This window comes from Tachyglossus aculeatus, chromosome 1, assembly GCF_015852505.1.
Source record: "Tachyglossus aculeatus isolate mTacAcu1 chromosome 1, mTacAcu1.pri, whole genome shotgun sequence".
Taxonomy (NCBI): Eukaryota; Metazoa; Chordata; class Mammalia; order Monotremata; family Tachyglossidae; genus Tachyglossus; species Tachyglossus aculeatus.
In genome coordinates, this window is record NC_052066.1 from 81,068,038 (window position 1) to 81,140,126 (window position 72,089).

At 43.5% G+C, this 72,089-nt stretch overlaps 2 protein-coding genes across 3 annotated transcripts; both read left to right on the forward strand.

Moving 5' to 3' along the window:
- The first annotated feature begins 33,809 nt into the window (after positions 1-33,809).
- On the forward strand, positions 33,810-43,044 carry OTOS (otospiralin). 2 transcript variants are annotated; one of them, XM_038752393.1, is made up of 4 exons: positions 33,810-33,836; positions 34,131-34,228; positions 34,571-34,597; positions 42,696-43,044. In XM_038752393.1, the coding sequence occupies exons 2-4, from the start codon at positions 34,171-34,173 to the stop codon at positions 42,878-42,880; spliced, it is 270 nt and encodes an 89-aa protein (XP_038608321.1). In that variant the 5' UTR covers positions 33,810-33,836; positions 34,131-34,170; the 3' UTR covers positions 42,881-43,044. The 2 variants fall into 2 exon arrangements, with proteins under 2 accessions (XP_038608321.1, XP_038608311.1); XM_038752383.1 differs by having other exon boundaries at positions 33,830-33,848.
- Positions 43,045-51,623: 8,579 nt separating this feature from the next.
- On the forward strand, positions 51,624-56,820 carry COPS9 (COP9 signalosome subunit 9). The gene is made up of 3 exons (XM_038748037.1): positions 51,624-51,734; positions 55,136-55,208; positions 56,575-56,820. The coding sequence occupies exons 1-3, from the start codon at positions 51,672-51,674 to the stop codon at positions 56,610-56,612; spliced, it is 174 nt and encodes a 57-aa protein (XP_038603965.1). The 5' UTR covers positions 51,624-51,671; the 3' UTR covers positions 56,613-56,820.
- The last annotated feature ends 15,269 nt before the right edge of the window (positions 56,821-72,089 follow it).

Genomic DNA, 72,089 nt, shown 5'->3' on the forward strand with positions numbered 1-72,089 from the left:
TGTAGTTTTTACATGAGATTCATTCATTCATTCATGCAGTTGTATTTATTGAGCCCTTACTGTGTGCAGAGCACTGTACTAAGCGATTAGGAGAGTACAATACAACAACAGACATATTCCCTGCCCACGGCAGGCTTACAGTCAAGACGGAGGCAAACAGACATTAATATGAATAAATTATGGATATGGACATGTGTGAGTGCTGTGTCGTTGGGAAGGAGGATGAACAAAGGGAGCAAGTCAGGGTGATGCAGAAAGGAATGGGAGAAGAGAAGAGGGAGGTGCCTAGTCAAGAAGGCCTCTTGGAGGAGATGTGCCTTCAATAAAGCTTTGAAGGTGGGGAGGATAATTGTGGGTCGGATTTGAGGAGGGAGGACATCCCAAGCCAGAAGCAGGACGTTGGGGAGGGATCAGCAGTGAGATAGACAAGATCAAGGTACAGTGAGAAGGTAAGCATTAGAGGAGAGAAGTGTGCGGGCTGGGTTGTAGCAGTAGAGTAAGTAGGGAGGTGAGGTAGGAGGGGACAAGGTGATTGAATGCTTTAAAGCCAATGGAGAGGAGTTTTTGACTGATGTGGAGGTGGGTGGGCAACCAGTGGAGGTTCTTGAGGAGTGGGGAAACATGCCCTGAGCATTTCTGTAGAGAAATGATCCAGGCAGCAGAGTGAAATATGGACTGGAGAGACAGGAGGCTGGGAGATCAGCAAGGAGACTGATACGGTAATCCAGGAGAAATAGGATGAGTGAGTCAGAGGTCATGAGTTTGAATCCCACCTCCACCACATGTCTGCTGTGTGACCTAGGGCAAGTCACTTAACTTCTCTGTGCCTCAGTTACCTCATCTATAAAATGGGGATTAAGACTGTGAGCCCCACATGGGACAACCTGATCACCTTGTAACCTCCCCAGTGCTTAGAACAGTGCTTTGCACATAGTAAACACCTAACAAATGCCATTACTATTATTATTATTATTAATTAGCATGGAAGCAGTTGGGATGGAGAGGAAAGGGTGGATTTTAGCAATATTATGAAGATGGGACTGACAGGATTTAGTGGTGGATTGAATATGTGGGTTCTAGTATTGCAGAGGAACTACCTGAACTAACTGAATTGCAATTCCTGAATCCAGTGTAAGTCTCTCATAAATACATAAACATTGTTTTAATCCACAAATATTTCCTCCAATTTAATTTGATTAATTGCTGATTAGTCCATAATAGTCTTAATCCATATTTTCAATCCATTAGCACTTCTCCCACTTAGTATCTTTCATCGGAATGATTGACTACTGAGTTTGATGGGCTTGCTTTTCTCACCTATTACTGTACTTTACCAATAAAGCGATGACTTCTCAAAGAATGCTTTGCATTTTGATAGAAGCAGTGTGGCTTAATGGATAGAGCATGGGCCTGAAAGTTGGACCGACCTGGGCTCTAACCCTGGCTCTGCCACATATCTGCTGTGTGACTTTGGGCCAGTTACTTAACTTCTCTGCACCAATTACCTCATCTGGAAAATGGGGATTAAGACTGGGAGGTTTAGGCGGGATAGGGACTGTGTCCAACCCAATAAATGTATCTACCCCAGCACTTGATGATGACGGTGGTATTTGTTAAGCCCGTACCATGTGCCAAGCACTGTTTTAAGTGCTGTCAGTGGCTAGTACATGGTACGCGCTTAACAGATACCATAACAAAAGTATGAAATGCTTCAGCTGTCACCCTATGGTAATGCAACAAAGGGATATATAAGGTAACTGGATGGCACAGTTGTTTTCTTCCTCTATGACCCTCATGCAATTCTGTCAGAGATAGTTCAGTAGAATAAAAAGGGATTTCTGCTGCATCCGAATAACAACAACAATAAAATTACAGTTATAGTCAGCCCTGCTGTCAAACTCAGAACCTTCCAGGAAAACGCACATCCATTTCCAAATTTGAAGACTAGATTAGTCTTCAAATCAGTCAGTCAGTCTAGACTGTAGACTGTAAGCTCTTTATGGGCAGGGACTGTGTCTACTAATTCTATTGTATCATAATAATAATTACTATGGAATTTTTAAGTGCTTACTATGTGCCAGGCACTGTACTAAGCACTCAGGTGGATACAAGCAAATGAGGTTGGACCCAGTCCCTGTCCCACATGGGGCTCAGTCTTGATCTCCATTTTCCAGATGAGGTAACTGAGGCACAGAGAAGTGAAATGACTTGCCCAAGGTCACACAGCAGACAAGTGGCGGAGGTGGGATTAGAAGCCATGACCTTCTGACACCCAGGCCCATGCTCCATTCTTTACACCATGCTGCTTCTCTACTTTTCCAAGCACTTAGTACAGTGCTCTGCACACAGTAAGCATTCAATAAATACCACTGATTGACTGATGGATTAATTGAAGGTCCCGAAACTCTCACTGTGTTCAAACCAATACTTCCAATTCGTAGCAAGGGATGGACGTAGCAACCTTAAGATGACGGCATTAATTATGATAGCACTTGATCTACTTCAATGACTAGTTCTAGTAATTAAAAGCATATGCCTTTTTATTCTGAAGATCTTCCCAAATATTTTTTCAGTAATTTGATATCAGAATCAATACTCCGCTCTGCTGCTTTTTGTAAGAACAGGTTAGTGAGGATTTCTTCTTACTCAACTTTAAATGTCCAAATTTCCTGCTCTTAGGATTTTCTCTGAACATTCCTAGTTGGAATTTTTATGGACGTTTTGATCATATCACTTAGAAGATAATTCCTTGGGGCTGTCATGTTGACTGAGAAACTCTCAATGCTTATTATCATCGACAAGCTGTTGAACTGGGGACAAATGTTCTTTGTTAGGAACAGCTTCAGTTTTCCACTTATGAAAACAAACTTCCCTCACACTCTGGTGTGTATGAAATTCTTACTTTTTTTTACATGAACCAATTTACATTAAATAACACCATGATGCTCAGGCATAGATTATGCCTTAATTTATTCAATTTCCTGTGCCATGTTCGTATTTCCCTATAAAATTACAGGGAAGTCTTCTCAGCTGGTTCATTAATTATGTGTCTCAAAAATGAAAGGAAGTAAAGGGACAAGAATTAAACTGTGCCAGCTGAAGTTTATATTTACCATTTAGAGACAACAAGAAAATTATTTTGGAAACAGCTAAGCTCTTTGAAGATCATGGAAATCTTCCACAGACCATCATTTTCCCTTAGGCTATCCTCAGCATTTGTATGCCAAAGAATGCTGCATTTGTTACTGTTTTCACTGTTGTTGGTTCTTAGCTATTAATATGAATGATAGTAATGAGGATTATTATAATGTTCTAAGGACGAAAGGTCATAAGAAAAGCTATCAAATTGATGTAAAACACAGAAATCAATTTAAATCTTCATTTGTATGCCAAAAAAAAAATCACTCTAAGAAATGTTTTTAAAAGGAATTCCTGCAGCTGGGTCCTGCTGGTCGAAGGACAGCCAGGAAGATTTTTGTTTGGGGAGGTCCATATGGGGAGCGAGATCCATGAGACCCCCCCATCCCACTGCCCCAACCCCTCACTGAGGGGAAAAAGGAAAGACTTGGTGTTGCTCTGACCCCACAGAGGGTGGCTGGTATTTCCTGGTCTCCCTTTCCTGTTCTAGTCCCAATAAATTTTTATTCTCCCCTGGTCATGCCCCCCAGCAATTACCACCTCAGTTTCATCTGCTTAGGCACCTCTGAAAATACAGACTTCCTCGATTATTTAAGTATTTTGTCATCTACACATTCAGCTCACCATCCTCTTCCTCCTAGCTCTAATTTGTTTTGCATTTGTCTTCCCTGTTAGATTCTAAACTCCTTGAGGGAGGGATTAGTATGTTCTATATTTTCTATATGAAGCGGGCACTCAATTCATTCATTCATTCAATCGGATTTATTGAGCACTTACTGTGTGCAGAGCACTGTACTAAGCGCTTGGGAAGTACAAGTTTGTGACATATAGAGACGGTCCCTACCCAACAGCAGGCTCACAGTCTAGAAGGTGGAGACAGACAACAAAACAAAACATATAATCCCGGCTCTACCACTCGTGTGCTTTGACCTTGGGCAAGCCACTTAACTTCTCTGTGCCTCAGTTACCTCATCTGTAAAATGGGGATTAAGACTATGAGCCCCAGGTGGGACAACCTGATTACCTTGTATCTACCCCAGTGCTTAGAACAGTGCTTGGCACGTAGTAAGTGCTTAACAAGTATCATTTTCTAAGGAAGGGACATTGGAGAAGTCTGTCAGTTGTCAACCCATTCCACTGGAGAATTGGGTTTTATTCCCCTCCTGGATACAGGCCCAGGAGCAGCCTCCAAAAACTTCCCTTGACCCTTGGCGGAAGGGATTTTTCAAATAAATATGACTGATTGTAAACCATCACACATTATGACCTACCACTAGACTTTAAGCTCCTTGTGGGCAGGGGTCATGTCTCCATCTCTATTATATTGTACTGTCCCAAGTGCTTAGTACAGTGCTCTGTACACAGTAAGCACTTAATAAATATGATTGATTGATTGATACCATGAAGCTTATTTACAGAAAAACTGGAAAGGAAGGGACTGATATGTTTGGAAATAATGTTGAGGTGGAAGGAGAGAAGGTTTTGGTGATGCTCCTGTTTCAAATTCAGAAATGTAGATCACAAAGAAGCATTGGGGAGCTCTTACATTGGCTCTAGGGAGAATTGTATGTTGCGAGCTATAGATATAAGGAGGGTATATGGATCTAGTTGACCTGAGCTTCTAAAAAGAATGGGATTAGGTCAGGAACCCTATTGTGTTGGGAAAACATCTGCGTGAGGTCTTAAACAAAGAGATCTTCAAATAGGCAGTTGGTACTTAGGCACTGCAGTGGGTTATGCCCTTTGCAACCTTGATTCAATAAAAAACTTAATGACAATGATGATGATGATCATTTGTTCTTTCAAGTATCGCTCATGGTATAACCAGGGATTCTGTCATTTTAACCAGGTGATCGGTTGTTAATTAGTTGTTCCTCATAACCTTTTGTAGGGATTTAGTCACTATCATTTTTCCCCATGTTAGAAAGCAGAAGATGAAAATGCATATAAAAGTTTATTGTTCACATGATGCTAGTGGAAAAACTAAGACTTCAGGTTCAGCTGCTGGTCTCCAAGTCACTATTAATTCAACACATCTGCTCTGCCCTTGTCTATCCTTTAATGTGTTTTAAATCATCTCATTCACTGGGCCCAATTTCATAGTATATTGGATTATATCTTTGGGCATGGGTGTTTTTGAAGCTATTAAAGCTACAGTGGGAATTTTGAATTCTCTACCATCAAAATCTCATTTGCTTCTTTGTGCTTCACTGGGTGTGTCGAGAAGCCCATTCCAAAAGCTCATAATTTAAGGGCTGTTAACATTTTAACAGAATGACTTAAGTGTTGAAAGTAACCTACCAGTACAATGGTTTTTTTTAAAAAAATTTCCTACATTATTTTGTTTCATTTAGGTACTCTAGCACATACGACGGTTTTTCTGAGAGTCTAGTGATTGGGACTTTAGACATTTAATAAATGAACCAATATCTGGGTTTGAATGACAAGATAGTATTTCTAGAAAGTGGGTATTTGGTAGTGTATATAAACTGTTCTTCAGCGATCAGAGACAATGTAATTGATGGTGAGATTTTATCACTGTGTGTGAGTGTGGCTGATATGCCTGATGATTGGCAATCAATTCCTTCCAAATTTTAGAATTATTGTTATTATTATTGTATTTGTTAAGTGCTTACTATGTGCCAAGTACTGTACTAAGCACTGGGGTGGATACAAGCAACTTGGGTTGGACACAGCCCCTGTCCCACAGGGGGCTCACAGTCACAATCCCCATTTTCCAGATGAGAGAACTGAGGCACAGAGAACAAAGTGACTTGTCCAAGGTCACATAGCAGACAAGTGGAGGAGCCAGGATTAGAACCCATGACCATCTGACTCCCAGAGCTGAGCTTTATTCACTATGCCATGCTGCTTCCCCATACGTACATACGATTGTAGGCACAAAGATTGTCCCTTGTTTTTGTCACATTTGCAACAGGCATTGAACGACATTATTCTTGAATTTTCATCTTAGGTTACGATCTTCCTGAACCATCTGCTCCAAGACAGTCTTCCTATTTCTAATTGTTCTGCTAAGCTATTTTTTTCTTCAGCTTATGTCTCCCTGCTGTCCAGAGGTTTGCTCCGTTGCGTGAAGATTTTCTTCACTGTGTATTTCAAAGTTTCTTCTGTCTTTTTTACATTTCCTCCCACATGTTACCAATTGTGTGTGCATGTTATTGCCATCTATTTTCCTCTCATGTGCTGCCCAGCAAGGTGTGCTGAGGCAAGCATTGTTCTGACACTGGTAATCATAATTCTGGTATTTGTTAAGCACTTACTGTATGCCAGGCACTGTGTAAGTGCTGGGGTGGATACAAGCAAATTGGGTTGGACACAGTCCCTGTCCCACGTGGGGCTCACAGTCTCAATCCCCATTCTACAGATGAGGAAACTGAAGCACTGATGATGATGGTGGTGGTGGTGGTGGTGGCATTTGTTAAACACTTACTATGTGCCAAGCACTGTTCTAAGCACTGGGGTAGGTACAAGATTATCAGGTTGTCCCAGGCTTAATCCCCACTTTACAGATGAGGTAACTGAGGCCCAGAGAAGTGAAGTAACTTGCCCAAGGTCACACAGCTAAGTGGCAGAGCCAGCATTAGAACCCATGACCTTCTGACTCTCAGTCCTGTGCTCTATCCACAACACCATGCTGCTTCCCTAAACTGACTAGATTTCAGGACCTCCCTATTGGCTGTCTGCCATTTGATGTTAAATTCAATTAATCAGTTGATCAATCAGCTAGTTACACAAAGATTATCATCATTTTGAACCATGACACTTTGTTGAAGTCCTACAAGATGATTGGGTAAGCTGCCACAGTATCTCATCTTTTCATCCTGTGTCTAAGTGCCTAACTATGTTAGTCACTGGTCTCTCTCAGGATCGTACCTGGGGAGTTTTCAGCACTCTACCAGTCTCGGCTATTCATTCAATCGTATTTATTGAGCGCTTACTGTGTGGGAGAGTCAAGCAGAGGCCGACCCATTCCATTCCTAGCTTGCCTAGTGGCTAGCAAGTGGCAGGAAATCCATTACAAATCAAAACTCACATGTGCTGGACAGCAGCTGCATGGGAGAGAGTCATTCATTCATTCATTCATTCATTCAATCGTATTTATTGAGCGCTTACTGTGTGCCGAGCACTGTAGTAAGCGCTTGGGAAGTACAAGTTGGCACCATATAGAGACGGTCCCTACCCAACGGCGGGCTCACAGTAGAGAAGGGGGACACAGACGACAAAACAAAATATATTAACAAAATAAAATAAATAGAATAGTAAATGTGTACAAGTAAAATAAATAAGAGTAATAAATCTGTACAAACATATATACAGGGGCTGTGGGGAGGGGGAAGAGGTAAGGCGGGGGGGAATTAATTAATTTATTCATTTTTATTGAGTGCTGAGTGCAGAACAATGTACTAAGCACTTGGGAAGTCCAAGTCAGCAACATTATAGAGACAGTCCCTACCCAACAGCGGGCTCACAGTCTAGAAGGGGGAGACAGACAACAAAACAAAACATATTAACAAAATAAAATAAATAGAATAGTAAATATGTACAAGTTAAATAAATAAGAGTAATAAAAAATCTGTACAAATGTATATACAGGGGCTGTGGGGAGGGGAAGGAGGTAAGGTGGGGGGATTCATTCATTCATTCATATTTATTGAGCGCTGACTGTGTACAGAGCACGGTACTAAGTGCTTGGGAAGTCCAAATTGGCAACATATAGAGACAGTCCCCACCCAACAGCGGGCTCCCAGTCTAGAAAGGGGAGACAGAAGACAAAACAAAACATATTAACAAAACAAAATAAATAGAATAGTAAATATGTACAAGTGAAATAAATAAAAGTAGTAAATCTGTACAAACATATATACAGGGGCTGTGGGGAGGGGAAGGAGGTAAGGCGGGGGGGATTCACTCATTCATTCAATCGTATTTATTGAGCGCTGACTGTGTGCAGAGTCAAGGGCGGAGACTCGGCTTTACGGCGCAGAAGGAGGCAATGATGAACCACTTCCATATTTTGACCAAGAAAACTCTGTGGATCCACTACCAGAACAATTGCAGATGGAGGTGGGGCGTTCTGGGAGAGATGTGTCCATGGAGTTGCTATGGGTCGGAGATGACTGGATAGCATAAGACAGTGAACAGGGGAAGAGTTGGAGAACAGAGAAGAGGGACATACTGGTGAACCAGGCTTCCAGCCCTCACCCAGCAGTATCTGTGTTCTCGTCCACTGGCAGCACCCCTCTGGAGCCCCCCTCCCCCTCTTCTCCGAGAAGCAGCGTGGCTCAGTGGAAAGAGCCCGGGTTTCGGAGCCAGAGGTCATGGGTTCAAATCCCGGCTCCCCCGCTTGTCAGCTGTGTGACTTTGGGCAAGTCACTTCACTTCTCTGGGCCTCAGTTCCCTCATCTGGAAAATGGGGATTAAGATGGTGAGCCCCACGTTGGACAACCTGATCACCTTGCATCCTCCCCAGCACTTAGAATGGTGCTTTGCACATAGTAAGCGCTTAACAAATACCAAAATTATTATTATTATTCTCTGTTCTCTTCTGGAGTGATGGCGGTAGCACTGACCCAGCACCCCCAGAATCCCCCTGCTCCACGTCTCTGTTCCCCAGAAGAGCAGCAGAAGGGTATGGCGGTGACACGGAAACAACCCCTTCTGGAGTCAGCAGCAGTGGGGTAGTGGGATGAAGATGGACGCTGATTTTGATTTTTCAGAAACATCCTCTCTCTCAGTCTCTGTGCCCCACTATAATTAGAAGCAGCGTGGCCTAGTGGAAAGAGCATGGGCATGGGAATCAGAGGACAGGCGTACTAATCCCAGCTCTGCCATATATCTGCTGTGTGACCCTGGACAAGTCACTTAATTTATCCGTGCCTCAGTTACCTCATCTGTAAAATGGAGATCATGACTGTGGGCCCCATGTGGGGCAGGGACTGTGTCCAACCTGATTACATTATATCAACCCCGTCACTTAGTACCGTTCCTGGCTTATAGTGAGAGCTTAACAAATCCCATTATTATTATTACTATTTCACTGCATCAGAAGATCGGCGGCTTTTCTAACCAGTCAGATCTACCGAGGATGTGGCTCATAAGAGGATGTGGCTCATAAACATACCGTAAATTATCCCCTTCGCCATACCCTTCTGCTGCTCTCCTGGGGAACAGAGACGTGGAGCAGGGGGATTCGGGTGGTGCCGGGTCAGTGCTACCGCCATCACTCCAGAAGAGAACAGAGAATAATAATAATAATAATAATTTTGGTATTTGTTAAGCGCTTACTATGTGCAAATAAGCAAATAAGCCTGGAGGTTGTCCCTAGTCCTTCTTGTTTAGTACAGTGCTAAGCGCTTAGTACAGTGCTAAGCACTTAGTACAGTGCTCTGCACACAGTAAGCGCTCAATAAATACAATTGATGATCTGCTGTGTGACTTCGTTGGCAATCGATTTCTCCCAAATTTTAGAAATATTATTATTATTATTATGGCATTTGTTAAATGCTTACTATGTGCCAAGCACTGTTCTAAGCACTGGGATACATAAAAGTTAATCAGGTCAGATGCAGTGTGCCCTACGTGGGGCTCACACTCATCCCCATTTTACAGATGAGGTAACTGAGGCACAGAGAAGTTAAGTGCTTGCCCAAATGTCACACAGCAGACAAGTGGCAGATCCTGGACTAGTAGAACTCAGGTCCTTCTGATTCCCAGGCCCGTGCCCTGTCCACTAAGCCATGCTGCTTCTCAAAGGATGCAAAAGATTGCGCGGCTCTGTTTTGGTCCTCGGAGAAGGTCCGGACCCCTCTGACACAGCCAGCCCTTTCACATGGAGTAATCAAGGGATTAAACCCGCTGATTGGGTCAAATCATTAAAGTCCAGCCATTTCACATGGACTAATCATGGGATTTTGTGAAACCTCTCAGCAGCCTCAGCAGCCAAGAGACCAAACCCGCTGATTGGATCAAATCATTAAAGTTGACGCCGTCTTGGAGAAGCCTGGAGGTTGTCCCTAGTCCTTCTTGTTTTGTGATGCACAAAGCAGCGTGGAGAAGCAGCGTGGCTCAGTGGAAAGTGTGCGGGAGTCAGAGGTCATGGGTTCGAATTCCGCCTCCCCCACATACCTGCTGTGTGACCTTGGGCAAGCCACTTCACTTCTCTGTGCCTCGGTTCCCTCATCTGTAAAATGGGGATTAAGACTGGGAGCCCCACATGGGGCAACCTCATATCCTTGTGTTCCCCCCAGCGCTTAGAACAGTGCTTTGCACATAGTAAGCGCTTAACAAATACCAACATTATTATTATTATTCAAGGCCCTTTATTCAACATTATTATTATTATTCAAGGCCCTGCTGAGAGCTCACCTCCTCCAGGAGGCCTTCCCAGACTGAGCCCCTTCCTTCCTCTCCCCCTCGTCCCCCTCTCCATCCCCCCATCTTACCTCCTTCCCTTCCCCACAGCACCTGTATATATGTATATATGGTTGTACATATTTATTACTTTATTTATTTATTTATTTATTTATTTTACTTGTACATTTCTATCCCATTTATTTTATTTTGTTGGTATGTTTGGTTCTGTTCTCTGTCTCCCCCTTTTAGACTGTGAGCCCACTGTTGGGTAGGGACTGTCTCTATGTGTTGCCAATTTGTACTTCCCAAGCGCTTAGTACAGTGCTCTGCACATAGTAAGCGCTCAATAAATATGATTGATTGATTGATTATTATTATTATTATGCACAATAAATATTAGCCTTTGTGTTTTCTCGAAAGGACAGTAGATGGCACTGAGAGACGGCCAAGAAAGGTCCCTAATGGCCAGAAATCTCAAGGAGAGAGCCCTGACCACTTGAAAATTCAGGAGAAACAGGGGCTGCCATCATACTAGAGGGCCGTATCAATCAATGGTATTTATTGCATGTTATTGTGAGCAGAGCACTGTCCTAATTCCTTGGGAAAGTACAATAAAGTAGACACAATTCCTGTCCTCCAGCACTTTACAATCTAATAGAGAGTGAGCAGAAGGAGAGTAACTTTTATGAACCCTAGATCAGCCTAGGAGCAGCACGGCATAGTGGATACAGCATTGGCTTGAGAATCAGAAGGTCCTGGGTTCTAATCCGGCCTCCACCACTTGTCTGCTGTGTGACCTTGGGCAAGTCACTTCACTTCTCTGTGCCTCAGTTACCTTATCTGTAAAGTAGGGATTGAGACGGTGAGCCCCACGTGGGACAGGGACTGTGTCCAGCCTCATTTGTTTGCATGCACGCCAGGGCTTAGTACAGTGTCTGGCACGGAATAAATGTTTAACAAATGCCATTATTATAATGATCATTATTGTTATCCCTTTGTTATACAGGAAAAGAAGATAAATTTGGTTAAAAGGTTTACCACTTCTAACAACCCCTTTTAATTCTACTCATTGTTTTAGCCGTGAATACTCTAACATGAAAATGGACATCTGTCCCTTCTTATGTCACAGATAGGGGCCTTCACTTTTCCCAATAAATCCCCAGTGATTATCCAGAGAAGATGCTGGCGATGCTTTGGCATCAAGTGTGAAGAGAGCAGGATCAGGGTGGGAAGGAGTATGGGGATATGTAAACTGTTATTATTTTTTCTCCAATTTAGATTTTTTTTATGCTATTGGTTAGGAACTTCCTATGTGCCAGGCACTGTACTAAGCAACAATATAATCAAGTTGGACACAGTCTTGTCCAACATAGGGCTCACAATCTTAAGCCCCATTTTAGAGATGAGAAAACTGAGGCACAGAGGAGTTAAATGAATTGCCCAAGGTCACACAGCAGACAAGAGACAGAGCTGGGATTAGAACCCAGGTCCTTCTGACTTTCAGGCCCATGCTCTATCCACTAGGCTATGCTGCTTCCTATTTTCAAGGCAATATTAACCCTACTTAGACAAGGAGCCTTTGTGGGGCAGGGACTGTGTCCAACTCGATTAACTTGCATCAACACCAGTGCTTAAAACAGTGCTTGGCACAAATTAAGTGCTCAAACAAACACCATAATCAGTTATTTCCCTTCCAGACACTGGGTCAAACACAGGCACACCCTTTGAGAGCTCACCTCCTCCAAGAGTCCTTCCCAGACTGAGCCCCTTTTTTCCTCTCCCCCTCCCCATCCCCCCACCCTACCTCCTTCCCCTCCCCACGGCACTCGTATATATTTATACAGATTTGTTACGCTATTTATTTTACTTATACATATTTATTTTTTTATTTTGTTAATGATGTGCACATAGCTATAATTCTATTTGTTCTGACAATTTTGACACCTGTCTACATGTTTTGTTTTGTTGTCTGTCTCCCCCTTCTAGACTGTGAGCCTGTTGTTGGGTAGGGACCGTCTCTATATGTTGCCGACGTACTTTCCAAGCGCTGAGTACAGTGCTCTGCACACAATAAGTGATCAATAAATATGACTGAATGAATGAGAGAAATGCCTTGCATTCTCATCTAGACTAGACAACCTGGTTGTACATTTTTCATTTAAGTCAAAAATGAAAGCAGGGGCATTTAAAATATGTATCAATATTTCGGTCCTTCCAATTTTCCTCATGTGACGATTTTTAATTGCACCCTTCCAGTCAAGTCAATCAGTCAGTCAAAGGTATTTATTGAAAACACAGCAGAGAGCATTTGATGGCAAAATGCACTGATAACAACTACTTAAATTCCTCTTACTAGAAGTCTAGTTGCACTTCCAGATAAGGTCACTGACTCACTCCTTATCCTCAGGCCAGTACCAGTTCTCTTTCAAATCCCCCAAACAAGCTTAAAAAGGTAAGAACTCTATAATCAGGGCTTCAGTTTTAGAACAGTTTATAACTCCTTCAGGATAAACCACAGAATCCCTCTCTTGGAACCCAATTTACATATTAATTTGTTCTATCTCATGAACTTCACTTGCAGGTGAGTTCATTTTGGTACCCAGTTTAATTATGTTACTGATGTTACTTCTGGAGAACAAAAAACAGAGCCATTAGCCTGCCCTGCGGTTTTGCCCAGCGCCTAGAGTCATTAATAATGAAGATTTAGTAAAGGGGAAACTTATGTTTCCTACTACTGGTAAACACAGTGCAAAAACTAAGTGATATATAACTGATGGCATTCAGATGAAAGAACAACCAGTCCCTGCAGGAGAAACTACCCAAGTTTGGAAGATTTATGGAATATTATATCATTACATGAAAGAATGCCTGTGAGGAAAAGAGTGGGCGAGTTAGCTGATGAGGGAGTGAGAAGAGAAACTTTGTACTAAGTAGTAACTCTGGAAAGATGATATATACAGAGGAATTATCTACTGGGGGCTTTTTTTTCTCTTTGGATTCTTCAAGGGTACTAGAGGTGAGATGGAAAAAGGGAAGGAAAGACTTTAAAGGGAAAATGTGAGCAAACACAGACAGTGGAGGGGAGCCATCTAGACAAAGTGGCAAATTGAGGGAATCAGGGTTCACTGAGCAGACAAGGATAAGAGGTGATTGCTGGTGGGGAAAGTTGCTGGCGCTTGGGAAAAGCTGACTGGTCACAAGAATCATCAATCTGGAGAAGCTATACTATGAAGGAGGGTATATTTCTTGACCTTATTCAAGAAGAAAAAACAATAAAATTGGCATAAGGGAAAGAACATCAGCTGTGAGAATGAACAAGAGTTTCATTATTCAATTTCCACCTGTAGATTACTGCATCAGCCTCCTTGCTGACCTCCCAACCTCCTCTCTCCCCACTCCAGTCCATACTTCAATCCACTGCCCGGATCATCCCTCTACAGAAACGTTCAGGACATGTCACCCCACTCCTCAAAAATCTCCAGTGGTGGCCTATCCACCACCGTATCAAACAAAAACTCCTCACCAGTGGCTTTTAAGCACTCCATCATCTTGCCCCCTCCTACCTCACCTCACTTCTCTTTTTCTACAGTCTAGCCCACATACTTCACTCCTCTAGTGCTAACCTCCTTGCAGTGCCTCGATCTCTCCTGTCTCGCTGCCATCCCCTGGCCCATGTCCTGCCTCTGGCCTGGAACACTCTCCCTCCTCAAATCCAACAGACAATTACTCTCCTCACCTTCAAAACCTCATTGACTACACATCTTCTCCAAGAGGCCTTCCCAAACTAAACCCCACTTTTTCTCATCTCCCACTCCCTTCTGCATTGCCCTGACTCACTCCCTTTTCTCTCCCCTGCACCAGCCCCACAGCACTTATGTATATATGAATATATATATATATTCATTCATTCATTCAATCGTATTTATTGAACGCTTACTGTGTGCAGAGCACTGTAATAAGCACTTGGGAAGTACAAGTTGGCAACATATAGAGACAGTCCCTACCCAACAGCAGGCTCACAGTCTAGAAGTTATATATATATATATATATATATATATATATATATATATATCTGTAATTTCGTTAATTTATATTGATGTCTGTCTCCCCCGACCCCCAGACTGAGAGCTTACTATGGGCAGGGAATGTCACTGTTTATTTTTGTATTGTACTTTCCCAAGTGCTTAGTACAGTGCTCTGCACACAGTAAATGCTTAATAAATGGGATTGAATGAATGAATGGTACTTATGAACCTAGTTGAACAAACCTAAGAAATATATTGAAACTGTTATATACATTAGAATAATGATATTAACAATAATAATGATGATGATATTTGTGCCAAGCACTAAACTAAGCTCTGGGTATATACAAGATAATCAGGTCCACTGGGCCATACTATTTCTTGGAAAGTTCCGTGACCGCCTCTCAAAATCAGAAATGCACCCCATAAATTTGTGTTGATCTGTCCTCTCCTATAGTTGCCTGTTGTATAGGCATTAGATTTTTGTTTATTTTATTATTTTTTTTTTTTACTCAGCTCTTGCCCCACCTTTTCTGCTGCAAATCTCGATCCACTGCTCAGAACGTCAGAGGCGGCAGGTATTTATCACCTGTCCTTCTGGGCCACTTGGGCTTCTGGATTCACCTGTTCCAATCTCCGTCCCACCCCCTGCTCCTCCATACCTTATTTGTTTGGCGTTGGGTCAAGGGACACCTTTTCCACATTCCTGGCCTGGAATATCTAGCAGTTTCAGTAATGGAAGAAATCACTGGAAAGTAAACAGATGAAGATAGCAGTCAAAGAGTAAAGAAGGGAAGGGACTAGTGTTTTAAAAAGAAGCAGAAGCAGTATGGCTCCGTGGAAAGAGCCCGGGCTTTGGAGTCAGAGGTCATGGGTTCAAACCCCAGCTCTGCCAATTGTCAGCTGTGTGACTTTGAGCAAGTCAATTCACTTTTCTGAGCCTCAGTTACCTCATCTGTAAAATGGGGATTAAGATTGCGGGACAATGTGATCACCTTGTATTCCCTCAGTGCTTAGAACAGTGCTTGGCACATAGTAAGCGCTTAAAAAATACCATTATTATTATTATTAAAAAGTTATTAATTGATGAGGTCAGAAGCACAGGTAGATTTGAATATACAAAAGTATTTAATAACCACAAAGCATCCCTGAATTTCTTCTAAGGATCTGACTTAGTTTCCGAACATTTGGGTTATGAATCTGTTAGTTGTTATATTGCACTCTCCCAAGCTCTTAGTACAGTGCTTGGCACACAGTAAATGCTCAATAAATACAATTGAACGAATGAATGAAAGAGTCCAATCTGATAATAATAATAATGGTATTTGTTAAGCACTCACTATGTGCCAAGCACTGTTCTAAGCACTGGGGTAAATACAAAGTTATCAGGGTGTCCCACATGGGGCTCCCAGTCTTAATCCCAATTTTACAGATGAGGTAACTGAGACACAGAGAAGTTAAGTGACTTGCCCAAAGTCCACAGCTAAGTGGCAGAGCCGGGATTAGAATCCACGACCTCTGACTTCCAAGCCCGTGCTCTTTCCACTAAGCCACGCTGCTTCTTGTAATGATGACTTTGTAACAGAAAATTCCCAAATGTTTCTTTTTCATTCATGATTCTAGAGTGACCTGTCTGAAGAGGGTAAAATTGTTACTCAAGGATTTCCAGTCCCAGGGATGAAGATATTGTTTTCACCCACGCATTTTTGGGGAGTTGGACTCTCAGCCCCACCCATCCCCATCCTCAAATCTCCATAAAGACCTGATCTGAGGAAAATAATAAGGAGGGCCTTTCTGTCCTATTAGTTCTTCAAAGCCTGTCTGCCTACCTGCCACTCTCAAGACCCATCCTCCTTGTTCCTCCCCAAAAGCCTAAACCCCTCTTTGGCCCAATAATAATGATAATAACAATATTTGCTAAGCACTTACTATGTGCCAAGCACTATACTAAACGCTGAGGGAGCTACAAGATAACCAGAGCCCACATGGGGCTCACACTCTGAGTAGGAGGGAAAATGGGAATTGAATTTCCATTTTACAGATGAGGGAAATGAGGCACAGAGAAATGAAGTGACTTGCCCAGGACCACACAGCAGGCACATGGCAGCACCGGGATTGAAACCTATGTCCTCTAATAAAACATTGGCACCTATGCATTAGACTTTCAGTATCACCCCTAAAGAGTTTTCAGTACTCTACCAGTCTCAACTATGGGAGGGGTAGTAAAGCAGAAGCATACCCATTTCATTTCTAGCTTGGGCAGTGACTAGCAAGTGGAAGGCAACCTGCTACAAGTCAAAACTCACCTGTGCTGGGCAGCAGTGGCATGGGAGGGAGTCGAGGGTGGAGACTCAGGTTTCCTCTGTGGAAGAAGGCAATGGTAAACCACTTCTGTATTTTGAGCAAAAAAACTGTCGGGATACGCTACCAGAATGATTACAGACAGAGAGTGGGGTGTTCTGGGAGAGATGGGTCCGTGGAGTCACTGTGCATCAGAGATGACTCGACAGCATAAAAGAAGACAAGACCTATGCGTGATTCCTTACTTTCAACATGGAAACCATGGACTTCTTTTTTTTTTTTAATGGTACGTGTTAAGCACTTATAATGTGCCAGGGACTGTATTAAATGCTGGGATAGATACAAGTTAATCAGGTTACATGTAGTCCATATCCTACATCGGGCTCACAATCTTATTCTCCATTTTACAGATGAGATAACTGAGGCATAGAGAAGCAAAGTGACTTGTCCAAGCTCATACAGCTGGCGCATGGAGGAGCCAGGATTAGAACTCAGGTCCTCTGACTCTGAAGCCCATGCTCTTTCCACTAGGCCATGCTACTTCCCTTGCTGCTTTTCATGGCATTATATAATCAAAGACACTACCCGCTAATGCTTCCAAAATTGCTATGGCTCAGATTGGTGAATCTGAATTTTCAAACTGTCCTCATGGTGTCTTGACAGAAATTGACCTATGGCAGGAAATGAAACCAGAGTCCATATGACTTTGAGTCCAAATGGTGGTCCGTTCCACCCCCACCAGGGAGAAACATCTCACCAATAAGCATTCTGTCCCTGTTCTACTACCCTGTTCCCTAGGGAAGCTCCTGAAGGCGCCTATTGATTTCTGCCATCTGCCAGTGCTAACTGACCTCACTGAGAGGCTTGTTTTTCTCCTTCAGTGAATAGTCTACAAATGCAGGTATTGATTGGGCCTGCTGGGGAACGTAGAGTGCAATTTGAATTTTATTACAGGCTTCCTCCCATACAGTAATAATAGTCATTAGTACGTGGCAAAAAGGATAAAATGTGCCCAACTCAATGGCTTTTTTTCTCCTTTCCACTCAGGTATTTTTCAGGAAGGATTTACTGACTCAATAGCCCCGGACAAGGACCCTTTGAATTACAGCAATGGCCTGATAAAGGCACCGAAATATTTATGCCTCATTTCAGAGAATCTGAATTCTATGACTAAGAGCGGCCAGAGGGAAAACACTCAGCTCATTCAGCAGATGCTGAAGTATTAAATGTTACAGTATCTGCAGGACGGTGTCATAAACTAGGTGCCAAATTTACATCTGCGGGCAGGGTGGAATTCTCAATTACTGCTGGTTAATGCAGAAATGTACAAGGCAGTGAACATTAAATGCTCTGCTATGTGGTCGCCAGACACATTTGTTGCGCTAAGTGTAGTACGTCTTTAACAGTCTTGTCATGAGGGTCCTATTGCAGAAACAATAGAGAATCCAGATTGGTCTGGTCTCCCCAGGCAAAGCCAAGCAAAGCAGAGCATTGAGTGAGGCAACTCTCCAGAAACTTCAGGGGGACATGGAGGGAGGGAATTGAGAGGTTTGGGTGAAAGAGGGCATTTCGTCCTTGTACTATCAGGATCACTGTCTCACTCTTCTGATTTGTTTTACCTCCTGAATCTGAAAATCCTTTCAGTATTAAAAAAAAAAACACACACTTTCCGGGGTTCTGATAGAATATGGTGTATTTCTTGGACGTTTCCTAGAGATGAGGAATTTAGTTTGGAATTCTGAAATAAGAAGGCATCTTTGTTCTAGCCTGCCATGATATAGGCACATTTGCCGGGAATCCTTTCCTGTTCAATAATTTTTTGATTAAAAATCAGATTGGGACTTCTATAATTCAGTGTTACAGTTCACTTGGGAAGGGAAAATGAAGATGAAGTCATTCAAAGCATTTCCTCAGACTGACCTATCAAAGAGAGATATCTTTGCCACCTTGCTCTAGAAAAAAAAGAGAAACATGGATTTCTTGATGATGATGATGGTATTTCTTAAGTGCTTATTATGTGCCAAGCACTGTTCTAAGAGCTGGGGTAGATACAAGGTTATCTGATTGTCCCATGTGGGGATCACAGTATTAATTCCCATTTAACAGATGAGGTAACTGAAGCACAGAGAAGTTAAGTGACTTGCCCAAAGTCACACAGTTGACTAGTGGCAGAGATAGGATTAGAATTCACAACCTCTGACTCCCAAGTCTGGGCTCTTGCCACTAAACCTTGCTGCTTCATGGATTATTCTGAGTTCTAGGATTCTCTCAAACTTGAATTTGATTGAAAAAACTGCCAATTGTTTGTTGTGTGACCTTGGGCAAGTCAATTAGCTTCTATGTGTCTCAGTTTCCTCACCTATGAAATAGGGCTCCAATACTTTTTTTCCCTCCTACTTAGACTGTGAGGGTCATTTGGGACAGGGACCTGTTAAACCTGTATCTACACCAGCGCTTCGAACAGGGCTTGACACATAGTAAGCATTCAATAAATACCATTGATGGATTGGTTGACAAATACCATAAAAAATTAACTGCAGTTCCAACTATTGTGTTTTTAGAAGACATCTCAAGGAGGGAAAATATTAGTTCATTCATTCATTCATTCATTCATTCATTCAATCGTATTTATTGAGCGCTTACTGTGTGCAGAGCACTGTACTAAGAGCTTGGGAAGTACAAGTTGGCAACATATAGAGATGGTCCCTACCCAACAGCGGGCTCACAGGCTAGAAGGGGGAGACAGACAACAAAAACAAAACATAAAATAAAATAAATAGAATAAATATGTACAAATAAAATAAATAGAGTAATAAATATGTACAAACATATATACATATATACAGGGCGGTAGTTGTACCTCCCTCAGTGATTCCCAAGCTGAGCCTTATTTTTCCAGACCTTTAACTCCATTCTGAAACTCCCAGAACCCCTACCATCTCCCTCCTCACCCATCCCTGATGATGTTGCCAACTTCTTTGTAGGTAACACTGAAACTATCAGGTGTAAGCTCCCCAAAATCTACTCCTCACCTATGCAGCTCCTTCTCCTGCCCATATTCTCTCTTATCCTTCTTGGTTATCGTTCAAGAGATCTCCCTCCTTCCTTCAAAATCTATCCCCTCCATCTGCACCTCTGACCCCAACGCTCTCCACTTTTTGAAAAACACTTTCAGCCACTCATCACCCTTCCCTGACTGACATCAACTGCCCATTCTCTGATAGCTCCTTCCACTTTGTCTTCAAACATGCCCATGTCTCCCCTTTCCTAAAAAAAATCCAGACTCTGTTACCCAGCCATCCCACTATCCCTCCTTTAATTTCCGTCCAAACTCCTCCAGCTAATTATCTTTGTCTGCTTCCTCTAGTCTTCTCCTCCAATTCTTTTCTTGAATGTCTAAAATGTGGTTTCCACATCTTCCCTCCATTGAGACTGCCATCTCTGAAGTTATCAATGACTTCTTTCTTTTCGATTGTGGCTGACTCTAAGGTGTTTCAACCCTCTTCACCTCCCTGCTGCATTTGTCACTATGACCCACCCATTTCTTCTGGAAATACTATCTAATCTTATATTTTTTCTGACAGTCTCAAACCTTCATGGATAATCCTTTTTACTTTCTTCCCCCAATTCTGCTTCTGCTTTCTGCAGCATGGTTTAATGGAAAGAGCATGGGCTTTGGAGTCAGAGGATGTGGGTTCCAATCCCAGCTCTGCCATGTGTCTATTAGGTGACCTTGGGCAAGTCACTTAGCTTCTCTGTGCCTCAGTTCTCTCACCTGTAAAATGGGGATTAAGTCTGTAGGACTGTTCAGCCTGATTACCTCATATCTACCCCGGTGCTTGGCACGTAGTAAGCACTAACAAGTACCACAATTATTATCATTATCATTACTGGACTTTGTTCTGAGTCGCCTTGTATTTTCCTTGTACACCCACTCACTTAAGAGGGCTCATCCACTCCTATATAGGTTTAGCTCTGAATTGACTCCAAAATACTTGTCATCTGTCCTAACCCCATTACATCTTTGCAATCTTGCATTTCCTCCTGCCTCCACAATGATTCACTTTCCATATGTCTAAAAGTAAACTCCTCATTTTCCCCACGAAGCAGTTAGTAAAGTGCTCTGCACACAGTAAGCGCTCAATAAATGACTGAATGAATGAATCCATGTCACTTTCCCATCACAACTGATTGCACCGCCATTCTCTCTGCCTCTCAAGCCTACAGCCTCACCATTAACTCCTCTTCTCCTCCCTCTCACTCCCCACATGCAGTCTGTCACCAAATCCAGCCAGTTCTTCCTCCATAACATTTCCATAATTGATCATTTCCTTTCCACCTAAACAGCCACTAAGCTTGTCATATCACAGACAAACACTGCATCAGCCTCCTTGCAGACTTCCCTGTCTCTAATATCTCCCCTCTCCAGTTCACATTATACTCTGCTGCCTGGATCATTTTTCTAAAACCTTTTTCTGCACACATCTCCTCACACTCCCCCAAACATCTCATGACTGCCCATTCCTCTCTGAATCAAGAAGAAATGCACGACCATTGACTTGAAAGCATTCAATCTGCTTTCACTCTCCTATTTAGCCATTCCTTTCTACCACTATACCCTAGGTCAAAATATCCATTCCTTGTAAATTAATCTACCCGCACTTCTTCCTCCCTCTTTTCTCTCTTGTCATGGATCTCTTGCTTTCACCCACCCCTTCCTAAAGCCCCCTTCACAGACTGTAAGCTTATTATGGGCAGGGAATGTGTCTGTTCTCTTGTGTTGCACTCTCTTAAGTGATTAATACAGTGCCCTGCACACAATAAGCAATTAATAAATACGGTTGATTGATTGATATCTGTCAAAGAATAATTTTCCCCATCTTCAAAGCTCTTCTGAGATCACATTTCCTCCAGCTTACACCACTGGAAGTCCCATTCATTCATTCATTGATTCATTCAATCGTATTTATTGAGTACTTACTGTGTGCAGAGCACTGTACTAAGCATTTGGAAAGTACAATTCAGGAACAGGTAGAGACAATCCCTACCCCAAAACGGGCTCACAGTCTAGAAGAGGGAGATGGACAACAAAACAAAACAAGTGGACAGGTATTAATTGCATCAATATAAATAAGTAGAATTATAGATATATACACATCATTAATAAAATAAATAGAATAATAAATATGAACATTCATTCATTCAGTTGAATTTATTGAGTGCTTACTGTGTGCAGAGCACTGTACTAAGCGCTTGGGAAGTACAAATAGGCAACATATAGAGACAGTCCATATAGCAAGTGCTGTGGGGCAGGAAGGGGAGTAGAGCAGAGGGAGGGAGTTGAGGTGATGGGGAGGGGAGGAGCAGAGGAAAGGGGGGATCAGTCTGGGAAGGCCTCCTGGAGGAGGTGAGCTCTCAGTAGGGCCTTGAAGGGAGGAAGAGAGCTAGCTTGGCGGATGGGCAGAGGGAGGGCATTCCAGGCCCGGGGGAGGACGTGGGCCGGGGGTCGATGGCGGGACAGGCGAGAGCGAGGTACAGTGAGGAGATTAGCGGTGGAGGAGCGGAGGGTGCGGGCTGGGCAGTAGAAGGAGAGAAGGGAGGTGAGGTAGGAGGGGGCGAGGTGATGGACAGCCTTGAAGCCCAGGGTGAGGAGCTTTTGCTTGATGCGCAGGTTGACTGGCAGCCACTGGAGATTTTTGAGAAGGGGGGTGGCTTGCACAACCACCAAGGCACTTCCATACAAATCTTGAATATTATCCTATACCTCTTATTGGTATAACCCCTCGAGACTATAATATCATTGTGGGTAGTTCTATTGTACTCTCCCAAGCACTAAGTACAGTGCTCTGTATACAGAAAGTGCTCAACAAATTATTGATTGATTGATTGATTAAGGGGAATTATTTAAGTGCTTGTCTCCCCTATTAGATTGTGAGCTTCTTCACAGCAGGGATCGTGTCTCCTAACCTTTTTGTGCTCTACCAAGAGCTTAGTACAGTGTCCTGCACAGAAAATACACTTAATATATGCTATTGATTAACTCATTGGTCTTTAATTTGGCATAATAATAATAAAAATGGTATTTGTTAAGCACTTATGATGTGCCACACATTGTACTAAGCACTAGCAGATACAAGCAAATCAGGCTTGACACAGTTCCTGTCTCACGTGGGGTTCCCAGTCTCGATCCCCATTTTCCAGATGAAAATAAAACTTGATTTTCCAATGTCATTAGTCCCTGCCTTTCTAAATCTTTCAATGGACATGCTGATCTACTTTACTAGAAGCAGCGTGGCTTAGTGGCAAGAGCCTGGGTTTGGGTATCAGAGATCATGGGTTCTAATCCTGACTCCACCACTTTCATTAATTAATTCATTCATTCAATCATTCATTCAATCATATTTATTGAGCGCTTACTGTGTGCAGAGCACTGTACTAAGCGCTTGGGAAGTACATGTAAGCAACATATAGAGATGGTCCCTACCCAACAATGGGCTCACAGTCTAGAAGGGGGAGGCGGACAATTAAACAAAACATGTAGACAGGTGTCATCACAATAAATAGAAATAAAGCTAGATGCACATCATTAATAAAATAAATAGAATAGCAAATATATACAAGTAAAATAGAGTAATAAATATGTACAAATATATATATGCTGTGAGGAGAGGAAGGAAGTAGGGTGGGGGGGATGGGGAGGAGGAGAGGAAAAAGGGGGCTCAGTCTGGGAAGGCCTCTTGGAGGAAGTGAGCTCTCAGTACGGCTTTGAAGGGAGGAAGAGAGCTAGCTTGGCGGGTGTATGGAGGGAGGGCATTCCAGGCTATTTATTGAGCACTTACTGTGTGTAGAGCACTGTACTAAAACTGGGACAGGAGAGAACGAGGTACAGTGAGGAGAATGAGGTACAGTGAGAAAAGTGTTCGGCACATAGTAAGTGCTTAACAAATACTGGAGAAGCAGCATGGCTCAGTGGAAAGAGCACGGGCTTGGGAGTCAGAGGTCATGGGTTCTAATCCCAGTTCTGCCACTTGTCTGCTGTGTGACTTTGGGCAAGTTACTTAACTTCTCTGTGCCTCAGTTCCCTCATTTGGAAAATGGGGATTGAGACTGTGAGCCCCACGTGGGACAACCTAATTACCTTGTAGCCCCCCAGCGCTTAGAACAGTGTTTCACAAATAGTAAGTGCTTAACAAATGTCATTATTATTATTATTATTATTTACTAGGTTTTTTAACTTTGTCTATCCAGGTTCATTAAATAGGTCAATAATTTTAATCACGTAATTTCAAGCAGAGTCTTATAGGACTTTATTCTTTCCTAGATAACAGAATTTGGAGACCATCATCATCATCATCAATCATATTTATTGAGCGCTTACTATGTGCAGAGCACTGTACTAAGCGCTTGGGAAGTACAAGTTGGCAACATATAGAGACAGTCCCTACCCAACAGTGGGCTCACAGTCTAAAAGGGGGAGACAGAGAACAAAACCAAACATACTAACAAAATAAAATAAATAGAATAGATATGTACAAATAAAATAAATAAATAAATAAATAGAGTAATAAATATGTACAAACATATATACCTATATACAGGTGCTGTGGGGAAGGGAAGGAGATAAGATGGGGGTGATGGAGAGGGGGACGAGGGGGAGAGGAAGGAAGGGGCTCAGTCTGGGAAGGCCTCCTGGAGGAGGTGAGCTCTCAGCAGGGCCTTGAAGACAGCACTAACTCTGTGTTGCCAAGAAAACTCTTCAATGAAAACTCTTCAGTTGTAGGTGGTTTTCAATCATTCAAGCTGATGACAGCTTTCATTATCTCAAACTTATTGTAAGTTTATAGAGATGTGTAAAAACTGCATAGCTAATCCAGAACAATCCTGGATTGGCTACTACAGGATTCTGTCACCTGAATATTTCTGTTAATTATAATGTGGCCTCAGACCTAACTTGGCACAGCGAACATGTACTTTGCTGCAAATCAAATTATTGTTATGGCATTTGTTGAGCACTTACTATGTGCCAGACCCTTCACTAAGCGCTGGCAAGTATGTGCAAAGGATTAGTACAGTGCCTGTCACACAGTGAGCACATAAAAAGCACACACAAAAAAAGGGACAAGGAACAGCACCAAGACCACCACACTGCTTTCCTAGATCTATCATATGGGTATTAAATTTCTAATTTGGCTTCCCTGAAAAGTTCATCATTGTTCTGATGAACAATGTCCATCAGTTATTATTATTAAGTGGTGAAGTTGGGATTAGAACCTATAACCTTCTGACTCTGAACCCATAACCTCCTCGACTCTCCTCTCTCATTCACCCCTCCCATCCAATCTGTCACCAAAACCTGCCGGTCTCACCTCCGCAACATCGCCAAGATCCGCCCTTTCCTCTCCATCCAAACTGCTACCTTGCTGGTTCAATCTCTCATCCTATCCTGACTGTATTAACTGCATCAGCCTCCTCTCTGATCTCCCATCCTCCTGTCTCTCCCCATTTCAGTCTATACTTCACGCTGCTGCCTGGATCATCTTTGTGCAGAAACGCTCTGGGCATGTTACTCCCCTCCTCAAAAATCACCAGTGGCTACCAGTCACCTATGCATCAAGCAAAAACTCCTCACTCTTGGCTTCGAGGCTCTTCAACACCTCTCCCCCTCCTACCTCACCTCCCTTCTCTCTTACAGCCCAGTCCACACCCTCTGCTCCTCTGCCGTTAACCTCCTCACTGCGTCTCGTTCTCGGCTGTCCTGCCGTCGACCCCCGGCCCACGTCCTCCCCCGGGCCTGGAATGCCCTCCCTCCGCACATCCGCCAAGCTAGCTCTCTTCTTCCCTTCAAATCCCTACTGAGAGCTCATCCAGGAGACCATCCCAGACTGAGTCCCCTCTTTCCTCTCCCCCTCCCCATCCCCCCTGCCCTACCTCTTTCCCCTCCCCACAGCTCTTGCATATATGTTTGTACAGATTTATTACTCTATTTATTTTACTTGTACATATTTACTATTCTATTTATTTTGTTAATGATGTGCATTTAGCTTTAATTATATTTATTCTGATGACTTGACACCTGACCGCATGTTTTGTTTTGTTGTCTGTCTCCCCTGTGAGCCTGTTGTTCACTGGGTAGGGACTGTCTCTACATGTTGCCAACTTGTACTTCCCAAGCGCTTAGTACAGTGCTCTGCTCACAGTGAGTGCTCAATAAATACGATTGAATGAATGAATGAATAACTCCCAGTCCCATGCTGTGTCCATTATGTCATCTATTTTACTCCATTGACAATGCAGAATGACTCAGGTGGGGTACCCTCGACTCTGACCTGGCCAGCCATCTAACTCGTGAAGTAGTCTCCGAACAATGATGTTCTGTTCTCAGTTACCTCAGCTGTAAAATGGGGATTGAGACTGTGAGCCCTACATGGGACAACCTGATTACTCTCTATCTACCCAGTGCTTAGAACAGTGCTCAGCACATAGTAAGCACCTAACAAATACCAACATTATTTCTAGACTGTGAGCCCATTTCTAGACTGTGAGCCCGTTGTTGGGTAGGGACCGTCTCTATATGTTGCTGACTTGTGCTTCCCAAGCGCTTAGTCCAGTGCTCTGCACACAGCAAGTGCTCAATAAATATGTTTGAGTGAATGAATGAACAAAGATTATTAAACAGAGATGACTGCATCTTAGATGCACACACCCAGTAAGACACACAAATGCTGGTAAATTGATGGAGCAAACCAGCCAAACTTTTCAGGCTGACAATAAATCTAAAGAAAACCAAGGTTATTTTGGAAATATAGAGCTAAATGCTGACAAAGAACTCTGTTACCTAGGCAGCACACTAAAATACTAATGATAGACAAGGACACAGAAAATCAAATAGAGAAGGCCAGCACATCCTTGGGGAGATTTCCAAACGGACTATAGTGGCAGCAGATGGTATCAGCCTCCAGATCAAGCCAAAAGTTTACAGAGTTGTAGTATTATCAAACCTTCTCTACAGTTTTCATTCTTTCTGTCATATTTACTGAGCGATTACTGTGTGCAGAGCACTGTACCAAGCACTTGGGAAAGTACAATAGAGCAATAAACAGTGACATTCCCTGCCCACAAGGGAGCTTACATTGACTCCATACTGGCTTAACAATTAGCAGTACAGAATTATTTATGGCTACACTCAGGACGACGTGGCAAGACAAGATCACCTATAATGAGAACAGAGTTAATCACCTACCACTGAAGCTTGACTCCAACACTACTCTGCTGTGTGGGACATGCGAGGTGAATGAATGATGGCAGAATGCCCAATGAGAAGCAGCATTGTTTAGTGGAAAGAGACGGGCTTCGGTGTCAGAGGACCTGGGTTCTAATCCCAGCCCCGTCACTTGTCTGCTGTGTGACCTTGGGCAAGCCACTTCACTTCTCTGGGCCTCAATTAACTTATCTGTAAAAACGGGGTTTAAGACTGTAAGCCTCACGTGGCACAACCTGATCACCTTGTATCTACCCCAGCACTTAGAATAGTGTTTGGCACATACTAAGCACTTAACAAATATCATTATTATTATTGTTGTTGTTAATAAAACACCTGCTATCTATTCCCCTCTAGTCTGCAAGCTCCTTATAGGCAGGGGTCATGTCTGCCTTCTCTACCGTATTGTACGCTCCCAAGGCTTAGAATAGAGCTCGGCATACAATCAATCGTATTTATTGAATACTTATTGTTTGCAGAGCACTGTACTAAGCACCTGGGAGAGAACATATAACAGAGTTGGTAGACACATTCCCTGCCCACGATGAGTTTACAGTCTATAGGCGGCTACAGGAATTAATCAATCAATCAATCAATCATATTTATTGAGTGCTTACTATGTGCAGAGCACTGTATTAAGCGCTTGGGAAGTACAAGTTGGCAACATAAATGAACACATGGTGGATATAATAATGTTGGCATTTGTTAAGTGCTTACTAGGTGCCAAGCACTGTTCTAAGCGCTGGGGTAGATACAAGGTAATCAGGTTGTCCCGCGTAGGGCTCACAGCTCAATCCCCATTCTACAGATGAGGGCACCAAGAAGTTAAGTGATTTGCCCAAGGTCACACAGCTGACAAGTGGCAGAGGTGCAATTAGAACCCATGACCTCTGACTCCTAAACCCGGGCTCTTTCCCCTAAGCCACGCTGCTTCTCTGAATGATAATAATAATAATAACGGCACTTATTAAGTGCTTACTATGTGCAAAGCACTGTTCTAAGCGCTGGTGAGGTTACAAGGTGATCAGGTTGTCCCACGGGGGGCTCACAGTCTTAATCACCATTTTACAGGTAAGGTAACTGAGGCCCAGAGAAGTGAAGTGATTTGCCCAAAGTCACACAGTTGACAATTGTCCCCTCCCCACAGCACCTGTATATATGTTTGTACAGATTTATTACTCTCCAGGAGGCCTTCCCAGTCCGAGCCCCTTTTTTCCTCTCCTCCTCCCCATCCCCCCGCCCTACCTCCTCCCGCTCCCCACAGCACCTGTATATATGTTTGTACAGATTTATTACTCTATATATTTTACTTGTATATATTTACTATTCTGTTTATTTTAATGATGTGCATTTAGCTTTAGCTTCTGATGACTTGACACCTGTCCACATGTTTTGTTTTGTTGTCTGTCTCCCCCTTCTAGACTGTGAGCCCTTTGTTGGGTAGGGACCGTCTCTATATGTGGCCTACTTGTACTTCCCAAGCGCTTAGTACAGTGCTCTGCATACAGTAAGTGCTCAATAAATACGATTGAATGAATGAATGAATGAGGGTAACGTTGACGTTTCAAGCTTATGAGACAGGGAGGATGATGGCGCTGCCTATAGTGTTGGGAAAGTCATGGGGAGGACAGGGTTTGGGTGGCAAAATGAGGAGTTCTGCTTTGGAGATGTCAAGTTTGAGATGTGGTGGGATGTCCAAGTAGCGGTGTAAGTGCTCAATAAACACCACTGGTTGATTGTTGACAAAAAAATGAAATCAGAAAATTGAAATCGAGCAGGGCAGAAGAAATGTCTTAAGAACATAGTACAACAGGTCTCAGACAGTGCTGGATCACAGCTAAAAACTGTGTGTCTCAGAAGCTAGAGCAGTATGGTGTACTGCTATCAAAAAAGGCATTTTGTTAGCTTTTTTGAGCAAAAGTGTCGTTAAAAAAGAAGAGCGATGAGAAAAAAGAAAAAAAAAGTGTCAAGTGCTTCAAGCGAAAATAACAATTTCAAAGAAGGGCCTTTTATGTGTGCACAATGGGATTAGAATGGTGAGCTTCTCATGACCCTTTTCAGTGACACACATTGAGAGGTGAAATTCACAATGTTATCTTCTTGGAATACAAAGGATGCATATATTCATATATTTATAATGATGGACTTTATTAAGCACTTACTCTGTGCCAAGAAACGTGCTGATTGCTGGAGGAAGATATACCTGTTGTTGGGTAGGGACCGTCTCTAAATGTCTCCAACTTGTACTTCCCAAGCTCTTAGTACAGTGCTCTGCACACAGTAAGCGCTCAATAAATACGATTGAATGAATGAATGAATGAATATAAGATAATCAGATCAGACCCTGTCCCTGTCCCACACAGAGCTCATATTGTAGGACAGGGAGAACGGTTATTTAATCCCCCTTTTACAGAGGAGGAAACTGAGGTACAGAGCAATTAAGGATTTGCTTAGGGTCACACAGTAAGCCAGTGACAGATTGCTGTCTCAAAGCCAGATCTCCTAATTCCCAGTCCCATGCTCTTTCCTCTGGGCCACAATTCCCGGGCTTTCCTGCATCTGTGGCTCCCAAGGACAGCTACTGCTCACAGTCTGTGGAAGCGGATGAGTCTCTCAGTAGATTGGAATCATATTTCTCTGGGCCTTAGTTACCTCATCTGTAAAATGGGGATTAAGACTGTGGAGCCCCCTGTGGAACAACCTGATCACCTTGTAACCTCCCCAGCGCTTAGAACAGTGCTTTGCACATAGTAAGCACTTAATAAATGCCATCGTCATTATTATTTTTATTGTTATATTCTTTTCTTCATCTCCCACTCCCTTCCACTTTACCCTGACCTGCTCCCTTTGCTCTCCCTCCACTCCCTGCCCCATAGCACTTACATATATATGTAATTTTATTTATTGATATTGATCCATGTTTGCTTACTTTGATGTCTTGATGCCTGTTTACTTGTACTGATGTCTGTAATAATAATAATTATTATGGTGATCGATCAATCGTATTTATTGAGCACTTACTGTGTGCAGAGCACTGTACTAAGTGCTTGGGAAGTACAAGTTGGCAACATATAGAGACAGTCCCTACCCAACAGTGGGCTCACAGTCTAGAAATGATGACGGCATTTGTTAAGCACTTACTATGTGCAAAGCACTGTTCTAAGCACTGGGGAGGTTACAAGGTGACCAGGCTGTCCCACTGGATGCTCACAGTCTTAATCCCCATTTTACAGATGAGGTAACTGAGGCCCAGAGAAGTTAAGTGACTTGCCCAAAGTCACACAGCTGACAATTGGCGGAGCTGGGATTTGAACCCATGACCTCTGACTCTGAAGCCTGGGCTCTTTCCATTGAGCCATTATTATTATTATTATTATTGTTATAATTGGTTTCCTTACCTCAGTGCCTCTTCCACTGTCAAGTGGTTTAAACTCTGTAGTTGTTGGCCTAGTGACAAGGGACTGGAGCCAGGGAAAAAGGAGGTGGGACATTTTGTGCTACCCGCTCTTACCCCTTAGTGTGGCTCAGTTTCTCCCCACCATCCTATCTTCTCTCTGTCCCCTGGAGGAGAGGTGGCAGTAGCATGAGAGAAGCATAAGAGAAGTGGCATGAGGGAAGCAGCGTGGCTCAGTGGAAAGAGCCCGGGCTTGGGAGTCAGAGGTCATGGATTCGAATCCCGGCTCCACCACTTGTCAGCTGTGTGACCTTGGGCAAGCCACTTACCTTCTCTGTGCCTCAGTTCCCTCATCTGTAAAATGGGGATTAAGACTGTGAGACCCACGTGGGACAACCTGATCACCTTGTATCCCCCCACAGTGCTTAGAACAGTGCTTCTCACATAGTAAGTGCTTAACAAATACCGTCATTATTATTATTATGATACCCCCAGAGCACTCCACGCGCATCCCTTCTAGACTGTGAGCCCACTGTTGGGTAGGGACCGTCCCTATATGTTGCCAACTTGTACTTCCCAAGCGCTTAGTACAGTGCTCTGCACACAGTAAGCGCTCAATAAATACGATTGAATGAATCCAGAGGGGCAAGGGCCATGAGAGCTGAAGGTAATGGTAACAGACATGACACCGCCCGGGGGGGCTGGGACACAGGAATGTGAGAACAGTAGGGGACAGTGAGTTTCACGGGGAAATTGCCTGGATTTCCCCTCTCCCGCCAGTTGATATTAGATTGTCCTATAACTGGCAGATGTTCCAAAGGAATTAGATCCTGTCTACAGGAACCAATCAGAGAACGTGGTTCATTAGTCTTTTAGACTGTGAGCCCACTGTTGGGTAGGGACCGTCTCTATATGTTGCCAACTTGTACTTCCCGAGCGCTTAGTACGGTGCTCTGCACACAGTAAGCGCTCAATAAATACGATTGATTGATTGATTGATTAGCCAGGAGTAAATCAATCCCTTCAACTGGTCGGAGGACTATCATACAGGAGCACCCAAACACACCAATTATCCAATCAAACAAGTCAGTTAGCAGTCCTATTGAGTACCCTGTGAGTTTCATTGCTGGCCACATCAACTGGCTGGCTTCAGGGCTCTGGGCAGCTCTCTTATCACGATAAACAAAGATGCAGAATGCTTAGACCTTTTAGATTGTGACTGTCTCTATATGTTGCCAACTTGTACTTCCCAAGTGCTTAGTACAGTGCTCTGCACACAGGAAGTGCTCAATAAATACAATTGATTGATTGATTGATTGATTGATTAGACCTCAAACATTTTCTTGGATCTACTCAGGGAACAAATTCCTTCCTGCTAGCTGATTAGGCACTTTGGAGAAGCTCTATTAACTATAATTGGACAACACATCAAGCAAGAAGTTTTTTAACGTGCCCCTCTATCAATCAAGAAGCAGCACAGCCTTGTGGATAGAGCACAGGCCAGGGAGTGAGAAGGTAGTGGGTTCTAATCCCGGCTCTGCCACTTGTTTGCTATGCGTGTGTGACCTTGGGCAATAATAATAATAATAATAATAATAATAATGGCATTTATTAAGCTCTTACTATGTGCAAAGCACTGTTCTAAGCGCTGGGGAGGTTACAAGGTGATCAGGTTGTCCCACATGGGGCTCACAGTCTTCATCCCCGTTTTACAGATGAGGTAACTGAGGCCCAGAGAAGTTAAGTGACTTGCCCGAAGTCACACAGCTGACAAGTGGCAGAGCTGGGATTTGAACCCATGACCTCTGACTCCAAAGCCCGTGCTCTTTCCACTGAGCCACGCTGCTTCTAAGTCACTTAACTTCTCTGTGCCTCGGTTCCCTCATCTGAAAAATGGGGATGAAGACTGTGAGCCGTATGTGGGACAGAGACTGTGCCCAACCTAATTACCTTGTATTCATTCATTCATTCAGTTGCATTTATTGAGCACTTACTGTGTGCAGAGCACTGTACTAAGAGTTTGGGAAGCACAAATCAGCAACGCATAGAGACAGTCCCTACCCAACAACGGGCTCACAGTCAAGAAGGGGGAGACAGACAACAAAACAAAACAGACAGGTGTCAATACCATCAGAATAAACAGAATTATAGCTATATACACATCATTAATCAGAGTCGTAAATATTTACAAATAAAATAGAGTAATAAATATGTACAAATATATACAAGTGCTGTGGGAAGTGGAAGGGGGTAGGGCAGAGGAAGCCAGTACTTAGAAGTGTCTGACATAGTAAGCATTTAACAAATACCATTATCATTATTATTATTATTATTATCCCTCTGCAAATCTGATAATTATTCTTCCCCCCCTTCAAATCCTTATTGAAGGCACCTCTCCGCCAATAGGACTTCTCTGACTAAGCCCCCCTTTCTTCTTCTACCCCTCCCTTCCGTGTCACCCTGATTTGCTCCCTTTGTTCATCCCCTCTCCGAGCCCCACAGCACCTTTGTACATAACTGTAATTTATTTATTTATATTAATGTCTGCCTACCCTCCTCTGGACCGTAAACTCGTTGTACTAAACCCTTGGGGGAGATAACAACACAACAGAGTTAGAAGACATGTTCCCTGCCCACAATGAGTTTACAGTCTACAGGGGTAGACAGACATTAATATAAGTAATTTGTGATATATACTTTAAAGATCTGTACTTAAATGCTGTGGGGTTGAGGGTGGGGTGAATATTAAATGCCCAAATGCCACAAATCCCTCCCTCGAGACCTGAAAGACTTAATGGAGTTTCCTCAAAATCCTCAACTCACCCCAAAACATTACTGATTCAAAAGGTATTAAGGGATTCTGGTTCATAAAATCAGTGAATAATTAGAGATGAGAAATTGTGGTTCCAAGAAGAGTTATAAACATTTAAGAATGTTCTGAAAGAAATTATAGGCAATACTAGGAACCAGATAGTTTCCACCAGAATGTCTCCTCAGACTTAAGGAAAATAAAATGAGATGCATGTAGAATTGCTATGTTCTAATCTATTCTTAGAACTTTTATCATTGTCCTTTAGAAACGTATTTTCTCTTGAGCCATTAAATTAATTCCTAAAAATTTACACACGTATTTTTGACCGCAAATAGTTCTACAGTCCACCACTCTTTAATTATTTGGGGGAAGTTGCTGGGGGGACAAAAAATTCAGATTGGTGAATTAAATAGGTGACGTTCTCTTCCAGAGCTCCCTCCCATTTTGAAACAGAACAGCTTTTTAACACCAATAGAAGGTCATTCAGATTTGGCTGCTGAATCAGATCAGACCTACAGGAGCCTACTTATTGAGGTAATTACCCAGGTAATGCTGAGATAAAACTAATATAAAGCTCAAACTAAATGAAAATATTCTTATCTGCTTAAATTCAAATCAGTATATTGGAGACTGGAGGTACAAAAAATTGAAAGTGCTATAAAATAACTAGCTTATTTTAGGAACTGTTTTTCAAAATTCTCTTCATTCAAAGTTTAGAATGTATTCTTTTTAAATTTCTGACTTAAAGAAGTTGCTTATTATCTCTTAGTTGTGAGAACCAAACAGGCAGCAATTTCAGCTTTACCCTAACATGCTTTTGTTGTACAGAATATATTTGAGCCGACAAGAGAAGAATTTCTGAGGAAAAATGAAGTTCATCCTTATTAAGTTATTTTCCTTCTACATGCTGATGAGTGCCTTAACAGGTAAGTTGAATGAGGAATCTTCATTTTTTTAAAATTTCAGCTGTTTCGCCAAGTCACTTAAATATTTTGGTTTAAAAGGAGAGGAGTGCTGTAGTAATTGTGGGTTATTTGTACATTTCACACACGCACCTTTATGCAATTCACCAGCATCATTCATTCTGCTCCCAGCAGGGAATATGGACATAGAGTATTCTTTCAGTGAGCTCAGGAAGTTGGAATTTAACTGCCGGGAAATTCTTCTCCATCCTTCTGGGAGTTTATCTGCCCTGCTGGGGGAGAGAAAAGTCCTTTATACCCTTTCTCCTGGAACCCTCAACTGATTAATTTCTCATTCTCTTGCAGATGCCAGGCCTATCCAGGAGGGAGATGGTAATGTCTTGCGATGTTTTTTATTCTTTGCAAACTATGAAACCCCAGTAAAGACTGGACTGGAATGTTTGGATTTCTTAAGAGAACAAAATATGGGGAAAATTAAACTGCATTTACAGTGAAGTTGATTAGAACGATCAATACAAATTGCTAATGAGTTGGAAGTTGGAAAAATTGTAAAAAGGTAATTTTAAGAAGATATTTGGAAAGGAGAAAGTACTCCAGTAAGATAGGTTTGGTAGAAGAATGTTGCTAATACAAATTGCCTGCTCACCACAAAATTTGTAAAGGTCACATCTGTGGTGAGATGAAAGTGAAGAACCAACTCTTCAAACATCAAAAATATCTGTTTATCGATGACCATTCCAGTACTATATGCTGATGAAGCTTGATTTGAGTCTGCCAACAAGAATAACAGATGAGCCTCACCCCTGAGACTTTGGAACTGAGCTATTCATTCATTCATTCAGTCGTATTTATTGAGCGCTTACTATGTGCAGAGCACTGTACTAAGCGCTTGGGAAGTACAAGTTGGCAACATATAGAGATGGTCCCTACCCAACAACGAGCTCACAGTCTAGAAGGGGGAGACAGACAACAAAACAAAACATGTGGTCAGGTCTCAAGTCATCAGAATAAATAGAGGTAAAGCTAGATGCACATCATTAACAAAATAAATAGAAGAGTAAATATGTACCTGAATACAGGAATTATTATTATTATTATTATTATCATCATCAATCGTATTTATTGAGTGCTTACTATGTGCAGAGCACTGTACTAAGCGCTTGGGAAGTACAAATTGGCAACATATAGAGACAGTCCCTACCCAACAGTGGGCTCACAGTCTAAAAGGGGGAGACAGAGAACAAAACCAAACATACTAACAAAATAAAATAAATAGAATAGATATGTACAAGTAAAATAAATAAATAAATAAATAGAGTAACAAATATGTACAAACATATATACATATATACAGGTGCTGTGGGGAAGGGAAGGAGGTAAGATGGAGGGGATGGAGAGGGGGACGAGGGGGAGAGGAAGGAAGGGGCTCAGTCTGGGAAGGCCTCCTGGAGGAGGCCTATATATTATATATAGGCCTATATATTATATTACACATAATAATAATAATTGTGGTCTTTGTTAAGGGCTTACAATGTGCCAAGCCCTGTACAAAGCCCTGAGGCAGATAAAAGATAATCATATCGGTATTGATGATGATGATGATGGTATTTGTTGAGCGCTTACTCTGTGCCAGTCACTGTACTAAGCACTGGGGCAGATACAAGCTAATCAGGCTGGAAACAGTCCCTGTCCGCATTGTGTTCACAGTCTTAATCCCTATTTTACAGATGAGGTAACTGAGGGACAGAGAAGTTAAGTGACTTGCCCAAGGTCACACAGCGGACAAGTGGACGGAGCCGGAATTAGAACCCAGCTTCTTCTGGCTCCCAGGCCCCTGCTCTATCCACTAGGTCAGTTCCCGTTCCACTTGGGACTCTGAGTCTAAGTAGGAGTGAGAACAGATATTGAATCCCCATTTCACAGGTAAGGAAACTGGGGCACAGAAAGTTAAATGACTTGCCAAAGGTAACACAGCAGGCAAGTGGAACAACTGAGATTAGACTCATGGTCTTCTGGCTCCCAAGTTAGTGCTCTTTCCACTAAGTAATAATAATCATAGTATTTGTTAAGCGCTTACTATGTGCCCAGCACTGTTCTAAGCGCTGGGGTAGATACAAGGTGATCAGGTTGTCCCACATGGGGCTCACAGTCTTCAATCCCATTTTACAGATGAGGTCACTGAGGCACAGAGAAGTGAAGTGATTTGCCCAAAGTCACACAGCTGATAAGTGGAGGAGCCGGAATTATAACTCATGACCTCTGACTCCCAAGCCCGGGCTCTTTCCGCTAAGCCACCCTGCTGCTCCAGGGTGTCATGCTGTCATGCTGTCCACTAAGTCATGCTGCTTCTTTATAATAATAATAATGATGATGGCATTTATTAAGCACTTACTATGTGCAAATAATAATAATAATAATAAAAACGATGGCATTTATTAAGCGCTTACTATGTGCAAAGCACTGTTATAAGCGCTGGGGAGGTTACAAGGAGATCAGGTTGTCCCACAGGGAACTCACAGTCTTAATCCCCATTTTGCAGATGAGGGAACTGAGGCACAGAGAAGTTAAGTGACTTGCCCAAAGTCACACAGCTGACAGTTGGCAGAGCAGGGATTTGAACCCATGACCCCTGACTCCAAAGCCCGTGCTCTTTCCACTAAGCCACACTGCTTCTCTTTATGGAGAACTCTTTATGGAGAGTTGATTAGAGTGACATCATCATCATCAATCGTATTTATTGAGCGCTTACTATGTGCAGAGCAATGTACTAAGTGCTTGGGAAGTACAAATTGGCAACATATAGAGACAGTCCCTACCCAACAGTGGGCTCACAGTCTAAAAGGGAAAGGTTTGTGACACAGGAAGTGACACAGGTTTGAGAAGCATCACTCCCACTCACTCCCACTCTCTTTCCTTTCAGTCACGTTCTTGCTGGGAAACAGAGTGCCACGAGTGAGCTGGCAGTCAGAGGTGCAACATTCATTCATTCATTCAATCGTATTTATTGAGCGCTTACTGCTTGGGAAGTACAAGTTGGCAACATGGAGAGACAGTCCCTACCCAACAGTAGGCTCACAGTCTAGAAGGGGGAGACAGAGAACAAAACAAAACATATTAACAAAATAAAATAAATAGAATAAATATGTACAAATAAAATAAATAAATTAATAGAGTAATTCATTCATTCAACCGTATTTATTGAGCGCTTACGGTGTGCAGAGCACTGTACTAAGTGCTTGGGAAGTACAAGTTGGCAACATATAGAGACGGTCCCTACCCAACAGCGGGCTCACAGTCTAGAAGGGGGAGAAAGAGAACAAAGCAAAACATATTAGCTAAATAAAATAAATAGAATAAATATGTACAAATAAAATAGAGTAATTCATTCATTCAATCGTATTTATTGAGCGCTTATGGTGTGCAGAGCACTGTACTAAGGGCTTGGAAAGTACCAGTTGGCAACATATAGAGATGGTCCCTACCCAACAGCGGGCTCACAGTCTAGAAGGGGGAGACAGACAACAAAACCAAACATATTAACAAAATAAAATAAATAGAATAAATATGTACAAATATAATAAATAAATAAATAAATAGAGTAATAAATAAGTACAAACATATATACATATATACAGGGGCTGTGGGGAGGGGAAGGAGGTAAGGCGGGGGGGGTGGGAAGGGGGAGGAGGGGGAGAGGAAGGAGGGGGTTCAGTCTGGGAAGGTCTCCTTTACACAATGCAACACATTGTGAAGTGTTCCCAAAGGCCTTCTCCAAATTCGAGATCCATTCCCAGCAGAATGACTGCATTTTAGGGTCGATGCCATCCCTTAGCACAGTGATCAGTGCTAAGTAAGCACTTAGTACAGTGCTCTGCACACAGTAAGCGCTCAATAAATACGATTGATGATGATCCTGCAGATTGTCGCCATCCTAACCACGCCCATTAGCCTGCTTTGTTTCAGGGCTCTGGTTCGGCCCGTCCACTTCATAGAATAATACGGCAAACCTGAGTGTCCTTGTATCTTCCTCAAAAGTAGGGAGAGTGAGTGATTCAATCCATCAACTCACTGAGGATCTCCCGCATGTCCCTTCCTCCAGCGTGCACAGGTGGAATGGTTCTGTGCCAGAAGGGAGACAGGCTGTTAATAGGCAGTTTTTCTCTTCTGTCAGGTCCAACAAGCAAAGAGTGAGGCTTGGCGGGGAGAGGCTGTTCTAGCTCTCTTCCTCCCTTCAAGGCCCTACTGAGAGCTCACCTCCTCCAGGAGGCCTTCCCAGACTGAGCCCCTTCCTTCCTCTCCCCCTCGCCCCCCTCTCCATCCCCCCCCATCTTACCTCCTTCCCTTCCCCACAGCACCTGTATATATGTATATATGTTTGTACATATTTATTACTCTATTTATTTATTTATTTTATTTGTACATATCTATTCTATTTATTTTATTTTGTTAGTATGTTTGGTTTTGTTCTCTGTCTCCCCCTTTTAGACTGTGAGCCCACTATTGGGTAGAGACTGTCTCTATATGTTGCCAACTTGTACTTCCCAAGCGCTTAGTACAGTGCTCTGCACACAGTAAGCGCTCAATAAATACGATTGAAGAGCCCGGGCTTGGGAATCAGAGGTCATGGATTCAAATCCTGGCTCCGCCACTCGTCAGCTGTGTGACTTTGGTCAAGTCACTTCACTTCTCTGTGTCTCAGTTACCTCATCTGTAAAATGGGGATTAAGACTGTTAACCCCATGCGGGACAACCTGATTACCTTGTATCCCCCCCAGTGTTTAGAACAGTGCTTGGCCCATAGTAAGCACTTAACAAATGTCATCATTATTATTATTATTATTATTATTGTTCCCTCTGTGCCATGCAAGACTCCTTGACTCTAAGAAGAGTCTGAAGCCCATTGAATCTTTGGAAAGGCTGAAAGATTGAAATCTACTAACCGCATCGATGCCTTAGTTTCCTCAACCATAAAATGACAGAGGACTGCTGAGCTGGTGTCTGTACAATTATTTAAATCCACTTCATTTACAATCCACAGCAGAATAGGGATCACGAGTACCAACTCTATTGACTTGTACTCTCCCAAGTGTTTGTACTGTAACTTCCTAACATGGCTAAAAGCCACACTTTCCTTTCCATCAGTCAATCAGTCATATTTGCTGCAGAGCACTGAACTAAGCACTTGGGAGAGTACAATATAACAGAGTTGGTAGATATGTTCCCTGCCCACAATGAGCTTATATTCTAAACCGCTGCTCTGCTGAACCAAGCACTTACATCCCTCCTTTCCTACTGCATCAGCCTCCTTGCTAACGATCCTGCCGTTCCCCACTCCCATCAATCAATCAATCAATCAGTGGTATTAATTGAGCACTTACTGTGTGCAGAGCAACAGAGTTGGGAGGCATGTTTCCTGCCCACAAGGAGCTTATAGTCTAGAGTCATTCATTCATTCAATCATATTTATTGAGCACTTACTGTGTGCAGAGCACTGTACTTTACCATCAGGATTATTGTTCTAAAAAAATTCAGTTCATAACAATAATAATAATAATGATATTTGTTAAGCACTTACTATGTGCAAAGCACTGTTCTAAGCACTGGGGGGATACAAGGTGATCAGGTTGTCCCACATGGGGCTCACAGACCTAGTCCCCATTTTACAGATGAGGGAACTGAGGCCCAGAGAAGTTAAGTGACTTGCCTGAAGTCAAACAGCTGACAAGTGGCGGAGCCGGGATTTGAACCCCTGACCTCTGACTCCAAAGCCTATGCTCTTTCCACTGAGCCATACTGCTTCTCTGTACAGAGTACTGTACTAAGTGCTTGGGAGAGTAATACAGTAGAGAAACAGCATGGTCTAGTGGATGGAGTACAGGCCTGGGAATCAGAAGGTCATGGGTTCTAATCGTGGCTCTGCCACTTGTCTGCTGTGTGACCTTGGTCAAGTCACCTCACTTCTCCGTGCCTCAGCTACCTCATCTGTAAAATGAGGGATGAGACTGTTGAGCCCCACGTGGGATGGAGTTCATGTTTATCCACTCCTCAAGAACCTCCAGTGGCTGCTGCCACATCTAACAGAAACTCTTCACCATAGGCTATAAATTACTCAATAACCTTACACCTGCTTACATTTCTATCACTCTTCCCACCTTCGGAGCTCTATTAAAATCACATCTCCTCCAAGAGACCTTCCCTAACTAAGCCATAACTCTCCTACTCCGTCTCCCTTCTGCATCACCCTTGCATTTGGACTCATATCCTTTATTCATCCCACCCTTAGCTTCACAACACTTACATTTGTGGTAGTGTCCATTTCTCTGTCTAATTAATTAATTCAATCGTATTTATTGAGTGCTTACTGTGTGCAGAGCACTGTACTAGACTATAAGGTCTAGTTATGTTGGTTATGTTGCCAACTTGTACTTCCCAAGCGCTTAGTACAGTGCTCTGCACACGGTAAGCGCTCAATAAATGTGATTGATGTTGATGATGATAGATAAGGTCCTTGTGGGCAGGGAACATATCTTCCAATTCTGTTGTACTGTACTCTCCAGTGCTCCACGCACAATAAGCACTCAACAAATACCATTGGTTGATTGATGGAGAGGAAAGGGTGTTAGGAAAATACAATACAAGCACTCAATTTATACCATTGATTAAATATAATAATAATAATAATAATAATAATAATGGCATTTATTAAGCACTTACAATGTGCAAAGCACTATTCTAAGCGCTGGGGAGGTTACAAGGTGATCAGGTTGTCCCACATGGGTCCCACAGTCATAATCCCCATTTTCCAGATGAGGTAACTGAGGCCCAGAGAAGTTAAGTGACTTGCCCAAAGTCACATAGCTGACAATTGGTGGAGCTGGGATTTGAACCCATGACCTCTGACTCCAAAGCCAGTGCTCTTTCCACTGAGCCACTGTCAGTGATCAATAAATACCATTGATTGAAAATATTTTCTACTTCTCAAATTAAGGCCAGGGAAAAACAGATTAGAGTTATAATTCATTAGGAATTTTTTTTCTGAAAGAATTGGTAAATGTCAAATGGTCTCTTAAGGGCGGTAGAACACAGATCAAAATAACTGAAAAGTGGAATGGTGTACCAAGGGCATAGGTGGATCAAAGAGTGATACTATAGAGGTATTGCCTGTTTGCTGTTAGATACATTGGGTCCATTTACCTAGCATTACCTTCACTGTTCTCCAACTTCTTTTCGCAGTTTTAACAACATAAAAAGGGTAGTAGGGAAAATGCAGTATACTTCTGGAACCGATAATCTATTTCTTTACCTGTCTCTCTTCCCTCCCTTTCTCTTCTCCCTTCCTCTCTCCCTTCCTCCTCCTTTCCCGGCTAATACTTCACAGTTCACGTCAATAATAAATATTTTCCTTTTTTGAAAATCGTTGGGGTTTCATCTATGCCAAGCCACAGACTCTTGAGCGAAGCTGGAGGTCAACATTTTATGAAGTTAGAGTTTTTTTTTTCATATCCTAGAAAACAGAAGTGGGTTCTTTTCTTCTTTATGCATATTTTCTGGGTGAATTCCTTTAAATGGCTGCAGGATTTGAAAGTGTGCCAACCACAATCTCTCACACCAGTCGTTGGAGGAGCCAATCTCCCTGAAAAATGGCTTCTTTCTCATACAGGGGAAGTTCAGCCATCACCATCTGACTTAGTACAATTTCAGAATCGGATCAGGTCATCCAGTGAGGCACTAAATGGTCAGATTCAAGTTCATAATTAATTTGTTGCGGGCAGGGAATGTGCCTGTTAATTGTACTCTCCCAAGCACTTAGTACAGTGCTCTGCACACAGTAAGTGCTTGATAAATACGATTGAATGAATAAATTAATGAATTTAGTGCTCATTAGATACGGCTGATTGAAGTGCAGTGAAAACACTAATTAAATGGCATAACACCTACATGTGGTAAGTACAGAATAAACTTTTCAACAGATAAACTTCAGGAATAACAAAGATATGTGCTTCAAGGGCACTTCTTACACTTCTCTGCCTCTCCCATGGAGATGGCTCGAGTAGCGGCTTCTAAAAAGAAATTGTGCGCTCCATGTCGGAGACACAGAGCAAAGCAAGAAACCACATAAGAAGGAAATGTTGAGATGAGAAATAGAAACGAGGAGTTGTTGGGCAGGTTTCAGACCCTGGTCTCTCAGGTATAAGTTTAAGCAGCATGGCCTAGTGGCAAGAACACGGGTTTGGGAGTCTGAGGTCATGGGTTCTAATCCCGGCTCTGCCACTTGTGTGACCTGGGGAGGGTCACTTAACTTATCTGTGCCTCAGTTACCTCATCTGTAAAATGGGGATTAAGACTGTGAGCCCCAGGTGGGATAATCTGATTACCTTGTATCTACCCTAGTATTTAGAACGGTGCTTGGCACATGGTAAGCGCTTAACAAATAATATCATTATTATTATTATTTTAACCTGTTTTTCAGATCCCTTTGCACAACCACCGGCTATGCCTTACTGGCCTTTCTCCACCACTGATTTCTGGTCATATGTGGAGTATTTCCGGACCCTAGGAGCCTACCAGCAAATAAATGACATGGCCCGGACCTTCTTCTCTCACTACCCTCTTGGGAACACCCTCGGATACAACGTTCCTTATCACGAGCACTAAGACCCGTGCTCTGTTTAGGCTAACAATACTGAGCTATTGGAAGTAGTTACCATTGTCAGTGACTAGGCAATCATATTCAATTAACGCTTTTTAAAAATCAATTCCAGTATTGTATCTCTCTGCAAAATTCTCATGTAAAATTCCTATAGTCTTGCTTTTTTGTACCGAAAGAGTCTAAGCAAAATTAATAAACATTTATCGGCTGTTTGATTCGTTTTTTTCAATCTCAATATCTCCATCTTAAGCTTCTATTTTTGCTCTTGGGTCTGTAAGGGGAGAATCTTGAAGAGATTTGTCTTCGTCACTCCTCCTTAACCACCTCGTCTCCCACTACAGCCCAGATCATAGTCTTCATTCCTCTCAGGCCAATCTAATATCTGGGCCTTGTTATCATCTCTCCCACTCTGACCACCTGTTCAAGCCTGTTCTCCTGCCTGAAACTCCCCACCTCTCAATCAGTGAATCCATCACTGTTATTTCTTGAGTGTTTTCTTAATGTGTGGTTCTGTTCTAAACGTTTGGGAGAGTTGAACGGAGGAAATAGATGTGATACCTGCTCTCAAAGAGCCTACAGAGGCAGCAGATCACCGCTCTCCCCATCTTCAAAGACCTAGTGGAAACACATCTCTTCCAGGAAAGTTTCCCCAACTAATTCTTCATGTTCCCAGCCATCAAGCTGCTACTTCAGCACTTTTGTGCTCACCTAACCATCTGGGTCTTCACCCATAGCTTTCATGTACAATTTTTTAATGGTACTTGTTAAGCACTTAGTATGTGCCAGGCACTGTACTGAGTACAGTGATAGATAAATACTATTGGTTGGTTTAAAACAGATATTCATTAAATCATATTTGAGAGCTTATCTGTGCAGAGCACTGTACTAAGTATCTCAATTAGATATAACTTGAGCTACAACATTTTTCTCCACCTGCCTTTTTTGACATTTTTCTTGAATAGTCGTTGTTATTATGAGCATGGGAGCTGAGTTCTAAGAGTACCTGCAAGTATCATTCCCCTGCCTTTAAGCAGAACAAATACTTAACTATTTAATCCCCACCTTATGGCGTTGGACTGAGGTCTCTAGTATGGGTTTTCCCTTTTCACCCTTCCAAACATTCCTTGAGAAATAGAGATCAGTGAAGCGCGGTAGGAGGTGATAGGGAATGGAGAATGGGAGGAGGAGAAAGAAGTGCTACAGAGATGAATTTCTACCCATTTGACATCCCACACCATTTGGTACTCTCCCAGGCAGTGATGATGACGATAATGGCATTTGTTAAGTGCTTACTATGTGCAAAGCACTGTTCTAAGTGCTGGGGGGGATACCAGGCAATCACGTTGTCTCACATGGGGCTCACAGTCTTAATCCCCATTTTACAGATGAGGTAACTGAGGCACAGAGATGTTAAGTGACTTGCCCACAGTCACCCAGCCGACATGTGGCGGAGCCGGAATTAGAACCCATAATCTCCGACTCCCAAGCCCGGGCTCTTTCCACTGAGCCTTGCTGCTTCTCCTGGTGGAGCTGGGATTAGACCCCAAGTCCTTCTGACTCCCAGCCCTGTGCTTTATCCACTAAGCCACGCTTCTTCCCTAGTGGCAGGTGTTAAACGCTTAGTACAGTGCCCTGCACACAGTAAGCACTCAATAAATATGATTGAATGAATGAATGAATGAATCAATCAATCAATCGTATTTATTGAGTGCTTACTGTGTGTAGAGCACTGTACTAAGCACTTGGGACGTACAAGTTGGCAACATATAGAGACAGTCCCTACCCAACTGTGGGCTCACAGTCTAGAATGAATGAATGCAACAAATGATGTGCTAAGCACTGGGATAGACACAAGTTAATCAGTTTGAGCCCTACGTAGGGCTCAGTCTGGTCGTGTGGCCCTCCACTCCAGTGCTCTATAATTACCATTGGTTGATTGATTGAAATTCTTCACTTGCCCCACCTTATTTTCATCCCTGTGAGGTCACCATCGTCATGATCATCATCATCATTACATGAAAACCAAAGAAATGCCATTTCTGAGATAGACCGATGGTACATCCACTTGGCCTCCGATAATGACACCAAAGGATGCTGAGGAGAACACTAGGATAGTGGTCTTCCTGGGCATTCTTTCTATTTGGTACAGATTTAAAATCTAATACCACTAACGTCTTTCTCAAGCTCCCTAAAATTAGCAACTGCCCTCTAAGGCCCAATCCTGTGGGATTTGGTTTTGCATCCATACAATTAGTTGAGGGAAGTTCCTTTTCCTCTTGATTGGTTTGAACCTCCCCCATTGGAGTTTCAATGGGAGCCTCCTAATGACCTGGGGCACCCCCCCAACGACTCCCAGACTTCAGCCATGCCACCTCTCAGTCATTTTCTTTCCAGACTAAATTCCTAGTCCATACTTGCAGGAAACCTGCTCCCTCTCCCCAGTCAATTACCTTTTCCAGAGCTAATGTGTCCTTCCTAAGGTTCAGCCATCACAGGTGAATTCAGGATCAATCACTCAGTATCCCAGGTGAGGCTGAGTTTTTCAGGGTTTCATGTAACTGCAATGCCATACTTTGCAGATTCCTATCCTCCTCAATATTGTGAAGTTGTGTTAAATTGTTAAATGAGAAGCCGTGTTGCTTAGTGGACAGAGCATGGGCTTGGGAATCAGAAGACCTGGGTTCTAATCCTAGCTCTGCCACTTTGTCTGCTGTGTGACCTTGAGGAAATAACTTCTCAGTGTCTTGGTTACCTCATAATAATAATAATGGCATTTATTAAGTGCTTACTATGTGCAGAGCACTGTTCTAAGCGCTGGGGAATTTACAAGGTGATCAGGTTGTCCCACGTGGGGCTCACAGTCTTCATCCCCATTTTACAGATGAGGGAACTGAGGCCCAGAGAAGTTAAGTGACTTGCCCAAAGTCACACAGTTGACAAGTGGTGGAGCTGGGATTTGAATCCATGACCTCTGACACCAAAGCCCGTGCTTTTTCCACTGAGCCACGCTGCTTCTCTATCCATCCATCCATCAATGGGGATTAAGCCTGTGAACCCCAGGTGGGACATGGACTGTGTCCAATCTGATTAGCTTGTACCCACCCTAGCGCTTAGTACAGTGCCTGGCACACACTAAGTGCATAAAAGTTCTATTTAAAAATACTGACCATTTAGGGCCTTAATAAGTTTCTCATATAGCTGGATGATGTAATTCGGGCCGTATACGATTGAATGAATGAATACAATTGAATGAATGATGTATCAGAAATTTTGTTTCTTTTATGGTATTTGTTAAGTACTTACTATGTGGCAGGTGTTGTACTAAGTGCGGGAATAAATAATTATAATATAATAATGGCATCTGTTAAGCGCTTACTATGTGCAAAGCACTGTTCTAAGTGCTGGGGGATACAAGGTGATCAGGTTGTCCCATGTGGGGCTCACAGTCTTAATCCCCATTTTACAGATGAGGTAACGGAGCCTCAGAGAAGTGAAGTGACTTGCCGAAGGTCACACAGCAGACATGTGGCGGAGCAGGGATTCGAACCCATGACCTCTGACTCCAAATAGATACAAGATAATCAGATTCCTTCCTTCAGTTGTATTTATTTGAGGGCTTACTGTGTGCAGAGCACTGTACTAAGCGCTTGGAAAGTACAATTTGGCAACAGATAGAGACGGTCCCTACCCAACGACGGGCTCACAGTCTAGAAGGGGGAGGCAGAAAACAAAACAAAATGATAGTCAAAGTCCAATTTTTTAAATGGCATTTGTTAAGCATTTACTATGTGCCAGGGACTGTACTAAGCGCTGGGGTGGATCTGAGCTAATCAGATTGGACAAGGTCCCTATCCCACATGGGCCTCACAGTCTTAATCTCTATTTTACAGTGGAGGTAGTTGAGGCACAGAGAAGTAAAGTGACTTCCCCAAAGTCACACAGCAGACATGTGACAGAGGCAGGATTAGAACCCCTGTCCTCTGATTCCCAGGCTAAGCTGCTGACTGTCTTCCTGCCTTAATGGCTTTTACCACTTGCTCCAAGGTCTGTTATATTTAGGAAGGGATGTTATTCTATTGATGAGGTGAGGTTACAAACCCACCTGGTAGTGCTTGTTAATCACCAAGAGCAAGCCCCCGCCAACCCCCAGGTTTGCAAAAAAAAGTTTACGCAGGATAACGAAGGGATGTGCAATATCTAAATTCTATCTTCAATTCTATTTGTTCTGACGATTTTGACACCTGCCTACATGTTTGGTTTTGTTGTCTGTCTGCCCCTTCTAGACTGTGAGCCCACTGTCGGGTAGGGACCGTCTCTATATGTTGCCTACTTGTACTTCCCAAGCGCTTAGTACGGTGCTCTGCACACAGTAAGTGCTCAATAAATACGATTGAATGAATGAATGAATCTAAAGTGCCCTCCCCCACCTCCTCCAAAAAAAGCTGTCCTGCATTCTCTAAGGGTCCAGCCTACCTTTAATTAATTGATCGACCAGTGGCATTTATTGAGCACTTGTTGTGTGCAAGTCACTGTGCTAAGCGCTAGGGAGACTACAGTACAATATAACAGACACATTCCCTGCCCTCAATTACCATTTCCCTCTACACCTTTGTCTTCCAGACAGATTGGGGCCTGCAAGGCCACAGAGCTGAGCGTTTTATTGTAGGAGGAAAAAAAGGTGGGAATGGGGGTGGGGGTTAAGGGGCTACTTCATCCTCAGTTTGGAAAGCTAGTCTAATTCAAAAATTCTATCAAAATCCAAAGGCAGGAGCCGGAATTTGGAGAGAGCGGGCAACGATTTTTGGAAAGAGTGGGCAACTCTTTCCCAAATCCAAAGGCAGAAGCCGTCATTTGGAGAGAGTGGGCAACGATTTCTAAAATCCAAACACAGAAGCCGGAATTTGGAGAGAGTGGGCAACGATTTTCAAAATCCAAAGCCAGAAGCTGGCATTTGGAAAGAGTGGGCAACTATTTCCAAAATCCAAAGCAGGGAGCGGGAATTTGGAAAGAGTGGGCAACTCTGTCCCAAATCCAAAGGCAGAAGCTGGCATTTGTAAAGAGTGGGCAACTCTTTCCAAAATCCAAAGGCAGAAGCCGGAATCTGGAGAGAGCGGGCAACGATTTTCAAAATCCAAAGCCAGAAGCTGGAATTTGGAAAGAGTGGGCAACTATTTCCAAAATCCAAAGCAGGGAGCAGGAATTTGGAAAGAGTGGGCAACTATTCCCAAAATCAAAAGCAGGGAGCAGGAATTTGGAAAGAGTGGGCAACTCTGTCCCAAATCCAAAGGCAGAAGCCGGCATTTGTAGAGAGTGGGCAACTCTTTCCCAAATCCAAAGGCTGAAGCCGGCATTTGTAGAGACTGGGCAACTCTTTCCAAAATCCACAGGCAGAAGCCAGAATTTGGAGAGAGTGGGTGACTATTTTCAAAATCCAAAGGCAGAAGCCGGCATTTGTAGAGAGTGGGCAACTCTTTCCCAAATCCAAAGGCTGAAGCCGGCATTTGTAGAGACTGGGCAACTCTTTCCAAAATCCACAGGCAGAAGCCAGAATTTGGAGAGAGTGGGTGACTATTTTCAAAATCCAAAGCCAGGAGCCGGAATTTGGAAAGAGTGGGCGACTCTTTCCAAAATCCAACGGCAGAAGCCAGAATTTGGAGAGAGTGGGCAACTATTTTCAAAATCCAAAGCCAGGAGCCGGAATTTGTAAAGAGTGGGCGACTCTTTCTGAAATCCAAAGTCAAGAGCCATTATTCGGAGAGTGGGCAACTCTTTTCAAAATCCAAAGTCAGAAGCCTGCATTTGGAGAGAGTGGGTGGCTATCCAGAGAAGCAGCGTGGCTCAGTGGTAAGAGCCTGGGCTTTGGAGTCAGGGGTCATGGGTTCAAATCCCAGCTCTACCAATTGTCAGCTGTGTGACTTTGGGCAAGTCACTTCACTTCTCTGTGCTTCAGTTTCCTCATCTGGAAAATGGGGATGAAGACTGTGAGCCCCACGAGGGACAACGTGATCACCTTGTAGCCTTCTCAGTGCTTAGAACAGTGCTTTGCACATAGTAAGTGCTTAATAAATGACATTATTATTATTATTATTATTATTATTATTATTATTATTATTCTCTGTTCCTCATTACCTCATCTTTAAAATGGGGATGAAGACTGTGGGCCCCCCCGTGGGACAACGTGATCACCTCGTAACCACCTCAGCGATAAGAACAGTGCTTTGCACATAGTAAGTGCTAATAAATGCCTTCATTATCGTTATTATTATTCTCTGTTCCTCATTGCCTCATCTGTAAAATGGGGATGAAGACTGTGGGCCCCTTGTGGTACAACTCGATCACCTTGTAACCTTCTCAGCGCTTAGAACAGTGCCTTGCACATAGTAAGCACTTAATAAATGCCATTATTATCATCATTATTATTATTATTATTATTTTTGTCTGTGCCTCATTACCTCATCTGTAAAATGGGGATGAAGACTGTGGGCCCCCCGTGGGACAACCCGATCACCTTGTAACTTCCCCAGTGTTTAGAACAGTGCTTTGCACATAGTAAGCACTTAATAAATGCCATTATTATTATTATTATTATTATTATTATTAATTCTCTGTGCCTCATTACCTCATCTGTAAAATGGGGATGAAGACTGTGGGCCCCCCGTAGGACAACGTGATCATCTTGTAACCTCCCCAGCGCTCAGAACAGTGCTTTGCACATAGTAAGTGCTTAGTAAATGCCATCATTATTGTTATTATTATTATTATTATTATTATTATTATTCTCTGTGCCTCATCACCTCATCCGTAAAATGGGAATGAAGACTGTGGGTCCCCCGTGGGACAACCCGATCACCTTGTAACCTCCCCAGCGCTTAGAACAGTGCTTTGCACATAGTAAGCGCTTAATAAATGCCATTATTATTATTATTATTCTCTGTGCCTCATTACCTCATCCTTAAAATGGGGATGAAGACTGTGGGCCCCCCGTGGGACAACCCGATCACGTTGTAATCAATCAATCGATCATTCGTATTTATTGAGCGCTTACTGTGTGCAGAGCACTGTACTAAGCGCTTGGGAAGTACAAGTTGGCAACATATAGAGACAGTCCCTACCCAACAGTGGGCTCACAGTCTAAAAGGGGGAGACAGAGAACAAAACCAAACATACTAACAAAATAAAATAAATAGAATATATATGTACAGGTAAAATAGAGTAATATATACAAACATATATACATATATACAGGCATATACAGATATACTTGTAACCTCCCCAGCGCTTAGAACAGTGCTTTGCACACAGTAAGCGCTTAATAAATGCCTTCATTATTATTATTCTCTGTGCCTCATCACCTCATCCGTAAAATGGGGATGAAGAAGACTGTGGGCCCCCCGTGGGACAACCCGATCACCTTGTAACCTCCCCGGCGCTTGGCACATAGTAAGCGCTTAATAAAAGGCCTTTATGGTGATGATGACTATTTTTATTTTCAAAATCCAAAGCGGGGAGCCGGCATTTGGGAGGGGTGGGCGACCGTTTCCGAAATTTCACTATTTTACTTGTCCATAGCTATTCTATTTATTTTATTTTGTCGGTATGCATGGTTTTGTTGTCTGTCTCTCCCCCTTTTGGACTGTGAGCCCTCTGTTGGGTAGGGCCTGTCTCTGGATGTTGCCAACTTGGACTTCCCAAGCGCTTAGTGCAGTGCTCTGCACACAGTAAGCGCTCAATAGATACGATCGATCGATTGTACTTCCCAAGCGCTTAGTACAGTGCTCTGCACGCAGTAAGCGCTCAATAAATAGGATTGATTGATTGATTTCCATCCCCCCCCACCTTACCTCCTTCCCTTCCCCACGGCACCTGTATATATGTATATATGTTTGTACAGATTTATTACTCTATTTATTTATTTATTTATTTTACTCGTCCATATCTATTCTATTTATTTTAATTTGTTATTATGTTTGGTTTTGTCTCCCCCTTTTAGACTGTGAGCCCGCTGTCGGGTAGGGACCGTCTCTATATTTTGCCAACTTGTACTTCCCAAGCGCTTAGTACAGTGCGCTGCACACAGTAAGCACTCAGTAAATACAATTGATTGATTGTACTTCTCAAGCGCTTAGTACAGTGCGCTGCACACAGTAAGCGCTCCATAAATACGATTGATTGATTTCCATCCCCCTCATCTTACCTCCTTCCCTTCCCCACAACACCTGTATATATGTATATATGTTTGTACATATTTATTACTCTATTTTACTTGTACATATCAATTGTATTTATTTTATTTTGTTAGTATGTTTGGTTTTGTTCTCTGTCTCCCCCTTCTAGAGTGTGAGCCCACTGTTGGGTAGGGACCGTCTCTATATGTTGCCGACTTGTACTTCCCAAGCGCTTAGTGCAGTGCTCTGCACACAGGAAGCGCTCAATAAATACGATTGATTGATTGATCGATTGAAACGTCGAGTCAGGGGGCGGGCGGGCGAATGAATGAATGAACGAACGAACGAACGAACGAATGAATGAATGAACGGACGAACGACCGACCGAATGACCGAACGGTTAGCGTCGGTTTGGGGGCGGGCACCACCGAGGCGGCGGTCCTCCGGCGGGTAGAGGGCCGCCCTTCCCCCGCCGTCCCCCGGAAGGGCGTGTCCGGGTCCGGGTCCGTGTCCGTGTCGGGGCTCCGGCGGCCGTGGGCGTGGAGCGGGAGCGCGCGCGCGGTGGAGCGGGAGCGCGGTGGGGCGGGCGGGGTTCCCGGGGGGGGCGGAGGCGGCGCTGGCGGTTCCCGGCATGAAGCCGGCCGTCGACGAGATGTTCCCCGAGGGCGCCGGGCCCTACGTCGATCTCGATGAGGTCAGGACACCACACCACACCACACCACACGACACGACAGACAGACCGGCTGGGCCTTCCTCCTCCTCATCTCCTCCCCCGTCCTCCTCTTCCTCCTCCCCCCCTCCCCCCTCCTCTTCCTCCTCCCCCCTCCCCCCTCCCCCCCCCTCCCCCCTCCCCCCTCCTCTTCCTCCTCCCCCCTCCCCCCTCCTCTTCTTCCTCCCCCCTCCTCTTCTTCCTCCCCCCTCCCCCCTCCTCTTCCTCCCCCCCTCCCCCTCCCCCTCCCCCTCCCCTCCCCCCTCCCCTCCTCCTCCCCCCCCTCCCCCCCCTCCCCCCTCCTCCCCCGTTCCTCCCCCCCTTCCTCCCCCTCCCCTCCTCTTCCTCCTCCCCCTCCCCTCCTCTTCCTCCTCCCCCCTCCCCCCACCTCTTCCTCCTCCCCCCTCCCCCCTCCTCTTCCTCCTCCCCCCGCCCCCCTCCTCTTCCTCCTCCCCCCTCCCCCCCTCCTCTTCCTCCCCCCTCCTCTTCCTCCCCCCTCCCCCCTCCTCTTCCTCCCCCCTCCCCCCCCTCCTCTTCCTCCCCCCTCCCCCCCTCCTCTTCCTCCCCCCTCCTCTTCCTCCCCCTCCCCTCCTCCTCTTCCTCCCCCTCCCCTCCCCCCTCCCCTCCTCCTCCCCCCTCCCCCCCTCCTCCCCCCTTCCTCCCCCCCTCTTCCTCCCCCTCCCTTCCTCCTCCGCCCTCCCCCTCCCCCCTCCTCCTCCCCCCTCCTCCCCTCCTCCCCTCCCCTCTCCTCCCCTCCCCCCTCCTCCTTCTCTTCTCTCTTTTTCTCCCCCCTTTCTCCTCGTTCTTTCACCCTCCTCCTCCCTTCTCCTCCCCTCCTCCTCTGTCTTCTCTCCTCCCTCCTTGTCCTCCTCTCCATTTCCTCCTCTTCCTCCCCTCCTTCTCCTCCTCTGCCTCCCTCCTCCTCCTCTCTTCTCTCGCCCCTTTCCTCCTCCCTTCCTCCTCCTCCCTCCTTGTCCTCCTCTCCTCCTCCTCCTCTCTCTTCCTTTTTCTCTCCCTCTCCCTCCTCGTCCTTTCATCCTCCTCCCCCTTCTCCGTCCCTCCTCCTCTGTCTTTTTTTTTTTAATGGCATTTGTTAAGCGCTTACTATGTGCCGAGCACTGTTCTAAGCGCTGGGGAGGATACGAGGTGATCAGGTTGTCCCATGTGGGGCTCACAATCTTAATCCCCATTTTCCATTTGAGGTAACTGAGGCACATAGAAGCCGAGTGACTTGCCCAAAGTCACACAGCTAAGCGGCGGAGCCGGGATTTGAACCCATGACCTCTGACTCCAAAGCCCGGGCTCTTTCCACTGAGCCACGCTGCTTCTCTTCTCTCCTCCTCCCTCCTTGTCCTCCTCTCCTCCTCCTTCTCCTCTCTCTTCCTTTTTCTCTCCCTCTCCCTCCTCGTCCTTTCATCCTCCTCCCCCTTCTCCGTCCCGCCTCCTCTGTCTTTTTTTTTTTAATGGCATTTGTTAAGCACTTACTACGTGCCAAGCACTGGTCTAAGCGCTGGGGAGGATACAAGGTGATCAGTTGATCCTACGTGGGGGCTCACAATCTTAATCCCCATTTTCCATTTGAGGTAACTGAGGCACATAGAAGCTGAGTGACTTGCCCAAAGTCACACAGCTAAGTGGCGGAGCCGGGATTTGAACCCATGACCTCTGACTCCAAAGCCCGGGCTCTTTCCACTGAGCCAGGCCGCTTCTCTTCTCTCCTCCTCCCTCCTTGTCCTCCTCTCCGTTTCCTTCTCTTCCTCCCCTCCTCCTTCTCCTTCTCTCTTCCTCCTTCCTCCCCCTTCCCTCCACCTTCTCCTCTCTTTTTCCCCCTCCCCCCTCCTCCCGTCCTCCTCCTCCCGTCCTCCTCCCCCTTCTCCTCTTCCTTCTCCTTCCCTCCTCCTCCCCCTCCTCTTCCTCCTTCTCCCCTCTTCCTCCCTCCTGTCCCCCTGCCTCCTTGTTCTCCTTCTCCCTCCTCCTCCTCCTCCTCCTCCTCCTCCGTCTCTTCTTCTCTGTCTTTTCTCCCCCTCCCTCCTTGTCCTCCTCTCCTCCTCTTCCCTCCCCTTCCTACCCCTTCTCTCCTCCTCCTCGCCCCTCCAAGCGCTTAGTACAGTGCTCTGAACACAGTAAGCGCTCAATAAACACGATTGATTGATTCTCTCCTCCTCCTTCCTCCCTCTTCTCTCCTCCTCCCTCCTCCCTCCTCCTTCCCCTCTCCCTCCTCCTCCTCCTTTCATGCTCCTTCTTGTCTCCCTCCTCCCTTTCCTCCTCCCCCTCTCCTCCTAGAGAAGCTGCCTGGCTCAGTGGAAGGAACCCGGGCTTGGGAGTCAGAGGTCGTGGGTTCTAATCCCGGCGCCAATGCTTGTCAGCTGGGTGACTTTGGGTCACTTCTCTGTACCCCAGTTACCTCATCTGTAAAATGGGGGTGAAGACTCTGAGCCCCACGTGGAACCACCTGATTACCTTGTATCTATCCCAGCACTTAGAACAGTGCTTGGCAGTTAGTAAGCGCTTAACAAATACCATTATTATTATTATTATTATCTCCTCATCCTCCCCCCTCTCCTCCTCCTGCTCCCTCCTTCTTCTCTCCCCCTCCCTCCCCATTCTCCCTCCTCCTTCTCCCTCCTCCTCCCTCCTCCTTCTCCCTCCTCCTCCCTCCTCCTTCTCCCTTCTCCTCCATCCATTTTCTTCAAGGCTGGGGGTCAGGGAGCAAATTGTGGTTGTGTCTGTGTCCTTACACCAACTGGTAACACTCGTTAACCGCTCATTATCTATGTGCCCAGCACTGTTCTTAGTGCTCGAATAATAATGATGGTATTCTTTAAGCGCTTACTAGGGGCCAAGCACTGATGATAATAATAATGATGATGATGGTATTTGTTAAGCGCTTACTAGGGGCCAAACACTGTCAATGATAATAATAATAATGATGTCATTTGTTAAGCGCTGTGCCAACCATTGTTAATAATAATAATAATCATATTTAAGCGCTTACTATTTGCCAAGCACCGTTCTAAGCTCTGGAATAATAATGATAGTATTTAAGCGCCAAGCACTGTTACTAATAATAATAATGGTATTTCTTAAGCGCTTAGTATGTGCCAAGCACTGCTCGTTCATTGAGTCATATTTATTGAGAGCTTACTATGTCCAAAGCACTGTACTAAGCACTGACGCATAGTATATCTCAAAGCTCTTTAAGTGATTGACACATTTTGGTATGCCCCCTCGCTTGTGAATGCAGAGTGAACCAAGATAGTAAAAGCTAGAAGTCTGATTGCGTTAGACGTCCACGATATCAAATAATGGGAAAGAATATTTTTCCCATCGATTGTTCTTTCCTCCAAAAAAACAACTGATGCAATTTTAAATATATTAATTCGTAGGCAGGAGGCAGCACGGGGCTTCTGATGGATTTGGCAGCCAATGAAAAAGCAGTTCATGCAGATTTCTTTAATGGTAAGAACAAAACAATTCATTTTTGGTGTTTGATATTTAAGGATTCTGAAGCAACTATTTTTTTTTTTTAGAGTTGAATTATCAGACACTGATTAGTTGTGTACAGCTACTTACCTTTTTATGTTTGAGAAATAAGTTAACACTATCCAATGCAGTTTTAAATTTTAGAAGTTCATCGTAGTCGTCTAAAGATTGACTTTATGATTTTATACCTAGCCAGTGGAGCCCTTTTCCTATAGATTTGCATTCCTCCTAGCATTCTGACTGATATGATGAATCCTCATCCCAGTTAGTTAAACTTATTAAAGATTGGACTCATCAACCAAAACAATCCCCCATATTAGCAGACTGTCATGTGTAGGAGTAGTTAATAACTGGTGGATAGCAGATCCTCTGATGTGGTAATGAAATCTTTCTTTTTCCAATTTATCAAGTGCTCATGGGAGTAAGCCAGTGTTAGCCTGGGTACTCATTTGATTAACAAAACATTAAAGTTTTTTCGATCTCAGCCCTGAGAAGTCATACAATTGGACTGTTGAGCAATTTTAAAAGGAAATGGAGTGGTAAAAGGGGCAAAGAAAAGTTTCCAGAGTCCAGTCAGGCTAGCAGCGGGATGGAGGAATGGGAGGCAGAGTTTGTCATAAAAGAGCAACTGTCGATGGGGAAAACTTCGGAGCCAATCCCTGCCACTGCGGGGAAAGAATATGCCATCAATACACTCTCAAGCCAACATTGTTCAGGCTTTTTATTCAGAATCAAATCCTAGTATCAAATCATAATCACCCTGGCACGAAGTCGGATTTCGTTTCCGTCGTTAAGAATCCGGCATATTCTGTGACATTTTTTTTCAGGCCGCTGAATAGGCAGATATTGTCAACTAAAGTTAGGGATAACTGGGGCCAGCGTCGTGTTGAATACATAAAAGGCAGTTGTTCCTATAGCACTTCCAGTCCCGAACCTTCTCTGACAGCGATTGACAAATTGCAAAATCCAGATTGATTAATAACTTGGAGATTGCATAAGATTTCTTTATATTTGAACCTCAAAATTCCAACTGGAATTAAGCAGGCACGTAATTTTAAAAAAACACATATGAGATGGAGTATTTGAAGCTGTTATGAATGTGACTTTAGAGGATGATTTAATATTTAATTTTATGGCATTTGGATCAGTTTTGTTTTCTTAGCTAGTTCACGTGACTGTTTATTTTGGGCATGTAGCCAAGTGACTGGTAGAAACCAAATTGTTACCAGGCTTTATAAAGCGTTCTTTGTTTTGAAATTTTCAATACTTACTATTCAAAATAGAATAAAGGCGCTTATAAATTTGTGTGCGGATTGTATTAATCATTCTTTTTTTTGTCTAGATTTTGAAGATCTTTTTGACGATGATGATATCCAGTAAAATAAGCTTTCCGACTGTACAAATCAAGATAAGCCTTTTTGTAGCCGTACCGAGGTCCCTGTTTTATTTATCTGATTTCTTGAAGATCTAATGGAAATCTCTTTAAAAATCGGAACGTGACGAACAAGAAATTATAAACAACTCTTTACTGTCACACAAAGCTACATGTGACTCTCTCTCTTTGATTCAATAAATAGGAAAATTCTTATTTGGTTTTGCTTTTCACATTTCACCGACGTACAACATTTCGATGATCTCTTAAATAAGCCACCCATTGCTTTTTTGTATCGCGCCAAAGTGTGGGTTTGAGTAATGCATAGCACTTTCTGCCTAGTATTTTAGACTGTGAGCCCACTGTTGGGTAGGGACTGTCTCTATGTGTTGCCAATTTGTACTTCCCAAGTGCTTAGTACAGTGCTCTACACATAGTAAGCGCTCAATAAATACGATTGATGATGATGATGATGGTATTTCCCCCATTGTGTAAAAACAAGTAACTCTGTGACTGGGACATTTTTATTCAATCAATCAATCAATCAATCGTATTTATTGAGCGCTTACTATGTGCAGAGCACTGTACTAAGCGCTTGGGAAGTACAAATTGGCATCACATAGAGACAGTCCCTACCCAACAGTGGGCTCACAGTCTAAAAGGGGGAGACAGCAGTGCTTGAGTAAGGCACCATCACTAGTTTTTATTTTGTTTGTTTTTTAGGGGTTTTTTTAAAAGAAGAAGGAGAGGTGGCCACTCTCCCTGCCTCCTCCACCGCAACCCAACCCACAGACTTCACTCCTATAATACCAACCTACTGAATTGGCCTTGCTCTCTTCTCTCATGCCAGCCGTCGGCCCCTTGCATACACTCTCCCTCGTCTTATGTCGTTGAGTCGTTTCCAACCCCTAGCGACACCACAGACGCACGTCTTCCGCAACGCCCCGCTGACCATCTGCAGTCGTTCTGGTAGTGGACCCATAGAGTTTTCTTGGTTTAAAAAATACAGAAGTGATTTACCATCACCCCCTTCCATGCGGTAAACTTGAGTCTCCGCCCTCGACTCTCTCCCACGCCGCTGCTGCCCAGCACGGGTGAGTTTTGACTTGTAGCAGATTGCCTGCCACTCGCTAGCCACTAGCCAAGCTAGGAATGGAATGGGTAGGCCTCTGCTTGACGCTGCCTCCCGTAGCCGAGGCTGGTAACCCTTCGGGTACATATTTATTACTCTATTTATTTATTTATTTATTTATCTTACTTGTACATTTCTATCCTATTTATTTTATTTTGTTGGTATGTTTGGTTCTGTTCTCTGTCTCCCCCTTTTAGACTGTGAGCCCACTGTTGGGTAGGGACTGTCTCTATGTGTTGCCAATTTGTACTTCCCAAGCGCTTAGTACAGTGCTCTGCACATAGTAAGCGCTCAATAAATACGATTGATTGATTGATTGATTGACCCTGAGAGGGGATCCGGCCTGGATCCCAAGCCCCCTTAATTCCGACAGACAGCCACGCTCTCCATCTCTAAAGCCCTACTAAATTCCTCATCTCCTCCAGTTAGTCTTCCACAGCTAATTATGAGAAGCGGCGTGGCTCACTGGAATGAGCCCGGGCTTTGGAGTCAGAGGTCATGGGTTCAAATCCCGGCTCCGCCAATTGTCAGCTGTGTGACTTAGGGCAAGTCACTTCTCTGTGCCTCAGTTAATAATAATAATAATAATGATGGCATTTGTTAAGCGCTTACTATGTGCAGAGCACTGTTGGAAGCGCTGGGGGGGTAATACAAAGTGATCAGTTTGTCCCACTTGGGGCTCACAGTCTTAATCCCCATTTTACAGATGAGGTAACTGAGGCTCAGAGAAGTGACTTGCCCAAGGTTACACAGCAGACGTGGGGGAGCCTGGATTCAAACCCACGACCTCCGACTCCAAAACCTGTGCTCTTTCCACTGAGCCATGCTGCTTCTCTAGTATGAATGGCTTGTTTGGTGCCTCATCTGTAAAATGGGGGTTAAGACCGTGAGCCCCACGTGGGACAACCTGATCACCTTGTAACCTCCCCAGCGCTTAGAACAGTGCTTTGCACATAGTAAGCGCTTAAATGCCATTATTTCTTCTAGACTGTGAGCCCACTGTTGGGTAGGGACCGTCTCTATATGTTGCCAACTTGTACGTCCCAAGCGCTTAGTACAGTGCTCTGCACACAGGAAGCACTCAATGAATACGATTGAATGGATGAATAATCGCTAATCTCCCTTTTTTCCTCTCCCTGGTGTAGTGGATAGAACATGAGCATGGGAGTCAGGACGTCATGGGTTCTAATCCCAGCTCCACCATTTGTCTGCTGTGCGACCTTGGGTCAGTCATTTCACTTCTCTGTGCCTCAGTTAATTCATCTGCAAAATGGGGATCGAGACTGGGAGCCCCACTTGGGACCTGGACTGTGTCCAACCCTATTTGCCTGTATCCACCCCAGTGCTTAATACAGCACCTGGCACATAGTGCTTAGCAAATGCCAAAATTATTAATTATTTTTATTTAATTATCACTTGTGCTCTTAGACTTATACCCTTGAGATCGTAGGTTCTTCCCGCCTCACACATCTACCACTATTTTTGTTCAGATTCTTTTCCTCAGTTGCTTCCCTGAATCATAATTTATTTTAATCTCTCTTTTGGATTTTAAATTATTTGAGGGCAGGGATCATGACTACTTAATTGTGGTATTTGTTAAGCAGGTGCTGTGTGTCAAGTTCTACTAAGCGCTGGGAGAGATACCAGTTAATCAGGTCAGACACAGTCCATATCACACCACTCAGTCGTACTCTTCTAAACTTTTAATACAGTGTTACACAGGCAGGGACAGGGTGGAAATTCATTTTCCAGCAGTCACTAGATATAATGTCCGGGACGTAGTGATCCTATTCTATGGGCAGGGAATGTGTCAACCAACTCATAGTACAATGCCTTTCATGCCGTAAGCGCTCAGTAAATACAACTGATTAGTGTTTCGCCTTTGGATTTTATGTATCACAATCATTTGAAGCCACTGCTATACCAGTATGAGGGAAGACTCTGTTAAACGGTCTTTACGTCCATTAAATGAGCCGGAATTTGGGAGGACACATAGTGGGCTTTAGAGGAAAACTGTGATGGTAGGCTAAACTCCAAGCTGGCTAGGATTCAGCTATCCTATAAGTACCAAAATATAAAAATTTAACTCTCGAGATCATGTCTGTGCTGGACTACGGACTGCCATTCTCTTCACGATTTTGGGTGGTATTGTGGCTTCGATACAGACTCCGAGAGGAAATTTGAGACTTAGAAGATCCTTCCCCGGTTGTTTTCATCATCTCTTTGCTCGATGTGAAGCCCCCCAGCTGCCCTCCATTGGGGTCCCCGGGTCCTTGGTGGGAATGGCCCAAGAGGTAGGGCTGCCCCCAACTCTTCACCCTGATGCCGTGCACAAGGCTCACACCAAGCGGCCCAGAGCATCCCCGACATCAGGCCTTTGGGGTCGGCTGGACCATCCTCACCTTCTTCACCCAACATCTGCAAAACGCTCTGGCTACTGCTTGACATCTGTCCATCTCCCAAACCATTTGAACTCTTAAATTCTTTATCTCTTGAACTCTCCCTTCTCATATCAGACAGATAATTGCTCTCCCCCACTTCAAAGCCTTATTCAATCAATCAGTCGTATTTATTGAGCGCTTACTGTGTGCAGAGCACTGGACTAAGCGCTTGGGAAGTACAAGTTGGCAACATACAGTCCCTACCCAACAGTGGGCTCACAGTCTAAAAGGGGGAGACAGAGAACGAAACCAAACATACTAACAAAATAAAATAAATAGAATAGATATGTACAAGTAAAATAAATAGAGTAATAAATATGTACAAACATATATACATTTATACAGGTGCCGTGGGGAAGGGAAGGAGGTAAGATGTGGGGGATGGAGAGGGGGACGAAGGCACATGTGCAAGAATCATTCCCTGACTAAGCCCTCTTCTCCCGCTCCTGCTGCTCTTACTTGCTCTTTCATTCATCCTCCCATTCCCACAGCGCACACATATATATATATATATATATATATATATATTACATACACACACATACATATAATTTGTTACATTAATGTCCATCTCCCTCTCTAGACTGAGCTTGTTGTTGGCAGGATTGTGTCTAGTGTATTGTATTTTCCCAAGCTCTTAGTTCAGGGCTTTCCACATAAGTGCTCAATAAATATGATTTATTAAATTGCTCTAATGTTGGTTTGACAAGTGAACACTGGGAGTGTTGCTCTGAAAGGCCCTTTATTTACATAATGATGGTGGTGATTGTGGTATTTTAGCACTCACTAGGTGCCAAGCAGTAATTTGAGGCCTGGAGTTTGATTTCCTATAATCAGGTTGGACATAGTTCCTGTCCCACATGAGATTCACAGTCTAAGTAGGAGGGAGAATCAATCAATCAATCAATCGTATTGAGCACTTACTGTGTGCAGAGCATTGTACTAAGTGCTTGGGAAGTACAAGTTGGCAACATAGAACAGTTATTGAATCTCCATTTTACAGATGGCAAAACTGAGGCACAGAAAATTTAAGTGACTGTCCAAGGTCATGCAGAGACATGGCTCCTGTAACTCCCTGATCCAGACTCTTCCCAATAAACACGGTTATAACAGTTTTTTGGATAACTGCTATGTGTTTTAATGATGATGTTGCATCCCAGCTAAAAACTGAATCATTTGCTGAGGTGAGATGAGCGTAATATTCCACGATCAAGAAAGAAGCAGCAAAAACTTAATAAGGATCAAGGTACAGTGAGGCACATCCCCTCTCAGTGTCACCCCTAGAGAGTTTCCAGTTTTCTACCGGTCTCGACTATGGGAGGGAGAGCCAAGAAGAGGTATTTCCATTCCTAGCTTGGGCAGTGGCTAGCGAGTGGAAGGCAATCTGCCACAAATCAAAACTCCCCAGTGCTGGGCAGCGGTGGCATGGGAGAGAGTCGAAGGGGGAGACTAAAGTTTACTGCGTGGAAAAAAGAAATGGTAAACCTCTGCTGTATTTTTACCAAGAAAACTCTATGGATATGCTACCAGAAGGATTGCAGATGGAGGTGGGGCATTCTGGGAGAGATAATAATAATAATGATGGCATTTGTTAAGCGCTTACTATGTGCAAAGCGCTGTTCTAAGCGAGATGTGTCCATGGCATCGCCATGGGTCGGAGACGACTCGATAACCTAAGACAACGAGGCAAAGGCAAAAACAGGCCAAACATGGCAACGCGATACGGAACGGTTGCTTCGGGACTCTCAAGTCCCACATTAGCCTTTTCAGTCAGGTAAATTTCACCTTCAGTAACTTCTTTTACAAATACGAAGGACATAGGGATAGGTAGATAGATAAATGACGTAGCATTCCCAAACTGATTTTTTATTTAAAATCATCTCCATTCGCTTTTCAGTCGAGGCATTTTAGTTAAATTTGTGGACAGGTAAAACTCCCATTCACGCTACTTGAATATGCTAAATCCCGTCAATTTAGTGATCTCTATTTTTGTCAACAAATCTTCACAGCTGTCTTTGCCTAGAGGATCTTAGCCAGAAAATCCTGATGCTGATCCTAATGAATGATGACCGCTTTAGGCAAAAGAGAAGGAAGCAGAGTATACCGATTCCTGCTCAAACCTCTACTTTTGTTCTGAGTGAATCAAGATCGTCACCTGGCAAAGACACATTGTTAAATAAATTGCACATTTATTTATTAAACTTAAATAGGCAAGCCCTTGTCTAGAAGAGCAAACGTCCACCCGGTTTGAGAGGTAGGATAAACTGCTGGGCGGAGGAAGGAGTACGCGTCTGTCTGTCCAACACCTTGGCTGTGTGGATCACCAGCCTAGCAGGGAAGTCCAAAGCGCCAAGCAACACAAATACCCTTTTGCAAATAAACAGGCAGATCTGTTTTGAGTACCTCAATGTTTTTACTTCTGCCTGATTCGTTTTTTCATTTGGATTGCAGTTCGAAATCAAAAGAAGCAGGCATTAATATTTAGAAATACATTTCGTCAAAAAAAGATGTCATATGCAAATAATAATTTGGCCTTATTTAGCTTTCTCAGCCTGTCTCGAAACACATGGATTTCCTTCCTTTGTCCTAAATGCATATGCCAGATTCAAATGTCTTTGTGTATATTTGTATTGTACTCCTCCAAGCTCGTAGTACAGCACTCTGCACATAGTGAGCGATCAATGGATACCATTGACTGTTTGCATTTTCAGCCTGAATGACAGAAGTGTTTATTTACCCAGACGCAAATTCCACATACACCATGCAACATTAGTTTATAGGCATTATTACTGTATGGAGATCAGGTTTTTGTTCCAGGTAGTGAAACTCAAGTGAAATTTCAGAGTGGAAAGTTATATTTTGAGGTCTCAATACTTCTACGATGACATGATGTAAGCCCACGGTGGGCAGGGAACGTGTCTGCTAATTCTTTTATACTCTTCCCAAGTGCCTAGAACAGTGCTGTGCACATAATAAGCACTCAATAAATACCATCGATTGATGGTGATTTGCACTGTTGCACATCACAACAGTGAACCTAAAGCGGGTTGTATCAGCCAAACAGAGGCCCATCTCTTTCCTATTGTTTTGTTTAGATGGAGCAGCAGAAAGACATCATCATCATCATCATCATCAATCGTATTTATTGAGCGCTTACCATGTGCAGAGCACTGTACTAAGCGCTTGGGAAGTACAAATTGGCAACATACAGAGACAGTCCCTACCCAACAGTGGGCTCACAGTCTAAAAGGGGGAGACAGAGAACAAAACCAAACATACTAACAAGATAAAATAAATAGAGTGGATATGTACAAGTAAAATAAATAGAGTAATAAATATGTACAAACATATATACATATATACAGGTAGCAAGTTATTCAAACTTAGGTTGATGTAATAATAATTATGGTACTTGTTAAGTGCTTACTATGAGCCAAGCTCTGTTCTAAGTGCTGGGGTAGATACAAGTTATTTATTTATATTCATGTCTGTTTCTCCCACCTGTAGACTGTAAGCTCATTGTGGGCAGGGAATGTGCCTGTTTATTGTTGTACTCTCCCAAGTGCTTAGTACAGTGCTCTGCACACAGTAAGCACTCAATAAATATGATTGATTGATTGAATGAATGAATACAAGTTAATCAGCTCAAACAGAGTTCTTGTCCCACATGAGGCTCACCCTTTTTATCCCCATTTTACAGATGAGGTAACTGGGGCACCGAGAAGTAAAGTCACTTGCCCTAAATCACCCAGCAAACGTGTGGCAGAACCGGGATTAGAGCCCAGATCCCTCTGACTCCCAGGGACTTGCCACTATGCCATGCTGCTTCTCATGTACCAAGTTTCGTAACTCCTTAAAATCAGTCCACTTACCGAGCATGCTCAGAAATCCGTCAAATCACGGATTTGACGACTGAATGAAATCAGCCTATTTACTGAGTGTCCCTAAATCTGTCAGATCCTCCTATTTACTGAGCGCTTTGGGCAATTTGTCAACGGTGGTATTTGTTAAACGCTTATTAGGTGCTGAGCATTGTTGTAAGCGCTGAGAAATCGTCATGACTGAACTCCTTAAAATCAGCCTTTTTCCTGAGCGCTTTCGTAAATCTGTAAAGTCAGCTATTTACTGAGCGCTCCTAAATCCGTAAGATCCTCCTGTTTACTGACCGCTTTCGGAAATCTGTCAAATCGTCCTATTTACTGAGCGCTCGTAAATCCCTAAAACCGTAATGACTGAGCACTTTTGTAACTTTTAAAAATCAGCCCATTTACTGAGCGGTCTCGTAAATCCCTAAAATCAGCCTATTTACTGAACGCTTTCATAAATCCGTCAAATCGTCCTATTTACTGAGCACTCTCGTAAGTGTTTTGTTGTCTGTCTCCCTCTTCTAGACTGTGAGCCCGTTGTTGGGTAGGGACTGTCCCTATATGTTGCCGACTTGTACTTCCCAAGTGCTTAGTACAGTGCTCTGCACACAGTAAACACTCAATAAATGCGATTGAATGAATAAAGCAGCGTGGCTCAGTGGAAAGAGCCCGGGCTTGGGAGTCAGAGGTCATGGGTTCCAATCCTGGCTCCGCCACTTGTCTGCTGTGTGACTTTGGGCAAGCCACTTAAGCTCTCTGTGCCTCAGTTACCTCATCTGCAAAATGGGGATTAAGACTGTGAGCCCCATGTGGGACAACCTGATTACCTTGTATCCCCCCACCTCCAATGCTTAGAACAGTACTTGGCACATAGTAAGCACTTAACAAATGCCATCATTATCATTATTAAGTAAATAGATAAATTTAGAATTGAAATAATATTTAAGTATTGCTTTAAAAAGAACCAATTTAGACCTTTTATCGCTTAGAACAGTGCCAGTGCTTAGAACAGTGCTTTGCACATAGTAAGCGCTTAACAAATACCATCATTATTATTATTATTATCAGATGACCCTGAACCTGTAGCTTTTGTGTATCTAGATACCTGTCACGGTTCACGTTTTCAGGTGATTTCACATATGAGCCAAAGATGTCATCTCCCATCTCTTTGCAGGAACAGAATTTGGAAGCAGAGAGAAGAGAGCATGCTCACCTCTGTAGGGGAGCATGACTTTTCAGTAAGAAAACTGTTAAAATAGATTTCAGAATCCTTTCTCTTGCACATCCTGGAAATAGGACAGGACTGTGCTTGTCATAAAATCAGAAGTCCCACATAGCTGTAATTGAAAAGGCTTTCTGGGCCTTAATAATGATGGCATTTGTTAAGCGCTTACTATGTGCAAAGCACTGTTCTAAGCGCTGGGGGGGATACAAGGTGATCAGGTTGCCCCACGTGGGGCTCAAAGTCTTACTCCCCATTTTACAGATGAGGTAACTGAGGCACAGAGAAGTTAACAAAGTCACACAGCTGACAAGTGTCTGAACCGGGATTAGAACTCATGACTTCTGACTTCCAAGCCCGGGCTCTTTCCGCTGAGCCACGCTTTCTCATGCCCCATTCAACCGCTGTGATTCATCATCAGGGAGTCAGAGCCTACTGACTCAAATCAAAGCAGTACAAACGTCTCGATTCAAATCACTTCTTTAAACTACCTCAGTTTCTCTTTTTCTGAACCTACCAGTGTTAGGGGAGTCATGGAGTTATTAGCTTGACTGAGCAACAGGCCGTTCGGCTAAGGATGCTAGCAAAATCCATGGTGCTGCTCTGTTTTCTCAGACAATAATGAGTCAATGGCATTTATTGAGTACCTTCTGAGTGCTAGGCACTTAACCAGGGGGTTGGGAGGGGGCCACAATAGTATTAATTCATTCAATTGTATTTACTGAGCACTTACTGTGAGCAGAGCACTGTACTAAGTGCTTGGGAAGTACAAGTTGGCAACAAAGATAGAGAATCCCTGCCCACAATGGGCTCACAGTCTAAAAGAGGGGTAAGACACGTGTTCCTTGCCTTCATATTTACCATCTCAGTGGGGACAGAGAGATTGATAGCATTTGCAGATAGTGAAAGCCTGATGAACAAGGACAGAGCAGTACAAATACATCAAGACAATATCACTAAATAAATAATTGACCTCAGATAATATAGAAATAAATAAAAGTAGTCATAGGTATATGAGTGGTAGGATACCAGCACTGGTATCATAATAGTTGTTGTTTGGACACACCTAGACTAATCTAGGATTTTAGGAGGGCTTAAAAAATGGAAAGAGCAGTATTCCAGTGGATTTAGTGGGTTTCAGGGAAGGGATTCAATTGAGTCCTGAGCTCTAAAAATACTTCCTAGTCATTGAAAAATGGTTGAGTTGTAGGGGTATCAATGCTCACCACTCTTCTTGGTCTTTCTCTAGTCAAATAAGGCAGAAGCAGCAAAAGCATGCAATAAAGCAAGTAAAAAGAGTGGCAGCTTCAATTTTTAGCAAAAGATTTGGTTACAAGGAAAATTTGCAATAACGATAAATGGCCATGATAAAAATCTCCCGAGGAACTATGCAAACGTGTTTTGACAGAAATCTAGTGGCCTAGGAGTCAGATGACCTGGCTCCCACTTATCTTAGAGAAGCAGTGTGGCTCAGTGGAAAGAGCCCGGGCTTTGGAGTCAGAGGTAATGGGTTCAAACCCCGGCTCCGCCAATTGTCAGCTGTTTAACTTTGGGCAAGTTACTTAGCTTCTCTGTGCCTCAGTTCTCTCATCTGTAAAATGGGGATTAAGACTGTGAGCCCCGTGGGACAATCTGATCACCTTGTAACCTCCCCAGCGCTTAGAACAGTGCTTTGCACATAGTAAGCACTTAATAATCACCATTATTATTATTATTATATAATTCCAGTTCTGCCACTTTTCTGCTGTGTATCTTTGGGGAAGTCACTTATGTGCCTCAGTTCCTTCATCTACCAAATGAGGATTCAGTACCTGTTTTTTCTCCTACTTTGAGCCCCATGTAGAACCTGACTATCTTGTATCTATCCCAGCACTTAGTACAGTGCTTGACACATAGTAAGTACTTGCAAAATAGCACAATTATTATTTTAAACTCTGGGGGATTGTGAGTCCTTTAGATATTGTGATGACCCAAAGTTTTGTTCCTACCACTGATCAGATTGACCTCCACTGAAATATTGTAGACATTAGAGAAGCAGCGTGGCTCAATGGAAAGAGCACAGGCTTTGAAGTCAGAGGTCGTGGGTTCAAATTCCAGCTCCACCAATTATCAGCTGTGTGACTTTGGGCAAGACACTTAACTTCTCTGTGCCTCAGTTCCCTCATCTGTAAAATGGGGATTAAGACTGTGAGCCCCATGTGGAACAACCTGATAGCCTTGTATCTATCTCAGCGCTTAGAACAGTGCTTTGCACATAGTAAGCGTTTAATAAATACCATCATTATTATTATTATATGAGAAGAAGAAGAAACAGAGGAAAAGAGTAAAGGTAGCTTGGAATTTATCACTGTTAATGGGCTAAAAAAATTGCTATTCGATCGTATTTATTGAGTGCTTACTGTGTGCAGAGCACTGTACTAAGCGCTTGGGAAGTACACATTGGCAAAATATAATAATAATGGCATTTATTAAGCACTTACTATGTGCAAAGCACTGTTCTAAGCACTGGGGAGGTAACAAGGTGATCAGGTTGTCCCACGGGGGCTTCACAGTCTCACATATTAGAGACGGACTTACCCAACAACGGGCTCACAATCCAGCAAGAGTAGACAGACAACAGAACAAAACAAATAGACAGGTGTCAATACCACCAGAATAAATAGAAGTATAGCTATATACACATAATGAAATAGAGTAATAAATATGTACAAGTAAGGGGAAATATCATGCAAACTTGAGCCAAAAGTTGAAGCGTAACTATGCCACAAGTCAAGTCCTGTCAAGGGACTTGACAGGATATTATGTTGGAATTTGTAGCCAAAATTATCTTCCTAGTTGGAAAAATAATCAAGTAGAGCCAAAAATATATTTTATTCTAAACTAAGGAGTGAGAAAACTAGTCTTTAATTTTTAATAAAGAAGAGATTTTGAAGACATTAAGTCTTATGAGATATGGGGATTTTTTCCCAATACTCCACCAAATCCTTTTCTAAAGATGTGAAGAGAATGACCATTACCCTATCAACCAATCAGTATTTATTGAGTGCTTACCATTCATTCATTCAATTGTACTTATTGAGCACTTACTGTGTGCAGAGCACTGTACTAAGTGCTTGGGAAGTACAAGTTGGCCACATATAGGGACGGTACCTACCCATGTGTCACCCGTCGTCCGGAGAGAGAGAGAGAGAGAGAGAGAGAGAGAGAGAGAGAGAGAGAGAGAGACACACCTGGGATGGAAAGCCTGAGTTTTATATAAAATGTATTCTGTGAGGCGAATTGAATTATTTAATTATTTAGACACAATGGATTGAACTTCCCTTTCAGGAGGAATGTAATCAATTAGTAATATTAGAGGTTCCCTAACAGGAGGAACACAATCACACGTTACTCACATGTGGGTGAAGCGGCTAGCTCTCACCCATGTGCACTTCCCACTTGGGAAGAATCCACTTACTTTCCCCCACGGGAGGAATCTATTCCATTACCTGCGCACGTGGTGGGCGGCTAGCTCTCGCCATGTGCTCTCCCTAGATGGGAGGAATCCACTTATCATCCCCATCCGCAGCGGGGCACCTGGCTCCCACCCACGAGACACTCACCTGTCCCACGGCCGTTTCCTCAGTGTATTTTTTCTGGTTGCAGAGTGGGCATCTGGCCTTCTGGGCAGAGAAAGACACGTGGGCTGCTGCTGCTGTGTGTCTTGGTGTTCTGCCCCCAGAAGGTCAGAGGCGACAGGTATTTATCACCTGTGCTCCTAGGCCATTCCAGCTTCTGGCCTCAGTTTATCCAATCTCTGCCCTCCCCCGTCTTCCGTACCTGATTTGATTGGCACGGGGGTGAGGGACACCTTCTGTATTCATCATCATCATCATCATCAATCGTATTTATTGAGCGCTTACTATGTGCAGAGCACTGTACTAAGCACTTGGGAAGTACAAATTGGTAACATATAGAGACAGTCCCTACCCAACAGTGGGCTCACAGTCTAAAAGGGGGAGACAGATGACAAAACAAGACATATTAACGAAATAAAATAAATAGAATAAATATGTACAAATAAAATAGAGTAATAAATACATACAAACATCTATACATATATACAGGTGACAAGTTACTCCTGTCCTTCCTCCTGCCTCCCTCTTCACATCCAGCAGCCCCCCCACAGCTTCGAAAGCTACGACTACCGTATACAAGCAAACTTTAAAGTACTAAAAACACCTCTGTAGTAGTATTTTTATACACTATATGAACACAACTATTTTACCATCAAAATAATCTTGGAGGACTACAGCCTTTTCAAAAATCCTTTCACTTGGATACACGTAAGATATATTGAAGAGACCAAGGCGATAGGCTACCTAGTTGGAAAGAAGTGAGTGTATCTTGAGTGTGTTTAGCACACAGAAGAGGAAAGAAAAAAATTGGAGAGGAAAATATTGCATAGGGAAGAACATAACCCAGACGAAAACTGGGTATTTCTGTTGGTCTATAGTAAATTGCTTTCAACTGAACTTTACAATGTAGGAAAACTCTCGCTCTGGGAGTTAAGCGCCAATGTGGGGATAAATCACTGAACTAAAAACCCCGCTCTACCACTGACTGGGTGACCCCAGGCAAAGTTACTGCATTTCGGGTTTCTTTGCCTATGAAATATCTGCCCTTCCTTACTTCCCAGGGCTGTTGAGAGGATAAATGTTGTAAGAGTACAATTTTCCAAGAAGCTAAGCTACTTACCAATTGTAAAGAGGCATTGATTGTCTCAAGCCCTTAGAAAGGCATATTATCACATTTAGTACTGTTGACTGCTTAGACTTAGAGGCCAAAATTGGTCTAATTGACTGAGGACTGTGTGTTGGGGCTCTAAAGTGTACCTGACTCACAGCACCCCATTGGCTAGGTACACCCACACAAATTCTCTGGACAGTTTAAGGGCCCCAAAATTAACTTGGGATTCACTCCCCATGTAAATTAAAACAGCCAGATAATAGAGAAGCAGCGTGGCTCAGTGGAAAGAGCCCGGGCTTTGGAGTCAGAGGTCATGGGTTCAAATCCCAGCTCTGCCAACTCTCAGCTGTGTGACTTTGGGTGAGTCACTTAACTTCTCTGGGCCTCAATTACCTCACCTGTAAAATGGGGATTAAGACTGTGAGCCCCCCGTGGGACAACCTGATCACCTTGTAACCGCCCCAGCGCTTAGAACGGTGCTTGGCACATAGTAAGCGCTTAACAAATACCATCATCATTATAATTATTATTATATATGGCTCTACCCACAATTTCTGATACATTTTTATCAGAAATTCTCTTTTGCACATCAAACATTCATTTTTCTAATGTTTAAATTACTCTCAGGTGACAGGGTTATGCCAATAATTGTCCTGTTCGGTCAATATGGGCTCTCTAAAAACATACCTACCCAGTCTTTAGCATGAAAAAAAAACTAAAAATAATTCATTCTGCCGCTGACAAAGCTTCTGGTGCCTAGAAAATAGCTGGGTGGCTCTGCAGCCACACTAGTCATCATCAGTCGTATTCATTGAGCGCTTACTGTGTGCAGAGCACTGTACTAAGCGCTTGGGAAGTACAAGTATTCCCGGCTTGGGCTGTCAATCTAGCAGTTTTGGTTGCGGGGGCGGCATCCCACCCTCACTAACGAGTCCCACCTGCGGTCTCAGACGGCCACGAGATAGCATTTGACCTTGAGATGGTCGTTACCCCAGGGTCACCTTGAGACATCATAAGTGCACTAAGCACTAGAAAAAGTTCACTATAATAAAGTTGACAGTCATGATCCCTACCCACATTGAGCTCACAGTCTACAGGGGAAGACAAGCATTAAAATAAATTACAGATAGGAGATTCGGTTGGTTGTCTCCCAGTGGAGCTGTTTCAGCCATCTAGACTGTGAGCCCATTGTTGGGTAGGGACTGTCTCTATATGTTGGCGACTTGTACTTCCCAAGCACATAGTATAGTGCTCTGCACACAGTAAGCACTCAATAAATACGATTGACTGAATCTAGGGATGATCTTCTATGACTCAAGTACTCTATGAAAGAGGCTTCACCTTGTGGCCAGATTTGTCAAGATCCTTTTAATAATTTGTAGCTCTTAAAAGCAAAGTCAAATATCTGAACAGGATTGCCATCTTGGCCAATGGTTCCTAATCTCATGGTTGACGTAGATCACAACTAGCTCCCTAGCCTAAAACGTCTGTCAGCATGCCCATAGAGTCTAGACTTTTTCCCTATAGGTGTAGCCGCCACTCCTATACCCACCATCTTCACCCCAGAACCGCCACCACCCTGGTAGCCTCCATATTGGCTTGAATCTGCAAGGGGATGGATGGAATCCCCCGTACAACTGTAAGCTTGTTGTGGGGAAGGACTCTGTTATATTGTTATACTGTACTCTCACAACAACAATAATTGTGGTATTTGTTAAACACGTATTATGTGTCCAGCACTGTCCTAAACTCGGCGTTAGATACAAGATAGGTTGGACACAATCTCTGTCCCACATGGGGCTCACACTCTTCATCCCCATTTTACAGATGAGGGACCTGAGGTCCAGAGAAATGAAGTGACTTTCCCAAGGTTACACAGCAAGCAAATGGGAGAGCCTGAATTAGAACCCAGGTCTTCTGACTCGCAGGCCCGTGGTCTTTCTGCTAGGTCACACTGCTTTCCAATAATAACCACCAACCTTTTGGTTAACAGCCAAACTCACTAATCAATTGCGTCACAGAGACACAAGCACTTCCCCAGAGCTTAGTAAATTGCCCTGCTCACAGTAAGAGCTCAATACACACGATTGATTGAT

Coding starts and splice junctions, on each gene's coding strand:
- OTOS (XM_038752393.1), top strand. CDS start 34,171: ATGAAGTTCATCCTTATTAAGTTATTTTCCTTCTACATGCTGATGAGT. Junction 34,229..34,570: donor GCTGATGAGTGCCTTAACAG/GTAAGTTGAATG, acceptor ATTCTCTTGCAG/ATGCCAGGCCTATCCAGGAG. Junction 34,598..42,695: donor GCCTATCCAGGAGGGAGATG/GTAATGTCTTGC, acceptor CCTGTTTTTCAG/ATCCCTTTGCACAACCACCG.
- COPS9 (XM_038748037.1), top strand. CDS start 51,672: ATGAAGCCGGCCGTCGACGAGATGTTCCCCGAGGGCGCCGGGCCCTAC. Junction 51,735..55,135: donor CCTACGTCGATCTCGATGAG/GTCAGGACACCA, acceptor ATTAATTCGTAG/GCAGGAGGCAGCACGGGGCT. Junction 55,209..56,574: donor TCATGCAGATTTCTTTAATG/GTAAGAACAAAA, acceptor TTTTTTGTCTAG/ATTTTGAAGATCTTTTTGAC.